This window comes from Crocodylus siamensis, chromosome 6 (genome assembly GCF_052110815.1).
Source record: "Crocodylus siamensis isolate JL-2025a chromosome 6, ASM5211081v1, whole genome shotgun sequence".
Lineage (NCBI taxonomy): Eukaryota > Metazoa > Chordata > Crocodylia > Crocodylidae > Crocodylus > Crocodylus siamensis.
The window spans coordinates 67996946-68068826 of record NC_143400.1 but is presented as its reverse complement, the minus strand read 5'-3'; the positions used below and the strand labels follow the sequence as shown (position 1 = coordinate 68068826).

Genomic DNA, 71881 nt, shown 5'->3' with positions numbered 1-71881 from the left:
GTCTGTACAATCTGTCCGATCATCACTTTGATTTGTGGCACTCCAATATTTATTAAACCACACAATTGTTCCATTGGGATGCTGCCACACTAGCCGATTATACCCTGGGCTATTAGGATAATAAAGCCGTTCTAATCTTGTAAGGTTCATCCATCTTACTTTTAAAGTCCATATGCAACGGCTGTGTCCCAACCTTTTTCCTGTACCATTATTACTGATGCAATACTCTCCTAACGCCACTTGGGAAAGTTCCCAACTGTGGTTCTCATCCCATTTTTGACTAGTACTTTTAACATCTGCCTTACTACTTACTAGCCATTTCGGGGCCAAAGGAAAAGCCCTCCAAGGCCACTGGCCTCTGGCCTCCCGAAGCCCCCCACAGGCCCAGCAGTTGGTAAGATTAAAAGTACCTGCAATTCTTTCCATCATATCAACATACAAATTTGTCCCTGGGGGAGCAATTTGGGAAAGCGAGGGTGTGAGCCAGCGGTTAAGGCTGCTCAATTCTGCTTCTTTCATTATGCAGATAACAACAAGGCACATTAAGATTCCCACCATATTTTTCCTTTTACTTTCTTGTCTAATTTTCTGAGCTTTGATTAAGCCGTCTCAGGCGCACTTGGAGATCACCAGTAGGTTCACAGCTCCACTTGCTGGCTTCTTGTTCCGAAGACGACTCAGCTTCCGGAGTGAGTTCGTCTTGGGAGTTGTTGTCCTCTGACGCTTGTGGATGTCGTTTCACACGGGTATGGTGTATCCAACGATCATGGCCAGTAATCTTTACAGCGGTGTGGGTTGTTAGAAGTACCTGGAAAGGGCCACTCCACCTCTCAGTCAAAGGCTCCTTTTTCCACCGCTGCACCAAGACCCAGTCTCCTGGGGAGAAGTCATGTACCGGTACATCTAAAGGCAGACGCTGAAAGGAGGCTGCATACCTGTGAAGAGAAAACAAGACAGACTGCAAGGCAATAACATATGTATGAAGTTCACTATTACCTAATTCAAAAGTTATATTCTCTCGCATCCCAGGAGGTAAGACTCGAGGCAGCTTGCCAAACATAATTTCATATGGGGTCAATTTGAGGCCCCGTCGGGGAGTGTTTCGAATACAAGTAAGAGCTAGCGGCAATGCTTGAGGCCACTTAAGGCGTGTTTCAATACAGATTTTGGTGAGCAAAGTCTTTAAAGTTCTATTCATACGTTCCACTTGTCCTGAACTCTGTGGTCTCCATGGTGTGTGTAGTTTCCAAGTAACCTTGAGAGCCTGTGCGACTTCTTGAACCACTCTTCCCACAAAGTGTTGTCCTTGATCCGACTCGATGGACTCAGGCAGGGAATACCGGGGAATGATCTCCTGTAACAAATACTTCACTACTGCAGCTGCAGTGGCAGTCCTGGTGGGCCAAGCCTCGACCCAACCAGAGAGCTGGTCTACCATGACAAGTAAAAACCCGTGATGTCCGGATCGTGGGAGCTCGGCAAAATCAATCTGCCATGCCTGTCCAGGGTACGCTGCCCAGGGTCTACCTCCCATTGGCACAGGGGGTTTCCTTCGAGGGTTTACTTTCTGGCATGTAATGCACTTGGTAGCAATGCGCTGAGCTTCTACATATAGCCCTGGGGCTACTGCTTGGCGGATCATTAGATCACCCATGGCCAAACCTCCCATATGGGTTCTTGCATGGAGCTGTTGCAGCACCTCCCGAAGCAATGGCCTGGATATCATGATTTTCCCTCCTGGTACTATCCACCACCCCTGGGAGTTCTTTTCTGCACAAGCTTTCTGTGCAAATTTATCTTCTTCAGGGGAATACTGTGGGACTAAATCCTGAACGTATGGCCATATGGCATGGGACATAGCCTGCTTGGATACCTCTTCCGCTTCTCCCCCAATAAATGCAGCTTCCTTTGCTGCTGCATCAGCCTTTGCATTTCCAAGCTTATACTTTTTCTCAGCAGCCTTCCCATGGGCCCGCACATGAATGACTGCTACCTCTTTAGGCTGGTGGAGTGCCTCTAGTAGTTTGATAATCTGGGGGCCATTAGCAATCTTATTCCCAGAGGCCGTAATGAAACCCCTTTCTTTCCACAATAGTCCGTGCGCATGGACTGTAGAAAAAGCATAGCGAGAGTCAGTGTATATATTAACTCGCTGGTCTGTCCCCAGCTGTAATGCTCGGGTGAGCGCAGTGAGTTCTGCGGCCTGTGCCGACCATGAGCTCGGCAATGACTCCCTCCATACTACCTTATCCAAGGTTACCACTGCACATCCTGTTCGTCTTTTTCCATCATGACAGAGCTGGAGCCGTCCACAAAGTATTCAACATCTGGGTCTTCAATTGGGTCCTCAGCAAGATCAGGTCGCACCTGCGTGGTCTGATTCAGGACCTCAAGGCAGTCATGCGTCAGTTGCCCTGGCTCTGGCAGCAAGGTTGCAGGGTTTAAGGCTGTAGTATGTTTGAAAGTAAGTCCTGGATTAGAGAGCAAAAATATCTCATACCGTGATTGTCTGGAGGGGTTAAGAAATTTCCCTCCCTCAGTCCCTAGGATCTGGGGAACTCCATGAGGAGTGAGTATTTCCATATCCGCACCCATGACTATCTTCTGGGCTTCTTCAACAACCACTGCTGTGGCTGCCACAGCCCGAAGACAGGCTGGCCACCCGAGTGCAACTGGATCTAGAACCTTTGAATAATATCCCACGGGTTTCCAGGTCGGGCCCGATGGCTGTGTCAGCACCCCTGATGCAACCCCTCGATTCTCATGAACATACAGTCGATATGGCTTTTTACTGTTTGGGATGGCTAAGGCTGGGGGCTGGGTTAATGCTGCCTTCAGCAGATCAAAAGCATGCTGCATTTCTTTATTCCATTTCCATTTAGTGAGACTCTCCTTAGTCAGGGAGTCATACAGTGGTCTAGCCTTCCCACCGTAATCTGGTATCCATAGTCGACAGAACCCAGGTAGCCCTAGGAATGCTCGCAGCTCCTTGGGTGACTTAGGTGGGGTTAGACCTTGAATCGCCTGTATGCGATCCGCACTCAGGGCTCTGACTCCTTTTGAGAGCTTATATCCTAAAAATGTGACTTCAGGCTGACATATTTGGGCTTTTTCTCTAGAGACTTTATATCCTTTTTTTCCCAGAGTGTTTAGGAGTGACCTGGTGGCTTCCTCGCAGAGCTGCAAGTTTGGGCTTGCAACTAGCAGGTCATCCACATACTGGAGGAGAGTCACTGCGGGGTGTGATCCCTTCCATTCCCCCAAGTCCTTCTGAAGGGCAAGTCCGAAAATATGGGGGGCTGCTATAAATCCTTGTGGAAGAACTGTCCACATGAGTTGGGCTTTATGGAAAGTATCTGGATCCTCCCATTCAAAAGCAAACAATTTTTGACTCTCTCGGTGAAGAGGAATAGAGAAGAAAGCATCTTTCAAATCTAGCACTGAAAATATTTCAGCTTCCCCCGGTACTTGTGTCAAAATCGTGTGAGGGTTCGGGACTACAGGATGGTCTGAAAGGACCTTCTTATTTACTGCCCGTAAGTCTTGGACCAGTCTGTATGAGACCCCATCTGCCTTTGGCACTCCAAGAATGGGGGTGTTATAGGGTGAAGACCCTTCCACTAGCCATCCGTACCTCTTGTATTTCTCTATTAACGGCTTGAGTCCAGCTCTGGCCGCTCGGCTGAGTGGGTACTGCTTTACCCGAACGGGCCCCTCCCCATCCTTGAGTACGATCCTTACCGGGGAGACGAACTTAGCTCGCGCAGGGGTTCCATCAGCCCATACCGAGGGGTCTACTCCAATCATGTGATCTTCTGGACTTACTGCAGGGCATCGGTCCTCCAGGAGAGCCATCTGATAGTTCGAGCTCTGCTTGACAGGTAGCTGGACCACCATCTGATCATCTCTGAAAAAGATTTCAGCTTGCAATTTTGTGAGTAAGTCCCGCCCAAGGAGTGCAACCGGGCAACTTGGAGAATACACAAAGGAGTGCTCGAGCAAATGGTCTCCCACCTTGGTGAGGAGTGGTTTACAAACAGGGAGTCGAGTTTGCATTCCCTCAATCCCTTCTACAAGTACATGCTGTTCACTAGTTCCTGCACAGGGGGGTTTTTCTGGAATCATTGAAAATGTAGCCCCAGTATCCACCAAGGCTTCAAAGTTTTTGCCACCAACCCTAATAGTTACCATGGGATCTTCTCGGGCTCCAACCCGAAGGGTAGTGGTCTTAGATCCCTGTCCCCTTCATTCTGAATCCTTACCCTTGTCTTCTGCCCGCATGAGGTGACCTCTCGGTTCCCCCTCTCTCTTCTCCTTCAACTTCGGGCATTCCCTCTTCTAGTGTCCTTTCTCCTTGCAATAAGCACAAACATCTGCTCCCACTCTTTCTCCCTTCCTCTTCTGTATCCCAGCCTTTCCAGGGTTCCCTCCAGTTATAGCAGCTGCTAGTGCTGCCATCTGTCGCTGAGCCTTTTTATCCTCCTTGCGCTCCTGCACTTGCTCACGATTCCCATACACCTTATATGCAATTTCCACCAGCTCTGAAATCGGTTTCCCAGCACCTCCCTTAGTTTTCTGTAACTTCTTACGGATATCAGCAGCAGATTGACCAATAAACATAAGATTTACCATGCGCTGGTTATCTGGGGCTTCTGGATCCAGATCCGAAAACCTGCGAAACGCCTCATACAGCCTCCCAAGGAAAGCTGAGGGATCCTCCTCTCTTCCCTGTCTCACCTCATACAATTTAGACAGATTGGTAATCCGAGGCACTGCCTTTCCCATTGCTTCCACTATAATTCCCAAATACCGTGCACTCAGCTCTCTGCCCTCTGCAGTATGATTGTCCCATCTCGGCTCTTCTACAGGGTAGGTATCACGCAGAGTACGACCAGCAGCACCCTCTGACTCAACTCTGGCTGCCGCAATATGCTCTGCTGTACCTAACACTAATCTCCTCTCCTCCGGGGTTAGGAGGGTCTGGAGCATCATCTGGACATCAGCCCAAGTGGGTCGATGAGTTTGCCCAATAGATCGAAACAAATCCCTCATCTTTTCAGGGTCTTCACGAAAAGAGGGGCTCTGATTCTTCCAGTTAAATAAATCTGAAGTGCTAAATGGGGTGTAGACAAAAGTTGCAGTGCCTCCTTCCCCAATAACCTCTCGCATCGGACAGTTCAACACCGGCTGTGACTCTACAGGCTTGCGCAAATAATAACCCTTATTTCCTGATTCAGATGAGGCACTTGGCTGAGGCTCACGCTCTACCTCATTAGGTATGCATTGGTACGTCGGTGGTGGTCTCTGTGAGGGAGGGGGCGGTGGTGCAGAAGGACTGGATGCCGAGGAGGCGTCTGACTCATCTTCGCTACCCGACAGGGCAACCGGAGCACGGGTCCGGTACTCAGCCAATTCAGAATTCCCCCCCTCATTAGACTCAGGAAGTACAGGCGGCCCCCCCCGAGCCTTTTTCTTAACAAGCATCACATGAGACTTTGCTAAGTAATTCTTAATCCAAGGTGGCTGATTTTGAACCACCCACAACCAACAATCAATATAAGGAAACTGATTCCAATACCCATTTTGCATAACAATTTCATGGATAGCTATCACTTCTTTTAGCACAAAGGATCCTTTCGGGGTCCAGTGGACCCCAAATGTTGGCCACTCGAGTTGACAAAACTTAGTTAAATCACCTTTTTTCATTTTTATTCCATAATCGGCTGGCCTTGCAAATTTATTAAAATAACGTAATAAGACTTTTAGAGGGGTATCAATATTGTTTTCTACACGAGAGCTATTCGTACCCATTTGCCCACAAAAATGCGCCCAATGCACACCAAATACCAAAAAGATCTCAACAACAGATGATTTACAATGAGAGCTAAGCCTAGAATTTCTCAGCAAACTTACACATCCTTTGTTTTAGATCCGTACACCAGATTGGGCAAAGGGAATTCGTATATTCACTCAGATACCCCAGAGATCTCGATCCAAATTCCAAAGTGTGTCTGCCTCTCCAGAAACTCAGAATTTACATAGGATACTTCCTTTAACTTCCCGGATATTTGGACTTAAACCTCAAATACCAGGGTGAGTCCAAAGTCGGCTCGGTGTGCACAAATCCCTGGTACCGGAGGTGCTCCGTCACTGAATTCCGGGGTAGTCCTCGAGAAGCCCCACGTTGGGCGCCAATTTTGATATAAAAATCGTGGTTCGTTTCTCGGGAGGAGGAAAAAAACCTTCACAGACACACTCTATTAGCAACACAAAAGATATATATTTGCAAATAGGGTCAGAGGGAGAAGACAAAAGATCAAATCCCTCTGCCCCCGAGCACAATCATTAGCAGGCTTTTATCCCCCCTCTCCTGACCACGTGTGTAGAAGGAGGAATTTTTACAACTCATTTCCGGTTCATACAAACATATATGTAAACATGTCGCTTCATACGTCCCATGTGCATTATAATTAACTACTTAAGTATGCGGGGCGGGTAGGCTTAATATGCATTAGGCTATCACGCGTGCGTGGATGGAACCCAAGGTTACTCAAGGTTCAACCTGAAGGCAAAAATGGCATTTGCTCTTATCTTAGCCTTAGGAATGTGGGGTCATGAAAGAAAGTGTGATTTAGTGTAACAAAGAGATAGTAAATTTGCAGGACAGAGAGGGAGTGATACCTTAGTACAAAGGGCTTTTGGTGGTTTTTCCCATCAATTTCCAACCCCCCCCTTCCCTCTCCCATTAAGGAGACAAGGAGGGGTAGCAGCTGTGTTTTTTTTTTTTTTCCTAAATCTGCTATTGATAATGCATTTTTAATAATATTTCTAACACACGGGTGGGCGGAGGAGAATTAGATGGGATTCAACACTGACAAGCGCAAGGTGATGCACCTGAGGAGGAAGAACCAGCACCATACCTACAGGCTGGGGAACTCCCTTCTTGTCAGTGCAGAGGCAGAAAAGGATCTTGGAGTCATCACTGATGCCAAGATGAACACGGGCTGGCAGTGTGGGGAGGCAGTCAGGAAGGCCAACCACACCTTGTTATATATCCATAGATGCAACTCAAACAGTTCCAAGGAGGTGATCCTCCCCTTCTATGCAGCACTGGTCAGGTGGCAGCTGGAGTACTGCGTCCAGTTCTGGGTGCCACACTTCAAGAGGGATGTAGACAACATGGAGAGGGTCCAGAGGAGGGCCACTTGTATGATCAGGGGACAGCAGGGCAGACCCTATGAGGAGAGGCTATGGGACCTGAACCTGTTCAGCCTTCACAAGAGAAGGCTGAGGGGGGATCTAGTGGCCTGTTACAAACTGGTCAGAGGGCACCAGCAGGCATTGGGGGAGTCCCTGTTCCCCTGGGCACTACCAGGAGTGACTAGAATTAACAGTCACAAGCTGGCAGAAGGTAAATTCAGATTAGACATCAGGAGGTGCTACTTCACTGTCAGGGTGGCTAGGATCTGGAATCAACTTCCAAGTGAAGTGGTGCTGGCTCCTACCCTGGGGGTCTTTGAGACAAGGCTAGACAATCACCTTGCTGGGGTCGTTTGACCCCAGTACTCTTTCCTGCCATGGCAGAGGGTCAGACTTGATCTGCTTAGGTCCCTTCATTATATGAAACTATATAATGTCTAGCAAAATCCTTGAACTCTGTTCTCTTCTCTGCAGAGCATATTATAAACTTAATTTCATGATGAAGAAACCTTGCATTTTAACTGCAGCATCAGTAGTTTCCATTTTGCTCTAGAAAATTTACACCAAGTCAATGCACTTGGGTGGTGATTTACATGCGTGTTTGTGTGGGAATGGAAAGTGTGGCTGTAATGCTTGGAGTGTGTAAAGGAAAGGGAAAAGAGTGAGTCACTGTATAGCCGTGGCTGCGTCTACACAAGATGCTGATTGCACAGTAGCTCAATACTACTACGCACTAGTGTCACCAGGCAAGAACCATGATGCAACACTACTGTGCAGTAGCATCACAAAAAACATTTGTTGACATATAAGCATGTTTATACAGGTTATACATATAGACAGACAAGTACTAAATGACTGCACAGCAACAACTATGCAGTCAGCATCTCGTGTAGATGCAGCCCTCTGGATTAAAGAAAGGATGGGCCATAGAAGTGCTATTGTTTAAAAGTTCTTATGAAGGCTGAGTTTGAAGCTGGAGTTACAAGCCTGTAAATGTATTGTTACATCCAAGGGTTAAAACTAGCTCAAACTTTACTTCCGTGGTAAGCTTCTCTAGCGCTCTGCAAAATGTTACAGAAACTGTTCCATGGAAAAGAAAATCTGTCCCACATGAGGAGATCTTAAAATATATTTGGCTATGAATGATTTGTATTTATTAGGCTCATATGAAGTGTTCAGTGAAATAAAAGATACACAGGAAGGGAGTTTCAGAGTAAATGAATTCAAATCCTTTGGTATCAGTGACTGTTGATGAAAGCACCTTTCTTCAGTGATGTTCAGCATTGCACCAAGGCTGCTTGGTACAAATGGCAGGAGGTGAAACTACTTCTTTGTAATTAAAAAAACAATACTTATGATTTTAAATGGGGAATGGATGGAGTGGAGACCAGAAAAGAAGTCCATATACTGTCTCTTACAGTGAAAACACTGAGGTGGCAAGTAGTTGAACTCTCACAATGATCAGAAACAAAATAAGCAATCAAGGGCCCAAGGCAGGTTGCTCCAGTCAAAAGCAAGCCAAGAGCAGACTAGGCCACTTTGGTATGACTACATCTGACAGAGACCTGAGGCTCACGCAAGTAGTTGAATGGTTCCTGCAACAACAATGGAAAGAAAATGACCCAGGGAAAACCAAAGACAGGCTATTTGTTGAATTCAAAATAGTCAGTGTGCCTAGCACATGACTACAAGATGTGACTGAAAGCTATAAAAATTGCTGACCCAGGATAGGGAACAACAATGAAGGAGGAGAAGGGGGCGAGGGGGAAGACAGGAGGATGAGAAAGAAAATGTAAAATAAAAGAGAGGGAGGAGGAAGAGAAGAGTAAGTAGGAGAAGGAAATTCCTTTTTTCATAAACATGAAGTTCTTTTAAATCATGCAACAGTCCTGGTATTGCAAATACAGCATGAGTAGTCACTGGGAGGCCACACAAACACTGCTGCTCTTTAAAAGGGAAACCCAACCTATAGAGGATCTGACATACTGATCAGTTTTCTTTAACAGATTTAGTATCCTTGTAAAAAGTTAATCACTGTAGTCTAACTATATGTGAAGAGAACTTTAATGACCACAAAGGGAACAGAACCCCACCCTTACCGGTTTTGTCAAAACAGTCTGCTTTCCATGGGCTTCAAAATATTTAGGCTAAATGTTTTCTGAATTACATTGTCTACATTTGTACTTTTTAAGCACATTTTCTTTTTTCAAATTGAAAAATGATAGGGGAAAAGGATTTTCAGGTATTTTCAAATTTTAAGAGAGAAATTTAAAAAAAGAAGGAAAAATTTGAAATGCATCAAATACGGTGTTTTTTCTTTTCAACTTCATTGAGAAAAAGAGCAAACCCCCCTGAAAAATATCAATTTTGAAAATAGGTCTTATTGTTACATCCAAGGGTTAAAACTAGCTCAAACTTTACTTCCGTGGTAAGCTTCTCTAGCGCTCTGCAAAATGTTACAGAACCCTTTTTGTTTTTTAAACACAATATTTACTTCAAAATAACTAGACCAGGACTACTTTTGATGGTAGCTGGACTCACCTGTTCCTTTTATAAAGGCGGGGGGCACAGTAACTACCACTCCAGACACTGCGATCCATGCTAGAAGGAGTAAGACCATTACTGTAAAAAAAAAAAAAAAAAAAAAAAAAAAAAAGGTTCTTTTAGTGTCTAAGCTGCTCCCTGCTGTAAGGGAGCTTGGATATTGTAAGAAGTCTAGCTTGGGTAGTTCAAAGTTCACAGTGGGCTGCTTGGGACTGCTGAGGCCAAATCATTCTGCTTCCAGTATCAGAACCAACTATATTACATCGTAATGTGCAGCAAGAGAACAATTTGTCAAGTGAACTTTTCCCTGCTTTCTCTTCTCTGGGTCACATCCTGTTATGAGCCAAAATATATTTGACTTAACAGAATTAAAGGGAGCTGAAGCGCATCACAATGTACACACTGCCCACTTTACAACCTCCGTACATCCCGTATCTTGTGTAGGAAAGAAGAAAAAGGTGCTGTGGGTACATTGCTACAACTCTTCTTCAGCTGAGGATCACCTTGAACCAGGGATATGTCTCAAGGCTCCTTTCTGATTGCTCCTTTGTGCCAGCAGAATAAAATAAAGATTCTAGTTTGATACAGTACCTACCTTGATATATGGTGTGTTTAATTGCCCCTCAAATGCTGCTAGGGAATTCTGTTCAGGAAATAAAAGAAGTGACTCTGTAGCTACTATTAATTATATTTGGCTTTATTTGTACTAGTATCGGAGGGTGCATCTTACATTGGAGGGCTGCTCATTTTCTTGATCATGAGGGTGGGAGCAGTTTTCCTTGTATTGTCTCTGTTATTTTCTAATTATATCATACTTGATTATAAAGGGACCTGTTCTGATGAATAATGGATGAGACTGGGAGTCGGGGTTTTACAATTTCTTATGAATGATGAGGTTATGGATGAGAACCTAAGAGTGCAGTGTTTTCTTTACAGTGATATTGAAACTGGCATATTGCAAATTAGATTAACATTTTATTCAATTAGTTTTAAATGGATTAAGATGTCATAATTCATTCTTTGAGGGTCTGGAAATTGTAATATAATATTCTGAAAGATTTTTTGTGACCTCAGAATGACTTAAAATATGTTGGGTAAATCAAATAGAGAAGAATAGTACCCTTATATATTTTATTTCAAGCTGTCTGCAAAGCAATTATGATGCTACGGAATCCTCCTGACCTGCTCTCTCCTTGTGCTTCTTTCCTTGAGGCTGACAATTCAGCTGACCTCCAAACTTATGTTATTCTTGTTATGATTGGGATTGATTTATAATTGCTGATCATGAAAATCCTACAAGTATTATTTTTTTGGTTACAATCATACCTATGCAGGAAATAAAGTTGGGCAGGGGGCTAGTAGTTGGCATAACAGGAAGTTATAAACTATACCACACCTTTCTGACAAAACAGCTTTTAGTTGATGACATAAGCTGGACTAGTATTTTGCAAGAGATACAAATGTTCCAGTAAGTTAAAATAACCTATTTTGAAATGCATACACGTGCTGGTGGGTTAGTGGTATACTATAAGAACAAAAGAAAATATTACTCACTGAATTCTGGACTTAATGACAAAAGAAAGGAGAAGGTGTTGGTTTTTTTGGTCAGGAAAACCAGTACAAACTATGGTTATAAAACTAGCTGGAGTTTTGTAATAAAATATAGGATAAAGCCATATTTCTCAACACTCAGGTGAATAGTACCATTACCATACAAAATGTTTTCAGGTTTAAACTCTAACCTAATGTGGTAGCATTATCCTTTTGGAAACCAAAGCTGAGAAATCATAGCCCCTAAAATTTGGTTTATGTAAAATATCTTTAATAAGTACAATTAAAGCATGTGAATGATCTAAATCCTATCTTTAAGGCATTACTAACTGGATCCCTGCCTATTATGCTGACTACTATTGTCTCATTATTTGTATAACCCCATCTTTTGGTATCCCCTATTGTCTCTGACAGTCAGCTTCTTTTCTGTGTATGTTGTACCTAGTACAACAGAATCCTGGGCTCAAACTAGAAGCATGCTACTGCAAATAATAATAATAAAGTAATTAAAACATAAAAAAAATGCATACACAATAAAGCTGCATCTAGACATCAAAATGGAGAATAGCTGCTGGTAGCTATTATCCCTTCCTTTTTATAATAAGTAGAATTCCTGAGTGCTTTCTAAAGCTAGTTTTATTGCCACCTATGTGATTTCAGATGCCTGTTTCTGAATTACATTCTTACTGAAAGAGGGGAAGCACAATTCATCCTTAGGGGGGAAAAAAGGAAAAGAGAGAGAGTTGTGTGATTGGGAAATACCACAAACTCAGAGACAAAGAAGGAGTTCTTGTAGCATAGTGTTCACTGCTTTCAACTCTCCATACGCATGGATATACACAATAACAGTTGGTGGGGTTTAAGGGAACAAATAAACATCTGTTTTCTCTAAAGTCCATACACACCTCATACTTTCCTTTCTCAGCTTCCAAATATCCCAAAAGTTCACATCTGTCTCGATGCGAAAAAATCCCTTCTTGGTTCCACATTGTCTTTATTGTTTATATTAATCTTCTGAGTTCAAAACCTCTACTCTTGTAGGTCCCGCAGTAGAATAACTAGCAGAGGGAACGAGCAGTGCACTAGTCTTGGGTGCCATCTCAGGGGGCATCTCACTCTCTGCCCCCACCCCTCAGAAATCTTTGCTGTGGAAGGAATAGCCCCATGCTATCTGGCCACAGTAGCTGGATAGGTGTAGCCTCTCATCCACTAAGGTATCTGGGGCACGGGGGATTGAACAGAGTAGTGTTCCCTTCTTCTGGGGAGTCTTTGCCATGGCACGCAGCCCTGGAAAAAGTAGCATATCTGGGCACAGAAGGGGGAGTGAACAGGTCACCAGGGGCAACTCCCAGGGAGCCTGTGTTGTAGGACCATTGCAATAGTAGTATCTGCTGCTTGAGTGCAGAAAAAGCAGAGACAAGTAAGTCTTCATCCCCCTTTCTCCCTCCCTCTGCCTGCTCTCCAGTGGCCTGCATAATCTTTTCCTCTGCCCCAGTTGCTGAAGTTGTTTACTATGCCTTGGAGGTTACAACAGAGTAGTTTTACCTATATGACTTCTATTTCAGTGAAACCTTCAATAAACACAATGCATTTTTATTTCCTGAGCCTCCTGTGACATGAACTTTATTGAAGTTTAACAATACCTTGTTCTAGGCTGGCTCTTTGGGCATTTATACATGTGCTCCAGGAGTTGGGGGTAGGTGCTTTAATTACAGTGGCTTCAAGAACTGCTCCAATTAAAGCACCCAGAGCATCTTGTGTACCAGCATCCCCGTGCTTCAAAATGGCAGCAGGGCACCTCTGCCACCATTGTGAAGTTCAGAGATGCTGATACACAAGATGCTAGAGACTGATAGAGTATGGTATTTACTATGCTCCAGCAGATTTAATTGAATCTGCTCCAATGCACTGTAATTACAGTGCATCAGAATAGCTCCCTGCTTGTGTATAGGCACCCCTGGTGATTTATAAACTATAACATTCTTAGTTATGGTAAGAAAGAAAATGAAGTGGCAATAGCCAATAGGTCTCATCCGCTGCGCCCCCACTCCCCCGAAGCCCCCCAGACACCCCCTCAGCAGCCGCCGAGCCCCCTGCCGAGCCCCAGCACAGCCGGAGGTAGGCTCTGGAGCGGTGAGAGACGCGGGTGAAGCCCGCTGCGCCCCCACTCCCCCGAAGCCCCCCAGACACCCCCTCAGCAGCTGCTGAGCCCCCTGCCGACCCCCAGCACAGCCGGAGGTAAGCGGGCTCGTGGTGGGAAGGGGTTAACTCCTCGCTTGCTGGTCAAGCCCCCGCCCAGGCCCCTACTTGGCCCAGCCCCCCAGGGAGCCCCGCCACCGGAGCTGTGCGAACAGGCTGTGTAAACAGGCGCTTGAGTTAGCGTGGAGTTCGCGCAGGGGAGGGCGTGGGAGGGCACGAGACCCTGCCTGCAACCCCCCCCAGCCATAGCCAGCCCCAGCCATAGCCAGCCTACCAGAGGCATGACACGGATGGGCACGCGCCGCACCCCTCGGGTCCCCTCGGGCTCTGCGGCCCCTCCATGGGGCACCTCAGAGACGGCCACCCAGACGGAGCCCATGGTTCCGGGCTCCACGCAGACAGAGCCCCTGGCTCTTGGCTGCGGGGGCTGCCTGTCCCTTTTTCAGGCTCTGGGGCCCGGGAACATGGCCCCCTCCCCTTGCGGGGTCTGCTTCCTACTGGGGTCTCTGGCACACCAGCTGGAGGAGCTCCAGGCCACAGTCCAGAGACTGCATGCCATCAGGGACTGCGAGCAGGAGATAGACTCCTACTGCCAGGCCCTTCTCCCCCGGGAGCCACAGGGGAGAGCTCCGTCTCCCTCCGCGACTAAGGAGGACTCTGGGACCTCCCGCTCTGCCCAGTCAGGGGCATGGACCAAGGTGGTCAAGGACCTCAAGGCCCGCCGCACCAAGGCCCCTGCCCCGCCGGAGCTTAGCAACAGTTTCGCACCTCTTCCAGCCCCAGCAGAGCCCACACAGTTGCCAGCTCCTGCAGGCAACCCAGGCTCGACCGCAGCTACTGGCCCCGCTCTCCCCAAGACAAAGCGTAAGGTGTTTGTTGTGGGAGACTCCATCCTGCGGGGCACTGAGGGGGCAATCTGCCGCTCCAACCCCTTAGCCCGGGAAGTCTGCTGCTTCCCGGGGGCCCGCATCCGAGACATTGCAGAGAGGATCCCGCAGCTCCTCCGGCCCACAGACCATTACTCCATGCTCCTTATTCATGTGGGCACCAATGACACAGCTCGGAGAACCCCCAGCCAGGTCGTCAGGCGCTACAGGGAGTTGGGAGTGGGGCTTAGGGGTCTGGGAGCTCAGGTGGTGTTTTCCTCGATCCTCCCAGTCTTGGGCTATGGGCTGAGGAGGGAGAGGAGGATCCACGCGGTGAACCAAAGACTGCAGCGCTGGTGTTATCGGGAAGGTTTTGGCTTCCATGACCACAGCCCGCTCTTTGGAGAGAGAGGCAGCGAGCTGCTGGGAAGAGATGGCCTCCACCTCTCTCCCCTGGGGAGGAGGCTCTTCTCAGCCAGGCTGGCTGACCTGCTCCACCGGGCTTCAAACTAAGCCCGCTGGGGGATGGGGGGACTACTGCCCCTGCTGGCCCGCTGAATGGCCCTTGCAAAGCCAGCGGACCAAAGCACTTAAGGGGGCACTTAAGGGAGCTCACCCCTGCCCCAGCCCTGGCACGATCTGTGGGCAAGGCAAGAGCCCCCAAGGGCACACTTGCTTGCCTGTACACTAATGCCAGGAGCCTGGGCAACAAGCAGGACGAGCTCGTCCTCCTGCTCAGTGCAAAGAAATATGATGTCATTGGGATAACGGAGACCTGGTGGGACTCCACCCATGACTGGACCACGGGATAGAGGGCTATACCCTGTACAGGAGGGATCATGCTGACAAAAGGGGCGGGGGTGTAGCTCTCTATGTGAAGGAAAGCTACATGTCCCTGCAAGCTGATGTTGGCAACCGGCATGGACAGCTAGAGACCCTCTGGGTAAAAATTCATGGGGAATTCGGCACAGCGGACACAACAGTGGGAGTCTACTACAGACCTCCCACTCAAAGTCCCGAGCTTGACCAGGAGTTCGCCCGGGAACTGACTGAGGCCGCTTGCTCCAGGACCTTGGTTGTCATGGCTGACTTCAATTACCCGGACATCTCCTGGGAAGATCACTCAGCTAAATCTGAGCGGGCGCAAAGCTTTCTCTCGTGCGTGGATGACCTCTACCTGACCCAAGAAGTCTATGGGCCAACGAGAGGCAAAGCGCTGCTTGACCTGGTACTGGCTACGGGGGACGACCTAATCGGGGACCTAGTGATTGATGGGAAGTTGGGTGACAGCGACCACGAGCTGATCACCTTCACCATCCGCCGTAAAGCTGGCAAGTCAGTCAGAAACACAGAAGTCCTTGACTTCAGAAAAGCCGACTTTGACAAGCTCAAGAGGCTAGTCAGTCAGGCCCTCAGGGACCATGACCCCAGGGAGTTCGGAGTTCAAGAAGAGTGGTTGCTTCTCAAGGAAGCGATCCTCAGTGCACAAGCTAAATCTATTCCAACACGGAGGAAACACAGCAAGAAGGCACAGCAGCCCCCCTGGCTCTCCAGAGACCTAGCGGACCTACTGTGGCTAAAAAGGGAAGCCTACAAAGGATGGAGGATGGGATTCACCTCCAAGGAGGATTACTCCGCACTGGTCCGGTCCTGCAGGGACCAAACCAGGAAAGCCAAGGCTGCAACTGAACTCCAACTAGCTTCAGCCATCAAGGACAACAAAAAGTCCTTTTTCAGATATGTGGGGAGCCGGAGGAAAAGCAAGGGCAATGTTGGACCCCTGCTAAACCAGATGGGGCAACTGACAACTGACGCCCAGGAAAAAGCCAACCTATTAAATAGGTACTTTGCGTCAGTCTTTCATCAGTCACATGGGATGCCCATGCCTGCTATGGGACAGGGAAATCTGGGTGAGGGGAATCCCCTACCCTCCATCAATGCTGACCTCGTGAAGCAACACCTTGAGAAGCTGGACACCTTCAAGTCAGCTGGCCCTGACAACCTGCACCCCAGGGTACTCAAGGAGCTGGCGAGCGTCATAGCCCAGCCCCTGGCATGGATCTTTGAAAACTCCTGGTGCTCTGGTGTCGTGCCCGAAGACTGGAAGAAGGCCAATGTGGTGCCGATCTTCAAGAAAGGGAGGAGAGTGGATCCGGCTAACTACAGGCCCATTAGCCTGACTTCTATCCTGGGGAAGATCTTAGAAAAGTTTATTAAGGAGGCCATCCTTGATGGACTGGCCCAGGCTAACATCCTAAGGGACAGCCAGCACGGGTTTGTTGCAGGTAGGTCTTGTTTGACCAATCTCATTTCCGTCTACGACCAGGTGACCTATCACCTGGACAAGGGAGAAGAGATTGATGTCATATATCTTGACTTCAAAAAAGCTTTTGATCTGGTATCCCATGATCACCTCTTGGCCAAACTGACCAGTTGTGGCCTTGGCTCCACCACGATCCGCTGGCTGGGAAATTGGCTTCGTGGTCGGACCCAGAGGGTTGTGATTGATGGCAGTCACTCATCATGGTGCCCTGTGACCAGTGGGGTCCCTCAAGGCTCTGTCCTGGGATCCATACTGTTCAACATCTTCATTAACAATGTGGACATTGGAGTTAGGAGTGGACTGGCCAAGTTCGCCGATGACACCAAACTTTGGGGCAAAGCATCCACGCCAGAAGATAGGCGAGTGATCCAGGCTGACCTGGACAAGCTCAGCAAATGGGCAGATGAGAACCTCGTGGTGTTTAACACCGAAAAATGCAAGGTTCTCCACCTTGGGAGGAAAAACCTGCAGCATCCTTATAGGCTTGGCAGTGCTACGTTGGTTAGCACTACAGAAGAAAAAGACTTGGGGGTCATCATTGACCACAAGATGAACATGAGCCTCCAATGCGATGCTGCGGCTAGTAAAGCGACCAAAATGCTGGCTTGCATCCATAGATGCTTCTCGAGCAAATCCCGGGACGTCATTCTCCCCTTGTACTCGGCCTTGGTGAGGCCGCAGCTGGAGTACTGCGTCCAGTTTTGGGCTCCACAATTCAAAAAGGATGTGGAGAAGCTTGAGAGAGTCCAGAGGACAGCCATGCGCATGATCAGAGGTCAGGAAAACAGATCTTACGATGACAGGCTGAGAGCCATGGGACTCTTTAGCCTGGAAAAGCGCAGGCTCGGGGGTGATCTGATGGCCACCTATAAGTTTATTCAGGGGTGACCACCAGGATCTGGGGGAACGTCTGTTCACCAGAGCGCCCCAAGCGATGACGAGGTCGAACGGTCACAAACTCCTGCAAGACCATTTCAGGCTGGACATAAGGAAGAATTTCTTTACTGTCCGAGCCCCCAAGGTCCGCCAGCAGAGGTGGTTCAAGCAGCTACATTGAACACCTTCAAGAGTAAATTGGATGCTTCTCTTGCTGGGATCCTATGACCCCAGCTGACTTCCTGCCCTTTGGGCAGGGGGCTGGACTCGATGATCTCCCGAGGTCCCTTCCAGCCCTAATGTATATGAAATCTATGGCCTGCTCTCCATACTTCTAACCACATGTGTAATCTTCCTTTGGACCCTTTCAAACCTCTTCACATACTTCTTGAAGTGTGGTGCCCAGAACTGGCTGCAATAGTCTAGCTATGACCTCACCAAGGCTGAGTAAAGTGGGAGGATGACATCCTTAGCCTTGTTTGAGATGCAGCGGTAGATGCATGCTAGTGTTTTGTTTGCTTTGCTGGTTATGGCATCGCATTGGTGGCTCATGTTCATTCTATGGCCCCACATTTCTTTCAGTTATGGTGCTAGTAAATGTAGCACTACCAAGCCTGTAACCATGTTGAAGGTTGTTTCTCCCCAGCTGAAGCACCTTACACTTCTTGGTGTTGAACATCATCAGGTTTTGATCTGCCCACCTTGTGAGCCTGTCCAGGTCAGCCTGTATCCCCAGCCTATCCTCCAGTGTGACCACAGTTCCCCATAATTTGGTGTCATTTGCAAACTTTGTTGATCTGCTTTTAACACCTGAATTCAAATCATTAATGAATATGTTAAAAAGCACTGATCTAAGTACTGAACCCTGAGGATTCCATTAGTCAATGAGTGCCATGTTTCCTCAGTTCCATCTATTACTGTCTGGGTCCTGCCTCAGAGCCAGTTTCCTAGCCACTGGGCCATTGGGTTATAAAGGCCGCAGCTCTCCACTTGTACCATGAGCACCTCGTGGGAGACCAAGTCAAAGACTTTTTTTGAAATCTAAGTATATGATGTCAACTTCATCTCCCTTATCCAGGCAGCGTGTTGCCTCATCATAGAATGAAATGAAGTTGGTCAGGGATGACCTGCTTGCAGAAAGCCATGTTGGCTATCTATTAGAATGTTGCCTTCTATTAGCCTATTGCTAATGGATTCTTTGATTTTTTTTTGATTTTTTTTTTCCCAGAATTTTTCCAGGAATAGAGGTCAAACAAATTGGCCTGTAATTCCCTGGATCCTCCTTCCTTCATTCTTGTAGATGGACACCACATTGGCCCTCTTTCAGTCCTCTGGAACCTCTGGTATGGTATGAAAATATCTTGGACATATTATGTTTACTCCCTGAATGGTTGATCAATCACAACAGGTACCTGCTGGAGCAGGATATTACTGATTAGTGAGGTGTTTTTTGTCATGCATGTATGGAAAGTCATTCTGCCCGGCGTTAAGGATGCAGTGAAGTGTCAGAGAATGCATGCAATACTTCATAAAACTTACCTCTGTTGTCTAAGCTTGCTTGTCCACCATTGCAGACATGAGGCAAGTGCCTTCTAGGATCAAAAGGTAAGTTAATATATTTGGACTCTGATGTTTGCCTTTATATGATACGATGAGGGGAAAAATGAGGGACAGCTCCCTTGTTCTGATAAAAAACAAAAAACTGTAGTTTATGGCAAATAGACAATTATGTAATTCTGTGCTCTCACATTTGCACTCCGGAGAGTGGAAATAGCTTTGTAAGTGCATCTGACACCTACTATTAAAAGCCAGTTGAAACAAACAGAAGATTCCAATCTGGACACTTCCAACTACATATTTCTCAGTACCATACCAAACATTTCCAGTAATGGCTCACACATTCACTGTGATTATCTATGATAGTTTACAGATCTTATCACATGGACTTTTAATCAGTATATTTATCTTTTTTACTTTTAATACTTGTCAGGCTGACAAAAAATTTTTTTAGAGAGAGACATAATTTCACTGCCTTTCACATTACTATTATAATGTAAAGTCTATCTTATTAACTAAAAAAATGTTTTGTGCATAATCACACCTGTTGGTGATTACTCCTTCATCTACTACTTATTTTTCAATTATTTTTAGATTTAAAATAACGAAGACACTTATCCAAACTTTAGCTAACAGGATTAGTTATCTAATAAATAAAACTAAATTAAATCACAGTAGCACTAGTTCCACAGGAACTTGGGCAGCCTGCCATCTACATCCTTCAACCCTGAAGAATGATACTGAGAAAACTGGGACTTGGAATGATTCCTGAGACTATGTGTCCAGAATGTCTGGGCCCAGCAGGGTATAAAAGGAGACTCCCTAGGGAACCAGTGAACAAGGACTGCAAACAGGGTAAACAGTTTGCAGCCAGTTCACAAGCCAGTTCCTAGGCCAATTTGTGCCCCCTCCCACCCATTTTTGAGGGGCAAGCTTGGCATAAGGAGGCAGGAAAAGAAGGAACCCTTTGGGGCCAATGAATAATAAACAGGCCAGCTTCCAGGTGAGTTTGCTAGGGAAGGTCTGCTTGGAAGAAGAGCAATAAGAGAAAGACAGATTAAGAGACCCAGGGAAATGGCTGGAGGATGTTGCAATGTCAGAGCCACTTCCACTGCCTTTGCTTGCACTTGTGAGGTTTCTGTCCAGGCAGGACCACTCACCATTGACGCTTCCGCCCAGGTCCAGGTTTGGTGCTAAAGGGACTGCCATTTGTAGGTTCCTTCCAGTGATAGCTAGGTCAAGGAGTGCCTGCATTGTGAACAGTGCCTCCTGATGATACATATCAGGAACAGGCAAGAGAGCTACAGGAGGAGGTGGTAAGGCTCTGATACATCTTCTGCCAAGAGGATTTCATCGATTCGATGCTGGAGGAGACCTCCAGGACTGTGGAGGAAGAACTGGCAGACACAGAGCTATAGAAGAGAGGAAACGGACACAAAAGAGGATGGAAGCTGGAGGATTGTGACTTCTGGCAGCAAGCGGAGATCTTCACCTCCACCTGCAGTGGTTTGTCTGGAGAACAGATATCCAGCCTTAGCAGCAGAGAGGGAGTGGCATGTTCCAATGGTGGAGGAAGACAGGCCAGGCCTCACCAAGGTGGGAAGGACTGAGACGACCACCACCACAAAGAAGCAATGGGTGGTGGTGGTTGGAGACTCCCTTCTGCAGGGGATGAAGGAAGCTATCTGCTGACCTGACCTGTTGTCTCCAGAGGTCTCCTGCTTGCCTGGAGCCCAGATCCAAGATGTCACAGAGGGACTACCAAGGTTCATCCAGCCCTCTACTACCCCATGCTGCTCATTCATGTGGGCACCAATGATACTGCCAGGGGAGATTCTGAGCATATCAGAAGTGACTACAGGGCTCTGGGTATAAGGGTGAGGGTGTCTGGTGCTCAGGTTGTGTTCTCAGTGATCCTTCCAGTCAAGGACCTGGGCAGGAGCAAGTACATCATGGAGATCAACACCTGGCTGTGCAGGTGGTGTTGCCAGCAGGGTTTTGGGTTCTTTGACCATGGGATGTTCTTACAAAAAGAAGGATTGTAGGGAAGAGATGGAAACTACTTGAAGAGGAGAGGGAAGAGTGTCTTGACAGACAGGTTTGCTAACCTAGTGAGGAGGGCTTTAAACTAGGTTCACTGGGGGAAGGAGACCAAAGCCCTGAAGAGCAGGTCTCTATATTTTTACCCAAAAAAAATTGTATAGATATATAAAATGAGGTTATATATATCTACACTCTGATTATCACTCCACAAAGAAAACCTTAACCAGTTACAAAAACTGTGCCTGCGCACCTGTACAAAGGCCTGCTGGCCACCCAGATCCGTTACAATATCCGCCTCACACACTACACACCCAAACTCTGGTCTCTCAGACCAGGCAACTCCTTCCTTTTATCCCCACCCTGCTTGCGGGGTTACCTACTAAGTTCACCTGTCATCCAGGTCCCTCTCACTCCAGCTCCCACTGGAGGACCTGCGGCTGCTGTTGCTGTCTTTAGTTCCATTTGTCTCTTCCTCTTCACTGTCACCGCCCCCTTTCCCACTAGGGGGAAGTCAGAAGATCCTGGTCTACGTGTCTGTACCAGGTAGCTTTTGCCACATCCTCTCCATTCTCCACTACCAATTTCTGGTAGTAGGTCTCAAGTTTGCTCAGTGCCATTTTCACACAGCCTACTACATCTACGTCTGTGTGCCTATACAACAGGAGGTTCCTGGCCTTCCATACGGTGCTCCTGATGCAGGACACAAACTGGTCTAAATGGGCTGATGGGTTCCCCTGGTGTCTGGCGAGGTGCCCGTACAGTGGTGTTTCTCTGGTTAGCTGGTTGATGCTGGTCACCTCTTTGCAGAGCTACTTCACCCTTTTCCATACCTCTTTGGCACAGGTGCAGAGCTAGAGGTGGTCGATTGCCTCTGTGGCCTCATGGCAGTTGGGTTTCCCCAGCTGATCCTCTATGCCTTTGGGCCCTCACTGGCAGGGCTCAGTGGGCTGTGAGCCAGCTCAGGTCCTTGTGATCTTTGAGCAGGTCTTTGTGGTCGATGCACTCCCACACAGATTGGCATGCGACGTTCTGCCCTCTCTCCCTCTCCAGCTGGAGTGCATCTCTCAGTTGTACCATGGCTCCATGGATCTGGTGTCGTGGCACCCCACACGACTGGTTCTCATGGTTGATCACACCTAGGATGGTTTTAAATCACTTGGCCAAGACTTTGGCCAGCAGCTTGTACTCGAAGTTCAGGAGGGTAATCAGCCTCCAGTTCTTCAGCTCCTCCCTTGTACCCTTTTTGACACTACCCCATTGGGTAGGATTGAAACAAGGTTGGGAGATGTGTTTATGGCTACTAATGTTTTGTTCTCAGCCCCACTCAGGAAGGAAAGGATTGTACCTTTATACTAGAGCACTTAAGAGGCAGAGGCCAAGGATACAGATCTGCTGGGTAGGTGAGAGGCCCATCCAATCAGTCCCTATGGTGATCGGAGGTGTGGAGGCAGTTGTTAAAGTATGAGCTGTGCTCCTGGCCAGTTGCAAGCCCCACCCACCTCATGCCCCACCCCCTCCCCACTCCCATGTGGTGCTCTACCTGCCCCACCAGTCTGAGTTCATCAGTTGTTCCCAGTTTGGGTTCCCTGACAAAAATGACTCTGATCAAGGTCCACACTTTGTGGGGAAGGTAATGTGGGAACTTTGTAAGGCCCTGGGTATAAAACAGTGGTTTCACATTGCAGGGCACTCTCAATCCTTAGACAAAGTTGAAAGAACTAATCACACCTTGAAATTGGCTTTGAAAAAGGTTACTCAGCAACAAGGCAAAGACTGGAATGAAAAATTACCTCTGGTCTTAATGACTATCCATGGGACTCAAGCAGCCCACAGATTTTCCCCACGTGAAGCTATGGCAGGATGCCTTCTGCACCTTCCTGAACAATGGTAGTTGGGAGATGCCATTCCAGATTATTTGCAACCTCATGCTTTAAATGACACTTAGATGGGCAACTTGTTAGCAACCATTTCTGAAACTTACCGTCAGGTTGCAGCCACCCTGAAAAGAAATTATGCTAAGATGAACAGACAATTGGGCTCTCTGTTAAAACCTAAAGAATGGTATATCTGGAGTACTGTGTTCAGTTTTGGCCTTCTACTACAGAAAGTATGTGGACAAATTTGGAGAGAGTCCAGAAGGGGAAAAGCAATATTTTCTTCAAAACAGTCCATGACATCAAGTCACCCTAAATAAATATTGTTACATGACTAGCCAGTTAGCAGAAAATTTATATTAGATTTATACAAGCTACCGGTTATAGTCTGGGTGAGACAGATCTATTAATCCTAATGCTGTAAACATAATGGCTTGTACATGTAAGAAGCTTGTGCAGGCTTACAGCAGTTCTGACTATGTTTGTGTGAATTTGCCTGGCTACAGCAAAACTTTTCCACTGCTCATTTCAGGCTGTGACTTGGAACCAGCTAGATGCAAGAACTTCAGGAATAAATAAGGTACTTTGGGTTTTCTGATTGTTTACCCCTTTATTAAATTCTTCTGGCTCTTGAGGAATGATGAACAATGTCTGGGCTTTCACTGTTAGATCAACTTTTGCAGCCTAAATGATTCCTTGCAAATTTTGCTGCTTGAGATTCAAAAGTTGTACAAGCCTATTATTCAAATAAAAACGTTAATAAAACATCCACAAAACTGAACCCCTGCACTTCACTTGGTTTTGTTTTTTTTAAATATTATTTTTAAATGTGCTTGCTGCCAGTAGCTACATCTGTTGAAAGCTATTTTAAGACTGTTAGCTTGTTGACTAACACGATATTGTAGAATGAAATGAATAAATAAAAACAAGTATCTTTGTGATTCACACTGTAAATATTTGATACATATAGAAGTGATGCATTTAGCTTCCCATTAAATATAATGAAACAACTACCACAGAGGGAGAAAAATCATTTTACTGAAAAATGAAGTGCAAAACTGGGATTCGGGAGATATCAGGTCAGTTCCCAGCCCACAAATTTCTATTGTGACTTTGTTTTTCTTTCTTGGTGTAGAATTAGAATTAAAATATTTTATTTATTCCATCCTTTTTATATTGTCTATCTAGATTTATTAAATTTAGGTTATTTAAATAGTCTCTAATTTGCACACACATGTACTTTACCTAGAATAATGGCAGAAGCCCAATCTTAGTTGCAACATTTTCTTTTTTTTTGGATTCAGAAATTATAAAATCTAGCAGCAAAGTTTCTAAAGCACATTAGAATCACTGATATCAGTTTTTTACACGGTCTATTCTGGTGGTTTTAACTCAGAAAATATTTTTAGGTGTTTATACTTTGTTTATATTTCTGTAGAATACCAAAATACTAATTAAGATTGGGAACATATTTCTCTTTATAGACCGCATCCACTGAGATTCTATTGATTTCAATAGGAGGTGCACCATCAAACAACATTACCTATAACATTTAAAGTTTTGAAGCAAGAGAAAAAACATGTTTCTACCACCAGCTGGTAAATTTTTCCCTCTTGCATCCTTCTCCATATTAGTCAGAGACAAAAGCTTTTACTGTCTTATTCCATACTCTGTAAATTACTGGCCTCAGATTATTTCACATATGACCACTAGTTTTATTTCTGCACCAGACATCACAGAAAAAAATGAAAGCCAGAACATGTCTAGCTCTGCCTAGGCAGATCTATTGGCCTAGGTTCGACTAATACATCTGCCATTTCTCTGTATACGCTGAACCTTCCATAAAAAGGTGGTTTTGTCCTCAGCTTTAGAACTTTTTCCCTCTTGAGGTCCATTAGAGCCCAAGCCTATGCATCTTCAAGAAGCACCATACATCTTTTTTATTTATTTATGTATGTATGTTAGCATTGCTTAGACTTCTATCCCATCCTATCCAAAAATGCGTGAGTGACTTACAGTAACAAACAAACAACCCACAAGACACAACAGACTCCCCAATCAGTGACTTTAAACATTAAAATTCCATCCTACCCCACACATTTTTGCATCTTTGGCTATTACCCAGGAGAGCAAACCCTCAGCCCATCCCAACCATGCTGCCCAATCCCCACTTGCATCTCTAGGTACAACACCCCTGTCTGCTTCCCATCAGACTTGACTTCCACACCTGTATCGCAATTGGAAAGGCTTTTAGCAGAAGTTATGGGGCACTGTTTGGGAAGTTTGTTTATTATTGCTCTATTTTAATATTTTATCTGCTTCTATAATGTCTCTGTTTTTTATTGTAAGCTTCCCTGAGCATTTTTGGGGACCATGGCACATAAGCTTGTAAATGAATAAATATCACATCTGCATTTCAGAATGATGCACTGCCTTCTAACAATTCTAAGAACTTTTGTCAAGTTGTTAGAAATCATGTTACTTATTGCACAGAAAGTCTATGACAAACCCAGGAACAGTAAAATATTTTTGACAAGGCTAACAAGACTTTTCAGCTTCAAGATAAGAGAACAGGAAAGAACAGAATTAAGGCTGAGTTTGAAAACTTCACTGCAAATATCATGGATTTTTAATATTCAGATTTGTTTGTTTGCTTGAAATAAGTACTACATAATAACAGTGTTGCTTGTCTGTTTTGCTAGGAATGGGCCCAGTAGGTGAAGGAGGGATATTTTTTTTGTCTAATCAGGCAGATAATGAAATATAAGCAAAATATAGGTTATAGACATCCAAAGAACATTCCTAGAAGTCATGCTTCACTTGCCTGAAAATTCTTTACATTGTTGACAGTGAAGTTTGTTTTCTTGTCCCATCAGGGGATTGAATTCAGTTAAATTTTAATATTTTTAAAGCATTTGTTGTGGTGTTATTGCCATTCTTGTTGTTTTTTAAACAAAAGAAACACAATTACAACAGGGTATCTTTTTTTCTCCTAATACTTTTGCTTCATCTGCATCATATAATTTTTAATTTGACTATGAGGTTAACATCTTGGCTGTGTATTTAGCAGCTACATTTTCTAATTATGTTTGTCCTTCCTGTTCTCTACATAACAATGAAGTTATAGTCCTCTAAACTGTTTACATTAAGTATATCCTGTACAATATGATTTGTAGCAGTTTTTGTAAGCATGCACATGCTTATTTCACAGTAAACCTCCCTAATCCCAAGAAAATTTGCTACCTGCAAACGCAAGTAGCAAATTTACTCAGGATTAGTAATGGTGCCACAGTGCTTATGTAGATGCCTGACTGGGAACAAAACCTGCTCCCGGTCAGCCATCCACCAGGGGGTGGAAGACAGTTCCCTGCCCCCAGGAGCTGCCTGCTGCAGGGGTGGATTCTGCCACAGGACCCTAGGTGGGGACTACGTCCCTCTGCTCTGGCAGCAAGGAACTCCAACCCCCATTCCGATATCCTGATGGGGGACTGAGGGCTGGGAGATCCTTATCTCCCAACCTGAGCTCTGTGGTGGAGGGCCTTGGACTAGGAGACCCTTATCTCCCAGCGGTGGCTCCATGGTCCAAGCCCTAGGAGCTCAGCCTGGGAGAGATCTCCCAGGATGGGCCCTACAGTCACAGAGCTGGCACTGGGAGCTCCCCGCTAGTGGGGCTGGGAAACCTGTTCCCTTCCCAGCTCCCCTTCCCAGGCTCCTCTGTCTAGGTCTTGCCACTTGTCTCATCAGTAAAGATCCTGGTGTTTTCCCCATTTAAAAATTCCAAATTCTCTGATGAACCCAAATTCTCTCAGTAAAATACCCCAAATCTGTGTTATTTTGTGATTTAAAATGAAACAGTGCTATATGTAGATTTGGGCAATGCTATATGTAGATTTGGGCAATGCTTTATTGATATATTTACAATTTTAAAGCAATTTGGAAGCCTAGCAGTGCCTCTAGCATTATAATAAACAAATTCTAAATATCTATACACACTTTGGCATTTCCTTTTTTCAATCATTAGAAAAATCAGAGCCGCTCCTTTCTACTTTGGTCACCAGGATGTGGGGCGCTGAGAAGCACTGATATCCCAGTGCCCTGCCTGCCCCCACTAGGTCCATCCCAGCACCAGGACATGAGTCTAGCTGTAGTTGTTCCAACCAGTGCTTTGTGGCTCCCAGCAGTGCCAGCCCTTGCTGCTCTGCTCCCCGTGCCCGTGCCCCAGCACTTCCCCATACCCTTCCTGGGAAGCCCTTGACTGGGGCTCAGGGACTGGGCTGAGCAAGTTCCTTTCCTTCCAGGCTAGCCTCCCCTGGTATAGCCCAGCTCTAGCCACCTCTCTGACCTGAAGTGCTCTCTTACCCCCAATCCTCTCCCTCTCATCCCTGTTACCTCCACCCCTCCTCCTAGCCCATCATACCCCGCAAATCGTTCCTCATATCAGGCCAGGCCGGCTCCAGGCAGGGAGCCTGGTGTGCAGTGTCAGTACGCTGTGTGCAGAGTCGGGACCCTGGTGACAGCAAGAGCTGTCCAGTCCTGCCCGAAGGCGCATGCCCCTGGGTCAGGCTGTTGGAGGCCTGTGCTATGTGGCACAGGTGGTGCTGGGTCTCAGGCAGACAGGGCTGCACGATGCTGAAGGGGGGCTCTGCCAGCAGGTGAAAAAAGGAAGAAAATCAAGGTGATTTTGTAAAGACTATGGAAAAACTTAAAATGTACAATATCCTTGGAAAAATATTTCCTTTGAATCTTACAATAAGAATAATATGAACTGGTTGATGCGTTGTAGACTGACTTAATTCTCAAACACATGAATTTGGATTGCTGTGACTTTTTCATGAAAAGCCCCTATAGTGCATGTAATACAATGAACAGGTGAGAGACTGACTGATACAGGGTACATGATTTAATCTTAATTAGATCTGTACATGCTGGTAGACTCAGCGAAATACAAATTGGGTGCTCAGTGGCATCATTTTACAAGGAAAAGACTTGAGAAAATAGAAATAGCAATGAAAGTAGAAAGACAAATCTTCCTAAAAGTTCTATTCCTATGTGGTGGAAGTAGCTGAGAACATGAACCAATAACAAATATGGCCTTTTAATAGAATACAGGACTACAGAGCAGTGTTCATTAATAGAAAATTATAAATTGTTCCCTGAGGAAAAAACACAAACACCTGAATCAAAGCACATTTCCTGTTTAGAACATAACGTATCAGTACAGGTTAAACTTTGCAAATACTGCACACCCACTGCATTTACTGGATTGCAAACTGACATGGTTAGCTAATGTTATTACTGTAATGCAAAGAATGGAAAATTGATGGAAAATGCTCTGATTTTGAAAACCTAAGATGTCTTAGAGGCTTACCATGTTAAACAGACAAATCAATACCTTGGAATTCCAAAGTAAAGTCAAAACTGAAAATGAAAAGTTGTGAGTCACTGAAAATGTAAAATAAATAATAGGTTGCTTTTATACCATAATTGTAAAGGCATGAATGAGTTACAATCCATATGCTTTAAATACAATAAAGTGTAAATATGCACAGAAATCTGTTGAAATGGTACCTGCCTTCTTTGGGGGAAAGGTGGGGCAGAATGTTTTCTGTATTAAATAGTAGTGAAAGATCACCGATTCAGTTTCTACTGATTCATTTAAAACTTGCAGATTATGCTTTTAAACCAATTTAACTAGATAGTAGTTTTGCTTTAAGATGCTAGGTTTACTGCAACTGATCAGGTGGTAATTCCTATTAATTCACAGTCCTCCAGGATGCTTTGGACCTTCCCTGCAAACCTGTTAGTCTTGGCCCAAGCGGTGTGCTCCAGCAGAGCAGTAAGGTATGCTCTGCCCCTTTCTACCTGCTGCTTCTGGTCTGAACTACTGCAGGGCTGTGGCTCCACTTCAGGAACCAAAACCCAGTGTCTGTTCACTTGCCTATTGGACTAAGCTGTGAAGACTGCATCAATTCAGCCTTTTGACTTTCTCTGTGGAGGTCAGGGGTCTTTAAATTCATAGAGGGTTAGACATGTTTTGCAGAACCAAGTGACATCAACCCGAATTCAAGGCAAACAGAGAGAAATCCCTGCAATATAAGTTCCTTGCCATTTTTTCATGGCACCTCACTTTTTCTTTTTCTTTTTTTTAAATTCCAGCTCTAGTAGATGCTGCAGAAAAACGTAGTGAAGATGCTCGATACCGGTTCCATGCAGCACTGACTTGGACTGCCTCCATCACACACGCAGGGGCAGCTCTACTGAGTTTTCCGGGGATTGAAAAGAAGGCGGCAGCGATCCCTGCATCCGGACTGTGTCGAAGGCGCTGCCTAACAAGCCGGGGAAAGGCCGAGGCTGCTGGACGCTGCCCGTCGCCCGCCCAGGACGAGGGGCCCCGGCTCTGCTGAACCGCGGCGGGGCAGGGAGCAAGGCGGCCCCGACGGGGCGCCCGCGCCGCCCTGCAGGCGGAGCGCTGCCCTGCTCCCGCGGGGCCCGGGCCAGAGCCTCTCCGCGCCCCGCCCAGCCTCCTCCCGTGCCCTCTCCCCTCCACTCCGGGCTGCTTCCCTCCCCGAGGCGGCCGCGGCTCCTGCCCCATCCCAGGCGGCGCGAGGGAGCGGCTCGGCGCGGCGAAGGCAAGACGGGGCGCGAGGGGGGGAGCGGGGCCCCGCGGCTGACGGGGCGGCGCGGGTCCGGGGCGCGGGTGGGGCGTCCGCACAGCCCAGTTACCAGCCCCTGCTCGCGGCCCCTCGAGGCGAGGCGAAAGCCGCAGTTGCAGCCTTTCCAGACTGGCTCTCCGAGCCCTTCCCCGCGGGGGGTGGCGCCGTTACTTCCTCGTTGCTGAAGTGCAGGAAACGAAAGTGCGGGCAGCCCCGCCGGGCCCCGGCCGCTCTGCCTGAGGGGCTCGGCGCGGCCCGCCGCGTAGGTGCATCCGGGCGTTGTTGCTGCCGGGCTGCGTGAGGCCCGCTGCGATTGTTGTCGGGCTATTTCATAAGGACTCGGAGCCAGCGCCTGAGGCGGCTGTCCGTTCTCGCTCGCCTGTTAGCACATCGACAAGCTTCGTGGCCCGACTTGGCCAGTGGCAGAAAACTGGATGCAAATGGTTGTCTTTACCGGACAGCGTGACTCAAACACCAGCGTATAAGACACCTCATCCTCTTCTTTTCAGTGCTAAACTCTTCTCCCTTCTGGCTGACCAGGACCCTTTGATCTGTGTTACTGGAAGGAAGAGAGGTCGCATCTTAAGGTTACTGGTGTCTCATCCCTCTGGCATCCATGTTAAAATATTTAACCTGCTTTTTTTTTCCAGGCCTATTGCTGAAATGCAGACAGTAGCTATAACTGCTGTAAGTTAACTTGACTATAGGCAGTGCTGTAGCAAGAGCGGGGCAAGCAGGGTGACTGCCCCGGGCGCTGGAGTAAAAGGGGTGCCAACAGGCACTACCCTGCAGAGGCACAGGATGAAGCCACAAGTGGCTAGTTTGGCAGGGCACAGGGGAGGGCAGCTCCCACTGCTGCAGGTGCTCCTGGGCAAGCATGGGGGGCATGTGCCCCCCAGATCTGTGCATAGGGTGTGGGCAGGCTGCTGCTGCAGGCTTTGCCCCGGGTGCCAAACTTCCTTGCCGTGGGACTGACTACAGAGAAGCTGGGTAGCTATCTGTAATAAATCCACCTGTTGCTTATTAGGTTCATATGCCCCTGGTTAAAGTGGTAGGATGAAACACAACTAGAGGGTGGTGAAGCACTGGAACCAGTTGTCTAGAGAAGTGGTTGAATCTCTGTCCTTGGAGGTTTTTAAGACTTGGGTAGAGTAAGCTTTGGCCTAGATGATCTAGTTGGGGGTGGTCCTGCTTTGAGCAAGGGGTTGGACTAGGTGATTTCCTGACATCCCTTCCAGCCCTAACTGTCTATGATTTTGTGCGTGTCTCATAGACAAGAGCAGGATTCCTTGATATATAGACTGGATAAAGCCCCATAAGCACATAGCTCTTGTCACTGGCTGTGGATATAAAAGAGAGGTGATCTCTGTAAGTACCATAGGCTGGACTTTTTGGTGGGATTTGAATATTATGCTAGAAACCTTAATTGGGACTATGCTCTTGTATCATTGTTATTTTTAAGGTAAGGGAGCTTTGCTCCCATTTTCATTTGCAGGAAGTGAGCCTGAAGGTCACAAACACATTAAAAACTATGGTCAGATCTCTGAAAAAATGGGTCAGCCCTCCAGCCAGCCTTATTTGGAAGTTGGCATTTTGCCTGATTTATTTTTTTGCATATGCAAAGGAAACAAGATGTTCAAAAGGACTTCGATGGTGTGTACCAACAGTATGTTCTGCAGGCAGGGATCATTCATCAAGTAGTACCCAAATTCCTCAGATTACTTCCTTAGCAGTATCACTTCCTCATCTTGCCTGGATTCAGTTTCATCCTAGTTTGTATGATTTTTGGTTTTGGACATCATTTTTGGATGACAATCTGCTAAAAAAGACCCTAACATTTTCTTAGATAACATTTACCTTTCAAGGTGAAATGCTCATACTTCTCTATTGTGAAACTAGAGTGACAAAAGTATTACTGTATTATTGAAGGGAGTGAGAGTGTGGTTAACTGCAAATTCTTCTGGGATTAGATGAAATTGCAATATTTGCTATTTTTCTTTCATCTCATTATTATTCATTAGGTGCTTGCTGTCATCAAGTCTAGTGGGAATCTCATGGCACAGCTCTCAGCTGAGCCTGAATCTGTCTTGCACGTTGCATAGTTGCATCTGTGCAAAGTAAGCATATTTAAAAAGAAAGCTGAGTGGTAGCACGTCTATGCTGAGTTTATACTTGGGTAATGGGCTGCATACAGCTCAGTGGTTCCTAGTGGCAGTGACAGTTCAAGCTCTGTATCTGGACTCCAGTACCACTCCTTGCTATGTCTGTCTGGGAACTGCATTTTGAGCAAGAGAGAGCACAATAAGGGGGGAAAGGGGAGGGGAGAAAAGAGGCTACAACCCTCTTCCTTTCTTGGTAGTGTCCTATGAATAAATAGATTTAGTGACTCAGTGCTTGGTGCACACCTTTTCTCTTTAACTTCACTCCTACCCTGCTCCACTTAAATGGGGAGTTAAGTGGCAATGTTCTCCCAACATAGCAGGATTATCTGATGCTGTTTTCATTAGGAACCTGGCACCTGGACATACACCTGTGTACAAAAAAATAGGGCAAGTTTACATCAGTGTCCAGAGTAGACAGATGACAAGCTTTTTTGGAGTAGCTGCTGCTGTAGGCATTATTGCATTGCCCTGAGGTGTAAAGGGAGCTGTTTGTAGTTTTGCATTGAATGCATCTTCCCCCAGATAGAAATGGACATGGTACTTCAGTTGGTAGAGTTTTACTTCAGTTTTTCCCCTTCCTCCTCCACCTGGAACCTCCATGCTGGCTTCTTCTAAACTCCACTGGACAAGTGTTATATGGGCATGGTTTAACACTGTTCCTTCCAGGTTTAAAGTTGAAGTGATTTACTACATTTGGATTGTTTTTGGCTGGTTTTCACACAATAATTTGAATGCACCAGCTTCAGCCCTTTAGAAACATTCTGTTTTTGAAAAGGTTCCAGAGTGTCTGCTTCTCCTGTAGATCAGTGTAAAGGCAGCTTATCTTTACAGATGTGTGCGTGTCCAGTGCCTTAGACATTTTGTTGATAAAGGGACACACACTGGAATAAACATTTCTCATTTGTACCACAGCCACTCCAAGCTGGGAGGGGTGGTTTTATGGACCAAGTAATTAGGTTATCTGTCTTTTATAGTTTTGTAGAGGAGAAAGGGTACATATAATCTATTTGGCAGTGGAATCTTATTTCCTGAAATTTCTTTGTGGAAGGATTCTCTCTGCTATAGAGACTAGCATTTGTGTTGCTTTTAAGAAACAGTATATGTTGCTAAAGTTTCATTTATCTATAACCTGTTTTGAGTAAGTTTACATATAAAATAGACTGATATAATATCTACTACCACGGAGGCACCTGTGCATTTTACTACCTTTATCCACTCTAAGTAAAGAGTTAACAGCTGAAAGTAATTCATCTTCATACAAATAACATAATGTTTGGGTGGAGCAAACAAATATTTTAAAGCACTGTTAATGTTCCTTTTGTTCCCACCCTTTTTGTAGAGTTTAAATTCAGCCAGATAATACTTTTGAATAACATCCGCTGAAAACAATTACCTTTTCCTCCCTGCCCCTTCCCCCCCTTCATTGCTTTCATCATTCAAAATTTTCACTTATTTCACAATCTTTCCTTGTTATTCTAATCTCATTGGAATTCAGTTATGGGAATAGCAGATGAAACTCGACATTTGCTTTTTCCTTATGTAAAACTGGTTCATTCCAGTTGATTTTTTGCAACTTTTCTGTACTGTTCTTTTCTCTTGGTCATATTCCGCAAAGTAGAGGCTTATGGAGAGGGGGTAAATGTGTAATTTCTGTGCATGTCTAAAGAGTTGAAACCACGATGGATAACTAAATGTCTGCCTCCACCTTCTAAGTCAGGGATAGGCAACCATCAGCACACATGCCATAGCGTGGCACGCAAAGGCATTTTGTTTGGTACGTGTGTCTTGGAACGGGCTGGGGCTGCCCTGCCCCAACGAGGATTGGGCCCCTCTTGGCTTCCCTGCAGTGCACCCCTGGCATGCCAACATCTTACAGGGTGAGGCTGTGAGTGTTTTTGGCACTGCCCAAAAACGTTGCAGGCCCCTATTCTAAGTCCTTTCTCTAATTCTTCTGGCACTGCTGGATTTATGTTGGTGGAAGTTTATGATGTGAGACCTGGATTGGACTGAACTAAGCTAACTTGACAAGGTGTAAATACTTTTAGTGAGCAAGAAAACTTGATTTTTACATTTTGCCTTTCTGCTTGTTGTTTTTATTTATTTTTCTTTCAGATTTGACTTGTAACAATTTAAAATGTAACAATGAATCTGAACCTTTTCATTAAATATGACATGTGATATTACTAACTCAAATTAATGTTAGAAAATAGTGAAGTTTTTTTCACTAGACTTTTTTTTCTCCCCTTATGATTTGCATAAACTGCATTTAGATAGAAATTAGAATCCATTAAAATGCCCAAACCTAGCACTTCAAAATTGGTTTGTTTAGTAAAATGTATTGGTTACATAAGATGTTTTTAGATGTACACACATTTATACAATTCGCTCATCTGTAATGTTGGAGTTAGACTGTACATGTACCAGTTACCATGTTTTCCAAGAATTTAGAATCATTAAATCTATCCTCATGCTGTGTGTGTCTTTCCTTTTTCTGAAAAAGAAAGCAAATTTGTGCCCTTTTTCCCCTCAGGTTTTTTCCATCTTTGAATGAACAAGTCATTGAATTCAGCTAGTTGAAGTAACTGAATGAATAAAATGTATTTTCTTTACACCTATTTTAAAATCTGGTCTAGGGCATAAGAAGGGGCTAGTCAGGGACTTTATCAGTTTTGTAGCTGGTTTTCTTTAACACACAAGCTGCATAGATATCTAGTTTTAAGGCCCATTTCTGTCTGTCTTGTTTGTGTTCACCCAGCTGGGTGAAGCTGTTGTATTGGCTAATTTGTTGGCTGTACAGGCAGTCCTTGGACTTACGACACAATTGGTTTCTGAAAACCATGTCTTAAGTCAAAATCTCGTAACTCGGAACCAATTTTCTCATAAGGAACACTGTTATAAACGGGGGGTTGGTTCCTGAACCCTGTTTTCACCAAAAATACCTGAGAATTTTGTACTCGATCAATTCTAGATGAGTAATAAAGCTTCATTAATATATATATATTGTAAATAGCAATCATATTGATTTGGAAGGACTACTTTGAGGTGACTTTGCTGGACTTCTTGAAGGAGCTTGGCTGGAGTCTTCGCCGGAGTCTTGGCTGCAGGTTTCTCTGGAGTCTTGTCTGCTTTCTTAAAGAAAGTGTCCAAGGAAGTTTGGACAGATGTTCTCCAGGGAGATGGGCGACGCAGCGAACTTGTTCTCTGGCATGGCGCCGTGTCGGGTCAGGCATTGTAAACTAGAAACTGATGTCATAAAGCTGAAACAGGTGGTCAATTTATAAATGTTGTAAGTGTGAAACCTTGTAATTCAAAACATAAGTTGAGGACTGCCTGTACGCTCTTTTGAATTATCTCTGTAACTTCTGGGTGTCTGCTAAGCTACTAGGGATGCATAGGGGCATGCAGGTGTGCATGCACCGCCTAAGCATGGCAGTGCACCCCCTGTAAAAAGGCTCGTTAGCTCCGCCTCACTGCCAACACCATTGGCAGCATCTGCAGGCAGTCAGTGATTGCCACTGGCGGTGTCTGCAGCTGGTCTCTGACTCTGGTCATCACTCGCCACCCTCTTCCCCGCTTACCCTGCTGCTGACAGCGGCAGAGGCGTCTGCAGGAGCTGCCTGCCTCTGCCATGCGTTCACCACCACTGTGCTTCTGCCGCTGCCAGCATCGCCGTGCCCTCCCAGCTGCTGGGGGTACGCATTGTTCATGTGCTAAGCTCTTTTATAACCCCTCATCCTTAAGTGAATTTACAGTAATTCTGAGATGCTGTAGTTCCATTGTATACCCCCTACCCCCCCCATCCTCCTCCTCCTTCCCCCCTTCAAATACTTTGCAAAGACTTGTCCAAAACCATATGCAGGCATTAGTGGCTGCTAAATTTGTCCACTGGTCTTATCTTCATTCAGATCTGGAAACTCCAGTCTACTTTTTCATCTGTGTGAATTATGACGGAGAACTCCTGTCTGACTGAATGCTAAAAAGTGAAAAGCTGTACTCAGTGATGATACACATTGCTATTAGAAATTGTTAGTGGCTCCAAATAATTGAACTGGATTTTTCAGTGGCAAATTACATTGTCTATAAATGTACCGGGGTTTCCTGAATGCATTCAGTCTTGTAACTTTTTCTTTTCCCTGTCTGTTCTCTCCTATCTAGTAACTGAGCAATGGAAAGAAAGTGAACAATAGACTGCCTCTGTTTCTTATGGAAACAAACTTAAAAAAACCACACATGCTCCCATGTATACAATACAGCTCAAAAACTCCCTCATATGAAGGAGAAAAGTAAATAAATACAATTGCATATTAACTCCCAAGCTGAGAACTGGAAAAAAAAAAGTAAATAGCAGAAGGAGCGGTGTTAAAATTGCCTCTAAAATTATTTGACTGCTGCAGTCTTACATGCAGCTTCCTTTCTGCCTCCCTTTTAATCCAAGTAATAAAAGGCCATAAGAAGAACTAAAACATTGTTTTGTTTATATGGAAAAGCAAGAAATGCATGTTCTGACTTTGGACAGAGAAAACATGGCTTTTGAGCACATGCTAATGTGACTGAAAGCTCTTCTCAGAGCTTGTCTTTGCAGTTTTAACTTGATATGTCAACTTAAAAGTCATCACTTGAGTCCCATCTAGGGTGGATAAAAATAAAAAAGGTTGTTTCAAAAAAATTCAGATTTTTTTTTTAAATTTCATTGTATTTTTTTATGGTTAAAATGCTTTAAAATTAAACTTATATAAAGATAGTTTTAATTTAAGATATGTTAAAGGTCAAAGATATCATGGAATGGGGATTATAACTTCTAATTATATACTATTTGAGACGATATATTCATGTCACCTTTTTAGAAAAGTTTTATAAATGTGTCACAACAGGCCATGGACTATATTAGGGGCCCGATCTTATGGGGTTCCCAGAGGCTTCTCTATGGATTAGTAAAGATTAAAGAAAACCACTCTACTCAGTGAGACTCGGTGTTCAGTCTAGAAGATCCCATTAAGCATCTTTGTGATGCTTGGCTTCAATTCTCAAACTGAGGATTTGTCTCTCCAGAGATAACATCCTTGTTAACAGCAGTATATGGAAATGAGAGAGAACAGACTTGATTACTTAAAGTGCTGTTTCAAGAAGTTAAATGGAGTGGATTGTTGGGGGTGGCGTAGATCTGGGCAAGGGGGAGGATCCTGGAGATAAATGCAAGGACGGGGGGCAGTAGAAGAAAAAGAGAACCATTTTGAGCAGAATATTCCAGAAGTCTTGAGAAATAGGTTTCGAGTATAGTCTCTCCATTGATTCGGATCTAGTGAGGGAATGAATGGTATGGTAGAAGGGAAGACCTATCATTGCAGCAGGCTTGCTAAGCCATAAAAGAGAGAAGTTGAAACCAAAGATGTGAAGAAATCTAGAAGAAGGTGAGGAAAGCCCTTGGCTAATAACATGTGGTGGTGGTGCTCATTTGATGTCATCCTCGTACAGCGTGGTAAAAATATCCCCCAAATATCCATGATTGAGCTAGTGAATAGGAGATAGTTCACCTCCCAATGACTTCACAAGTATCTGCTTCAGTTAGCTTTGGTAAATGAAATAACCAAATTGTTACTCAGTTTTCTGATGTAGTTGCAAAATGCATCTGAAAAAATATCAAAATAAATAGTTGCTTTAAAATGTATAGCATGTGCCTTCTAAAAATGAAACCTATATCTTGAGTTGTGAATAATATATATTAAAGTTATATCGAACAACAAGAATGTACTTTTTGTAGAAAACAGTTACTAAATCAAGGCTTCCTGACCAGTGATTTAAATCAAATCCACCCTGGTCTCATCCCTGTACAAATGAGTTAGGCCAAGTGCTATTCCAGTTCAGCTCTGGCAGCACAGAGCCCAGTAAATGTTTACTCTGCATCCCAGAAGGATTTTTCAACTCTTGATTATGCTTAAACTAACTATACTTGCCTCTTTCAGTTACAACAAGTTCTTGCATGCCTGGCTAAATCCATCACTCTATACAGTTTGAATAGCATTTTGCACTGTGACTACTCTTAGCCTAGGCCAGGGGTAGGCAACCCCTGGCACCGGTGCCAGAGTGTGGCAGTCAAAGGCATTTTGCTTGGCACGTGTGCCTCTGGGTGAATGGCGGGGAAGGGGCTGGAGCTACATGGCAACAGTAAGGATTGGGCCCCTCGTGACTCCCCCATCTTCTACCCCTGGCACACTAACATCTTACAAGTTGAAGTTGTGGGTGTTTTTGGCACTTTTCCCCAAAATGTTGGTGACCCCTGGCTTGGGCTACAAGAAGGTGTTCACAAGGAAGGATTAGGGTACTGGTGTACTGTGTAGGACTCAACATGAGTCTGAAGTTTTGGACTGTCTCAACAGGGACATTAAAACATAAGCCTTGGCACTGATTAGGCTTCATCTAGAGTATTGTATGCAGTTCTGTGGTATTAAAAAACATCGTGGGGAAGTTGGAGAGAGTCCAGAGGCAGGCTTGGATAAAGGGAATAGAAGACAAACTATGTGAGGAGAGGTGAGAAATAACCATGTTCAGCTTGTGAAAGGCAATTTCAAAGGGGACAAGATAGCAATATTCAAGTATCTGAAGAACTGCAATCAAGAAAAGGAATAACTCTTTTTCTACTTCATTGCAGAGAGTAGGATGCATAGCAGTGGCTTTAAGTTGCAGCAAAGTGGGTATAGACTGGCTATCAGGAAAAATGTCTTCACCATTATAAAAGTGAGGCAGTGGGATCAACTCCCTAGAGAAGTTGTGATATCTCCTTTATTGGAGTTTTTCAATAAGAAGTTGGACAAGCATTGGGCAGGAATGATCTAGGAGTATAAGTGCCTGGATTGTGCTTTAAAGAGCAACAGTTGGAAATCCAGGAGCCCCACACGTATACATTGTTGAGAGATGAGCAGAGCTCTGCAGTCCAGAGCAGGTGGAGATTGAAGAGGACCATACTCGGCAGCAGGACATTGAAACAGACCTCCTGAAATAGCTTGGTTATGAAAGAATATTAAAAAGTTGGGATAGGTTTATGGAGGGGTTAAGATGATGGAAAGGGACATTCTGGCTCTCTGGTGTGTGGATTTGTGTCTGTGGTCTCCAGGTTGCAGTGTAGAGTGAAGGGGTTTTGGATTTCCAGTATTTCTGGACTTTGCTGCTTGTCACATGGGACCAAGAAGGAAGTTTTTCCCCTCCTGTTGTTACAAGTGTTGGGTTTTTTCTCTGTTCCTCAGAAACATTGGATATTGGCTACCGTATACTCTGGATTTTGAGTGGAGTGTTCTGATGCTTCTGCTGGAACTGAAAAGTCTGGAGGTTTCTGGTTAGAGGGTTTGCTTCTCTGCTCAGGGTCAGTTTGATCACCCTATTTGATGTCAGGAAAGAATTTTACCCCATAGATTCAAATGGATTGTGGGGGGTATTGCTTGCCTTTGCAGCAAGAGATATGGTCTTCTTCCTGGGATCTCTCAATTGGAGTAGATGACCTCCTAAAGTCCCCTCCATGCCTGTCTCTCTATAATTGTATGGTAACCTGACTTTTATACTGCAGTGAATCCAAGACAGCTGATATATTGAAAGCTTTGTTAACTGGCTGTGTTGTACTTCCTAGGGGGGTAGTCTAGGACAGGTGCTTTCAAACTTTTTCAAGCAGTGTACCCCTGGCAGCCGATTGCGGAGCAGGGAGGACGGTGGCAGCTGGTTGTGGAGCGGTGGTGCAGGATGGTAGATAGCAGCTGCCGCGTGCAATCTTCTCTTCCCCCCCACCCCGTTTGACAGTCTGGGTGGCACCTGTTTGACCTGCAAAGGGTTGCCACTGCTGTCACCTGGCCCCAGCCCTGCTCCTGTGAGGCAGCAGCAAGGGTGGTGGTACTCCGTCCTTGCCCACCCACACGTACCCCTGCTTGGGTACGTCCCTGTAACCAGATGATGTGGCTTCAGGTATCTTGGTCTTATGTCTCAAATATTCCACTCATTAACTCAATTCAAATAAGATCAAAATCCTTCTTACCTGTTAATATATACATTCTTAGATAATTTTTCATAACTAGAGAGCAATCAGTGCTTTCTTCACAATTTGCAATCTGTTATGTTCAAAGCATAAAACAAAATGTTTTATTTTGCAGAAAGAATTTAACACAGATCCATGGACATGCAGCGTGAGTAAAATAATTTTTTCCTTGATACTTTGATTAAGTGTCTTTGAATACCAGTTGTAACCATGACTTGTATCAGTTGTAGGAATTTAAACAAAACAATAAATGATTATTATAGTAGTAGTGAGGGGATTTCTTGGAATAAATACCTTTTGACCAAGGAACTTTCTTAACAACCATACAAGACCTACCTGTCAAACACGTTCTTCTGTATAAGCAGTCAAGTAAAACTTGAATTCAGATGAACTAGCAGCTCTCTGTGTGTCCTGTCTCTTGAAAATTTTAAGGACTTCCTCACAGGGTCACTATCTATCACATGTTATAAGGTTATCTCCCTTGAAGTATTAGATTTTTTTTCTTTTTAAGCTCACTAGAGAATGTTGCTCTGTGCTAATTCTTTCCCTTTCTGTGTAGCAGGATGAATTCCTGGCCCCACCGATGCCAGTGGATTTTGCCATTGATGCCCTTAGAACATGGGCTGAAATCCTGCCCTTTAGTATTCTAAGTTATTCAGATATTTGTCTCCATTTAAACACTCTTCAATAAAGCTCTTGGACCGAGAGAAATGATGATATGTTGAATTCTGGGATATGGCTCACTTTTGAACTCAGTACCATAAATGGGAGTAACTTGAGACTCTTTTTTTTTTTTCTTTTGAGGATCCCATTGAAATACTGCAAGAGGTGTTCTTTAGGGCTTTGCGAAATTTTCCCTGGTGTTTCCTTTTGAAGCTGTTTTGATGCCATTTGAAGCTCGAAACAATGATATAGAAACAAAACAAAAGCCTTTGAAACAGCTTCAAAACAAAACAAAGGCACTTTAAATGTTTTGAGTTTTGAAGCCGGGCTTACTTGGCTTCAGCGCCAGTCCCAGCTGGCAGCGGCAGCCTTCTGTGATCTGGCGTGCAGATCCGGGGGCCCCCCCGGGAGGAGTCTGGTACAGCCCTCCCCAGGGTATGGGCCCCTGGATCTGTGTGTGGGATGACAGCATGCTGTGGCTGCCAGCTGGGGCCAGTGTCATTGGCAGTATTCCCAGCGCTCTACAAAGGCTGCACCCACCGCAGGTTCCAGCTAGCAGCAGCAGCAGCCTCCTGTCATCTGGCGCACAGATCGGGGGCCTACCTGTACCTCCAGAGAGCTTGTGGGGCTGTGCCGGACTCCTCCTAGGCGTGTGGGCCCCTGATCTGCATGCTGGATGACAGGAGGCTGCTGCTGCCACCTGGGATCGGCGCTGTGTGCCCAGCATCAGGAAGAATGGTGCTGCTGCTGGGCAAAAACAGCAGCAGCACCTTCCTGTCATCTGGTGTGCAGATCCAGGGGCCTGTGCCACCCGGGAGGAATCTGGCACAGCCCTGCAGACCTCCCAGGGTTGCAGGCCCCTGAATGTGCACACAGGATGACAGCTTGTTGTTGCTGCTGCTGCTTCCTTGGGCCAGTGGCAGCACAGTCTTCTCAATACTCCACACAGGCTGCACCCAACAGCGGTCTCAGCCAACTGCAGCAGCCTCCTGTCATCCAGAGGCACATCGGGGTATCCCGCCCACACCCCCGGGAGGGCTACGGGGCTGTGCAGGACTCCTCCCAGAAGCCATGCAACCCAGGTCCTGCATGCACAGCCGGATGGTGCAGGGCTTATGCACACAGGATCTGGGCCAGTGTGGTCAGCGGTCTCCGCGAGTGGCATGCAGCCTTGGATGACAGCCTGAAGTTGTCTGAAAGCACACAGCGCCTACTGTGCACTGCGTCAAGCTGAGCTGCAGCAGCATGCTGTGGTGGAGGCTTCACAGAAACTTGGCAGCTGGGGCTGAGCTGCGCTGCCTCCTGCCATGCAGGGGGGCTGTGCCACAAGGCCGACAACGCAGCTGCTGTTGCTGTTAAGTTGCCGGCGGAGGCTGAAGCCAGGCAGGGAGCATACGGGACGGCTGGAGCCAGGTGTAGGCTGAGCAGGGGGCTATAGTCAAGCAGGTAGGCAAGGCGGGGTATCGGTCCCCAGTGGGAGAAGCAGCCTGAGCGGGAGTGCAGATCTGGGGGCTCGCACCCTGGGAGGGCTGCTGGGCTGTGCTGGACTCATCCCAGGGGTGTGAAGCTCTGGATCTGCATACGCGATGAGAGGAGGCTGCCGCTGCTGGCAAGTGTCAGGACTTTTGGTTTGAACAGTCTGAGATGCAGTTTCCCAGAAACTTTGCAGGTTTCATGCCCTCAGAAGTGGGTACCATCCCTGGAATTTTCATCCAAATCAAGCAAGAAATGACGAATTTCTAGGCATTTTCATGATTCCCCATTATAGTCTATGGGTGAAACGTTGAAACAGTGAAACAGTACAGTGCTTTGAAATGAAACAAGGGAAGAAAATGCTGTCCCTTTAAAATGGTGAAATGGATGTTGAAATGAAACGATGGTGTTTCGCACAGCCCTAGTGTTTTTGTTTTGACATTTAACCACACAGATACATGATAACTTCCCTGACAAACCTAAATTTTGGGTGTATGTTATTACTGTCCATGATTTCCTCCCTCCCCCACCCCCCCTAAATTTTTTTAAAGTTCTGCTAAAAATTTTCTATTCTGGATGTCTGCAACTGGGCTTCTTAATTGAAGTGGTATGTTCCTAAAGTTGAAGATGGTTGTGTTCAGGATCCTGACTCTGACTTCTGTAGGAATTGTTAAATCTCGTTTTCCTGGGTTAGCTGAAGAAAGAAGTACGTGAAGTTATTAAGTGTTAGAGTAAGAAAAGTGTGCTTATAATTTATATAGTATTTGTAAAACTGTCCTTGATAAACTGAGGCAGTCTCTTATGCTTAAGAATAGTGTATTAATTTGTCTGTTCTGTTGAGGAATGCTGCCATGCATTTTTGGTAACTATAGTTTCATGGTTAGTAGGGTCAGAAGGGACCTGAGCAGATAATCAAGTCGGACCCCCTGCTATGGCAGGAAAGAGTACTGGGGTCAAACAACCACAGCAAGGTGTTCATCCAGCCTCCTCTTAAAGACCCTCAGGGTAGGGGCCTGCACCACTTTTCTTGGAAGTTCGTTCCAGATCCTAGCCGCCCTGAATGTGAAGTAGTGCCTCCTGATGTCTAATATGAATTTACCCTCTGCCAGCTTGTGACCGTTATTTCTAGTCACTCCTGGTAGTGCTCAGTGGAACAGGGACTCCCCCAGTGCCTGCTTGTCCCCTCTGACTAGTTTGTAACAGGTCACTAGATCCCCCCTCAGCCTTCTCTTGTGAAGGCTGAACAGGTTCAGGTCCCGTAGCCTCTCCTCATAGGGCCTGCCCTGCTGCCCCCGATCATGTGAGTGGCCCTCCTCTGGACCCTCTCCATGTTGTCCACATCTCTCTTGAAGTGCGGTGCCCAGAACTGGACGCAGTACTCCAGCTGTGGCCTGACCAGTGCCACATAGAGGGGGAGGATCACCTCCTTGGACCTGCTTGAGATGCATCTGTGGATGCATGAACAGATGCAAGGTATGGTTGGCCTACCTGACTGCATTCCCACACTGCTGGCCCATGTTTTTCTTGGCATCAATGATGACTCCAAGATCTTTTTCTGCCTCTGCACTGACAAGAAGGGAGTTCCCCAGCCTGTAGGTATGGTGCTGGTTCTTCCTCCCCAGGCGCATCAGTTTGCACTTGTCAGTGTTGAATCCCATCCTATTCTCCTCCGCCCACCCGTGTAACCTGTCTAGGTCTGATTGCAGCCTATTCCTTCCTTCTAGCGTGCCCACATCCCCCCACATCTTAGTGTCATCAGCAAATTTGAACAGGGGGCTTTTTACCCCCTCGTCCAAGTCACTGATGAAGATGTTGAACAGTGCGGGCCTGAGGACCGAGCCCTGTGGAACCCCACTGCCCACATCCCTCCAGTTTGAAAATGACCCGTGCACCACCACTCTCTGGGTGTAGCCCTTCAGCCAGTTGGCCACCCATTTGACTGTGTAGGTGTTGACACCACAGTCCCCCAGTTTTTTAATGAGAATGGACTGAGAGACTGTGTCGAAGGCCTTGCGAAAGTCCAGGAAGGCTATGTCCACTGCTACCCCTGCATCTAAGGATTTGGGGACCTGGTCATAGAAGGCCACCAGGTTGGTCTGACAGGACCTGCTGCTAATGAACCCATGTTGGTTACCCCTAAGCATAATCTCCCTTCTGGCCCCTCATGGACATGTGCCAGAATAATTCTCTCAAAAAGCTTGCCCAGGATTCAGGTAAGACTAACTGGCTTATAGTTTCCTGGGTCCTCCTTCTTCTCTTTTTTGAAGATGGGAACCATATTGGCCCTCTTCCAGTCCTCTGGCACCACACCAGAGCACCATGAGTGCTCATAAACCCGTGCCAGGGGTCCTGCAATGACCTCAGCTAATTCCCGCAGCACTCTGAGGTGGAGATTGTCTGGACCAGCTGATTTAAATACATCCAGTCCCTCCAGAAGTTCCCTGACTAGATCCTCCCTGACCCTTAGCCTAGGTGTGCCCCGGGAGCCCAGTGTGGGGGCTGATCCAGTCCCTGCTCAGGAAAATGGAGGCAAAGAAGTCGTTAAATAGGTTAGCTTTGTTGTCTGGTGTGACGACCAAATTTCCTAGCGTGTCTTGCAGGGGCCCCACATTACCCAGTACCTTCTTTTTGCCCCCTATATATTTAAAAAAGGACTTCTTGTTGTCCTTGATCCGGGAAGCTAGTCCCAGTTCCATCTCCGCCTTGGCCTTCCTGACTGCCCCCCTGCATCCCCGAGCAACAACAGTATAGTCCTCCCTGGTGATGGCCCTTCCCTTCCATTGGGTGTACGCCTCCCTTTTAGCTAGGAGACACTCCCGGATGCTTCTGGTGAGCCATGGGGTCTTTTGCACCCTCCTGGTCTCTTTGATCCATGCTGGGATTACCTCCCTTTGGGCTTGGAGGATCGTCTCCTTAAGGAGCGACCACTCTTCTTGGACACCTGGCCCCCTTCCCCTCTGGGACCTCAGTGCTTCTCCGACTAGTCTCCTTAGCTCATTGAAGTCCGCCCTCCTGAAATCTAGGGCTGCTGCCTTGCTGTAGGCCTTTGCCACCTTGCGCTGGATGGTGAATTCCAGCAGGCGATCATGGCTGTTGCCCAAGTGGTCGAGCACCCGCAGCCCCCTCACCAGGTTGTTGCCTGTGGCCAGCACCAGGTCCAACAAGGCGTCTCCCCTGGGGGGGCTGTGCACCTCCTGGGTTAGATGGAGGTCCTGCATTCTGGCTAGGAACCTATGTGAGCTGTCATCCCTGGCCGACTGCTCTTTCCAGCAGTTGTCTGGAAAGTTCAGGTCACCTGTGTTGACCACGTTTTTTGACCTAACTACCTCTGTGAGCTGACTTAAGAATTCCTGGTCTAGCTTCTCTCCTTGGTTGGGTGGTCTGTAGTAGACCCCCACCGTTAAATCTCTTTCCCCTCAACTTCCTTGTATTCTAACCCAGAGCACTTCTGTGTGCCCCTCCTCTGACTCTGTGCTACTTGATGAGGATGTGTATTCCTCCTTAAGAGCACCACACCCCCACCTTTCCTCCATGTCCTGTCCCTCCTGTACAGCCTAATAGTTGATATAGAGTGAAAATGAATTGATGACTTCATGCGAGACACTTCACGGTACCTGTATCTTTTTGTTTATTTTAATTGTCCCCTTCTCCTCTGGCCACTCTTGGGGTTAGAAGCATCTAAGTTGCTCTGATTCTCTCATGAATTTTTACATACTGCTTTTTTTAAAGTCTCTTAGATTTATTTAATGTTTGTATATAAAATTTATCTTTAATGTGCATCATCTTGGAAAAAACTTTTCATAGCCTTTTTGTGGTAAGTTTTTATGGAGGATAAACATGTTGTTGTTATTTTATCCTTTCAGCAAACAAGCCTGTCTCAGTACCTCCTGGTGGATTTGTGAATCCAGCCTATCCACCAGGTTATACAGGAAATCAAGCTGCTTATGGGTATCCTCAGTATGCACCTGGAACTCTTGGGGGTAAGTTATTCAGCTATGAATTGACACATACAAAACAGATCTATAATATTCCCAGGGGGAAAAATAATAGTTTGGGTAATGGGAGGCTGTTTTGAGCAGCATATTTAATATAAATATACTTCATCCTAAGATGATGAAGGTTTCGTAGGGTTGGGGGGGGGGTTTAATCATCAGTTTACATCAAGAGGCATATAAGGTAGCGCAGAATTCTTTTGCTGATGCTACTGATACTGAACCTGTGTCTGTAGTTCAGCATCTCTTTTAAACCATCGTGTGTGAACAACTGAACAAATGTCCTTTGTAATTTTAGTATAATGCTTTCTTCTGTGTAGATTAAATTCAGTTGGTGAAGGGATTTATAGTGGCTGAATGTTAACATTCTGCTAAATTTTCATCTTGGATACCCATGAAAATTGTATTGTTCAAGTTCAGTTTTATCTGTTGTGGGGCGGAGGTGCGGGGGGAACCTTCTATATAAAATAACTTCTATACACAACCTATTAGGTGAACTAGACTTTTCAGTACAAATGCAGACAAACTTCAAAGTACTTTCATATTTAAATAAATGCCATGTGCGCCATCTAGTGGGACTATTGCACATTCAAGTACACTACACTGCTTGACTTGAACCTGCTTTTTTCATTGTTGTTCATAAAAATTCAATACTGTTTGGACAACTAAATACAGAGATTATTCATTTGACACTAAGATGATACAGAATTATTTAATATTTTTGTAAATACATGCACAGTGCAAGAATAGCAATATTTTTTCTGTTTAGACAGGATGCATAAATGTATGCATATGCTGTATCCCAGAAGTTTGAAAGCTGCAAACTTTATTTTTAAAATACCGTTCAGCTGTAAAAACAAGCAGAAATATACTGCTACAAAAATCACGTTACTGAAAAGTCTTCAGATTGATAGCAAAGGCCTGGGTAGCAGAGCAGTTAAGGCATCTTAGCATGGCTCCAGGGGCATGGATTCAAGCCCTGCTCTGGACTCATGCTGATGGCCTCTCCTGTTTGAACCAACTGTAAATGAGTCATTTAGGGAGTCAAAGGCACCTGGACCTGATGCTAGCTTCTTTGTTTGTTGTTGACTAAGAAACCAAAGTAAATTTAAGTCCGAAGTACACTCTGTACTCTGCTCTCTTCCTCCCCCTCCCCCCACCAGTAGAAGTTGTATGCATTAACTACGTTGGCATAATGAATATGGTGCATCTTACTACTATAGAATAGGCGCAATTATACTAGCGTATGTTTTATTACATGAGGGTAATTTCACTATACTTGTAGAAGGCACATTTTAGGCTGCTAACTGAATCTATGTTAAGGTCTGTATCAGTATAGTAAAATCCTACACAGAGCTGAAACTTGTTTCAGATCAAAACTGTAAATAGAGCAAGTGTGCAATTCTTTAAGGACATATTCTGTCATCTTAATGAATAAACTGTACTTCTGGGTATTTCCCACTGAAGTTGGGCACTGGTCAGAGTGAACAAAATGGCAGGTTTTGACACTGATTTTCTTTTGCATAAAACAAACCTGACAGTCCCATGGATAGCACATTTAACACCTTTATTTCAAAACAGTCCCTGAATAAACATACTGAAGTGGTCAGATCCAGTCTTTCCTCTTTCCCTCTGCAAGGTGGAAGATGGACAGCTGTCCTACGTGCTCAATGCCATGAAGGGCACGGAGGAAGGGGTTTCAGTCTCTGGTGCTATGGTGGTTTTTTGTTGCTAACAAGTGTTTCATGTTCAGCCCCTGTGAGGGCCACATATCTTTGCACTTTTACCAATTTCTTTTTAATATTTGTGTAATAAAGGTTTAACAAGTCAAAAGAAAAGTGTTTCTCTTTCCTCCCTCCCTCCTCCCCCTTCTTCAAACCAGTTTGGAAAAAAAACTGTGTGGAAAAAAATTCACTATTCATGCTGCAGACGGCTAGAAAGATGGGAGCTAATGTCTTTATCAGTCAAAAGTCCACAATACTTAAGTCACATCTTGACATAGATGCTGAAGCTCTGGGATTGCAGTGATTTTTTTTTTGTTATGATACATTTACACTTTTCTTTTTAATATCTATTTTTCAGAATTTTATTCCAGTTTTATTTTTCTCTTCCCATAAACTAGGTGCTCCCGGACAAGCTAACTGTGTCTTCCAGGGTTACCCAGTAGGAACTCCATACGCACCTGGGGTGCCCCCAGTCCAAAATCAGCCTGTTGGGCCTGGTGGGGCACCCTGGATGCCAGCACCACCACCTCCTCTCAACTGTCCTCCTGGATTAGAATATTTAAGTCAGGTACTTATATTCTTCACTTTACTCTGATCAGAAAAAGCAAAGCCACTGGGTAACTGGACATATTTAATCTAGTAGGAACTGGCAGCTCACAGGAGTTGGTGTGTTTTTTCTTTTGGAGGGAAAGAGAGGAGAGTGTTCACATCTTTTGCACCTGGGTCAGTTGTCAGAATTATACCAGACCCATTGTAACTGAAAGAATTCACCATTTTGTGGCTTTTCAATAGCTCATTTTATAATGTTACAGACCCAGTTTTAAGACATGAGTCATATGTGACATTAATTTGCTTCTTGCTAAGCAGGAGCAAATTTAGAGACACCCCCCTCCCCCCCCGCCCCCCATATGGAATGACTATAGAGACTGCGCCGCTATGTATCTTTATATTGTAAACAGCAACTCTTGGAAGGACGGTGTGCTGGGGCAAAAGCTCATACTGTAATGTGGCAGTGGTAACACAATCAGACTCTATGACTTTTGCTATGCCATTTTTTAATAATTAATATTTCATCCCCCCAGATATTTTCAAGTAGACATAAGAGACTGGCAATTAATACTTTCGCCATATTAGTACTCAGGGGCTGGACTCAATGATTTTCCAAGGTCCCTTCCAGCCCTAATGTTTATGAAATCTATGTACTTGCTTTCCTGCAACAGTTCAGCAGAATTTTTTTTTCAGAGAGATTTATTAAATCCTGAAGCAATATAGTCCCAGCTCCAATCCAAAATACTGTTTTGCCAGTAGGGGGAAGAAAAGTGTTGCAGCTCCAGCTGTCTGTAGAAGTCCCCCAGTCCATAATAACTCTCAGAATCAAAGTTTGAATGTTTGAAATTTTGAAGTCTTTTTCTAGGAATAGCTTTTAAGTTGGTTTGCCTGGGTGGGTTGGGTATGTGTAAGTTCAGTTCCATATGGCAACTGCCAGATAATCTGACAGTGCAAATACTGATTGATCCACAGATTTTTATTCTGAAATATAATTTTTTCTGAGGCAAAAAAGAAATATTTTTTTTCCTAATTTTTATCTTCCACTTCTCATTCTAATCTGTTTTTTTTTTCTTTTTTTAACCCCTAACAGATTGACCAGATATTAATTCATCAGCAGCTTGAGCTTCTGGAAAGTATGTATCAGTTTTTCATTTAGCACAGTCTTAAACTGCTGTGGTCTATCATCTAGTAACCATACATGATTGTTAAACTTCAGTCTGAATTAATGAAAGAAATTCTTTGTTGGCATTTCTTTTAAAGAGAGAGCCTTTATTAATTTGTGTGTTTTATTATATATCTTCATTAATTCTGCATTATAGTATGTTCAGGGGACAAGAGGGGCGGAGGAGGAACAGTGTAGAATTGTACTTTTGAAGTAGCATTTTTGAATCTCTCAAATTTAGAACTACAATTAATTAAGTGCAGTGAATAATTAGTATAATGATGCTATCTGTATAATATATATCTGTGATCTAATTTATTCACATAGTTATAGCTATTTCTTTAGAGATGTCCCTTTCCATTTCAGACTTGTCTCATAATTGGGCCTGTCTGACATCTGGATGTCTTGCAGTTAATTTTAAATGAACTTTTTTTTTCCTCTAACTTCTTGGCACTCTTGTTCTTATTTTTGATAACATCTAGGTTCTCTTATCACTCATGACTTTTTTTAATGGATGTTGTTTTGGACTGCTTCTATATTACCCTATGCAACTAGACTGTATCCCTAAGTTTTCTTTCCATATCACTTCTAAGAATGCATCCACTTTTGTTTAGCACTGCCTCCCACCTGCCTCCTTCACTGCTTCCCCCCCCACCCCCCCAAGTGCCTCCTATTCTTGTCCAGATGAACACTGCCTCTTATATCACTTACTGTGATTACTCTTTGGCCTCCCTACACAAACACATTTTTCCTTTTGCCTCTTTGTGGTCTGCAGCTCTAGTGGTATTTTCTCCCTCTTTGGATCCCTGTGCTTTCTCTCCATTTCAGTTTAAGGCTTGTTGTTCTTCCTTCAGGGCCATTCATAATGCTGGTCCTCCCTAGTTAATCTGTTTTTGTTTTCTGGCTCCTTGCTGCCACTTCCTTGGTGCCAGACATATCTGCTCGCTTCTCAGCTTCTTTCTCCTTGCCTTTCTCAAGACAGAAAAGGTCTTATATAACATGACTCAGGTGTGCCATAATTTAACAGAAAGTAGTCAGTTCAGACTGAGCAGTGGAGTGAATAGTTAGCAGGTTATTCATAATAGAAATAAACATCACAAATGCATACAAAATTATGCAATATTGTCCCCCTTTTCACTTCTAAGGCAGTATTCTTTTTGGATTGTAAATTCTTCAGTAAAAAGGCTTGAATCTTCACATAAGTTTCTCTAGAGATTAGCACAGTGGTTTCCAGATGCTGACTGGGGTTATGCTACTCTTGGTGTTTACATGAATAGAATCACTCAAAACAAACTAACTAAAATGTTTTACTTTTTAGTTGTTACTGGTTTTGAAACGAACAACAAATATGAAATAAAAAATGCCTTGGGGCAGAGGGTATACTTTGCAGCAGAAGAGAATGATTGCTGTACTCGCAATTGTTGTGGACCATCACGACCTTTCACCATTAAGATTATTGATAATATAGGGCACGAAGTGATCACATTGCAAAGACCTCTCAGGTGCTCTTCTTGCTGTTGTCCTTGCTGTTTGCAGGAGGTGAGTTGCTCCTTTCTAAGTCTTCCTTTAGTGTTAAATTCTTTTGGGCTTGATTTTTTTTTTTTTTTTTTTTTGGTGTCAAGAAGGGAGGTACAATAGGACTGATTTCGTCTGAAACTTTTGGGGAAATATCAAGTGTGTGTGTCTGTCAGTGTTTCTTCCAGTGTCTGTCATGACTTCCGTGATCCCTTTTTAATAGAACTCTTAACCTGGTCAGATAATGCTAATTAAGGGCTTAATGCTATGTGTGTTCTTGGAAAGCAAACTGAAGTATTCTTCATTGATTTAATATTGCCCATGAAAAGTTCATGGACAACAGCTTTCAGGATTGAATCCTAATGAAGCAACAGTTTTTAATCCAAAATTCAAAATATCTTCACATTCCTGGGCCCTCACTAAGAGTTTCCACTGAAAGATGTACAGTAATATGCTGTTTTCTGTTTTGAATTCCAGTCTGCCGAAGCTTTGTTTCTCCCAAAATTTCTTTTCTTTTCTTTTTCATGTTTTGTCTTAGCAGACAAACTTAAATCAGATTAATAAAATGATCTGCAGTTAATTTAATGTGAACTTGGGGTATACAATAATACAATGTTAAGGTGAAAACTGTAGTTCTTATGTATTTGGAAAACATCACTAACAGAAATAGTCTGACTAGTCCAGGATCTTTTGGTTCTCTTTGAGTCTTTGTGCTTTCAGGTGAATCTGCATGATTTTTTTTTTTTTAATGAAGTTTCCTCACAATATTTGTCTGTACCAAAGATAATTTTATAAGAACATAAAACATTCTGGCATATTTATTAGGCCTGTGTGAAACTTTGATAGATGATTTGATTCAGAGAAGATTCGGGGGCTGAATCTCTGAATTGAATTGGGAGACCCATTAAAAGGTCCGAATCGATACAGAGATTTGGGCAGTCCCCGCTCTCAGCTGCAGGGAGCTGGACCTGGGCTCTGTCCCAGAAGTAGTGGAGGGAGGGACTGAGGGAGGGGACCATGGGGGGAGCCCTGCCTGGCCCAGGTGTCCCAGCACTTAAAAAAAAAAAAAAAAAAGGCAAAAAAAAAAGCCCCGCATTCCCTGGCTGCAGCAGTGGTGATTGGGGCCTCTGGGGTCTTATGGCAGAGCCCTCTGCCTACTGTGCAGTGGGAGGCGGTAAAGATCATCCCCCAACCCCGCGTAGCATCCATGCAGCAACTGTTGCATTGCGCAGGTTCTGCGTGGCTCAGCAGGGCACGGTGGGCCTGTGTGTGCTATCCGGGAGCTGGGGCTGCTTGGGCTGAATGCTGCCAGGCTCTGGGTGACTGCTGGAGCTGTCCCAGCTTGGGGACAGCACATGGTACCCTGCTAATCTGCGCTGCACACACTGATGCAACAGCTGCCATGCGGATACCAGGCGGTGGGGGTGGCAATCCCTACTGCCCCCGTGCTGCATGTGGGGGTGCTCTGCCACGAGGCCCCCAGAGGCCCTGATCACCACTGCTGCAGCTGGTGAGTGCAGGGCTGCTGCTTCTTTTTTTTTTCTTTAAGTACTGGGATGCAGGGGCCAGGTGGGGCAGCCACGCTGGGGGCTGGGAGAGCTGCTGCCACCTGTTCAATTCAGAGGAGATTCAGCCCGATTCAACGGCTGAATCTCCAAATCTAACTGAATCATTGTCCCTTCGAATTAGCCAAATCCAAAGCAGAAACAAATACTTGTTGCTTTGCACAGGCATAATACTTATACAAATGCTTGTCCTTTTTATTTTTCTTCCCTCTCCTCCCCCACCTTCTGTTTTGAAGCTTGAGGTTCAGGCTCCTCCAGGTACCCCAGTTGGCTACATTACCCAAGACTGGGACCCTTGTGTGCCTAAATTTACCATTCAAAATGAGAAAAGGATGGAAGTATTGAAAATCACTGGTCCATGCATTGTATGCAGCTGTTGTGAAGATATTAATTTTGAGGTAGGTAGTAAAGTATTCATCTTTCTTCTATTTACATTTATAGTTGTCATAACAATTCAGTGTCTGTAACTAGTTTCATTTTGAAAATGGTCAGATAATCTCTAGATTACATTGTACTGCAGTTTATAATAATTTAATGTTTTTGATCCAATTGATTACACAAAAAGATCTTAAACACTAATCTTGGTATCGTAAATATCCAGGCTTTCAGGTTCATCAAAATAAAGTGACTTTTTATAGATGGAATTATTTAGATGATAATTTAGCACTTCCGTCCTCTTGAAGTAAAGTTTTGTGCGCTAGTTAGAATGCATATTGAATGTTTTGAAATTGTTACATGGGTCATCTGTCTTTTAATTCAATTGAAATAACTTAATAGTAAATTATATGTACGTACATACATATGTAACTTGTTTTTACAGTAGGATATGATAAGACAGTTTTTCCTCTATGTCTATAGTACTAAGTTTGTTTTAAGTTATAGCTTTCTTGAACTAGTTTCACAGATTTCATAGACATTAGGGCTGGAAGGGACCTCAGACGGTCATCGAGTCCTGCCCCCACTCAGAGGGCAGGAAGTCAGCTAGGGTCAGGATCCCAGCAAGATAAGCATCCAATTTGCGCTTGAAGGTGTTCAATGCAGATGCTTGAACCACCTCCGATGGCAGGCTGTTCCAGACCTTGGGGGCTCAGAGAGTAAAGAAATTCTTCCTTATGTCCAGCCTGAAATGGTCTCACAGTAGTTTATGACCATTCGACCTCGTCATCCCTTGGGGCACTCTGGTGAACAAACGTTCCCCCAGATCCTGGTGGTCACCCCTGATAAACTTATAGGTGGCCATCAGATCACCCCTGAGCCTGCACTTTTCCAGGCTACAGAGCCCCATGGCTCTCAGCCTGTTGTCGTAAGATCTGTTTTCCTGACCTCTGATTGTGCGCGTGGCTCTTCTCTGGACTCTCTCAAGCTTCTCCACATCGTTTTTGAATTGTGGAGCTCAAAACTGGACGCAGTACTCCAGCTGCAGCCTCACCAAGGCTGAGTACAAGGGGAGAACGACGTCCTGGGATTTGCTCGAGAAGCATCTATGGATGCAAGCCAGCATTTTGGTCGCTTTAGTAGCCGCAGCATCGCATTGGAAGCTCATGTTCATCTTGTGGTCAATGATGACCCCCAAGTCTCTTTCTTCTGTAGTGCTAGCCAGCGTAGCACTGCCGAGTCTATAAAGATGCTGCAGGTTTTTCTTCCCAAGGTGGAGAACCTTGCATTTTTCAGTGTTAAACACCATCAGGTTCTCGTCCGCCCATTTGCTGAGCCTGTCCAGGTCAGCCTGGATCACCCACCTGTCTTCTGGCATGGATGCTTTGCCCCAAAGTTTGGTGTCATTGGCGAACTTGGGCAGTCTGCCCCCAACTCCAATGTCCACATCATTAATGAAGATGTTGAACAATATGGATCCAAGGACAGAGCCTTGGGGGACCCCACTGGTCACAGGACACCATGACGAGTGACTTCCATCAATTACTACTCTCTGGGTCCAACCATGAGGCCAATTTCCCAGCCTGGGCGTCAGTTGCCCCATCTGGTTCAGCAGGGGTCCAGTGTTGCCCTTGCTTTTTCTCTGGCTCCCCACATATCTGAAAAAAGGACTTTTTATTGTCTTTGATGTTCAAAGCTAGTTGGAGTTCAGTCTTGGCTTTCCTGGTTTGCTCCCTGCAGGACTGGACCAGTGGAGAATAATCCTTGTTGGAGGTGAATCCCGTCCTCCATCCTTTGTAGGCTTTTCTTTGTAGCCTTAGGAGGTCTGCTAGGTCCCTGGAGGGCTGCTGTGCCCTCTTGCTGCCTTTCCTCTGAGATAGAATAGACTTAGCTTGTACATTGAGGATCTCTCCCTTGAGAAGCAACCACTCTTCTTGAACTCCCCTGTCGCTGGGGCCATAGTCCCTTAGGGCCTCACTGACAAGCCTCTTGAGCTTGTCATAGTCGGCTTTTCTGAAGTCAAGGACTTCCGTGTTGCTGACTGACTTGCCAGCTTTACAGCGGATGGTGAAGGTGATCAGCTCATGGTCGCTGTCACTGAACTTCCCATCAATCACTAGGTCGCCGATTAGGTCATCCCCTGTAGCCAGTACCAGGTCGAGCAGCACTTTGCTTCTTGTTGGCCCATAGACTTCTTGAGTCAGGTAGAGGTCATCCACGCATGAGAGGAAGCTTTGCAACCGCTCGGAATTTGTTGAGTGATCCTCCCACGAGTTGTCCGGGTAATTGAAGTCACCCATGACAATCATGTTCCTGGAGCATGCGGCCTCAGCCAGTTCCCAGGCAAACTCCTGGTCAAGCTCAGGACTTTGAGTGGGAGGTCTGTAGTAGACTCCCACCGTTGTGTCCCCTGTGCCATGTTCAGGATTTTAACCCAGAGGGTCTCCAGTCATCCACACTGGTCGCCAGTATCAGCTTGCAGGGACATGTAGCTTTCTTAACATAGAGAGCTACACCCCTGCCCCTTTTTAACTACACAATCCCTCCTGTACAGGATATAGCCATCTATACCCATGGTCCAGTCATGGGTGAAGTCCCACCAGGTCTCCGTTATCCCTATGACATCATAATTATTTTCATTGAGCAGGAGGACGAGCTCTTCCTGCTTATTCCCCAAGCTCCTGGCATTTGTGTACAGGCAGACAAGTGTCCCCTTGGGGGCTCTTGTCTTGGCCACAGATTGTACCAGGGCTGTGGCAAGCGTGGGCTCTCTTAAGTGCCTTGGCCCGCTGGCTTTGCAAGGGTTGCTCAGTGGGCCAGCAGTGGCGGTAGTCCCCCCGTCCCCCAATGAACTTAGTTTAAAGCCCAGTGGAGCAGGTCAACCAGTCTGGCTGAGAAGAGCCTTCTCCCCAGGGGAGAGAGGTGGAGGCCATCTCTTCCCAGCAGCTCGCTGCCTCTCTCGCCAAAGAGCGGGCTGTGGTCATGGAAGCCAAAGCCTTCCTGGTGACACCAGCGCTGCAGTCTTTGGTTGACTATGTGGATCCTCCTCTTCTTCCTCAGACTATAGCCCGAGACTGGGAGGATTGATGAGAACACCACCTGTGCCCCCAGACTCTTTAGCCCCGCTCCCATATCCCTGTAGTGTCTCATGACCCGGCTGGGAGCGCTCCGAGCCGTGTCATTGGTGTCCACATGAATAAGGAGCATAGGATAGTGGTCTGTGGGCTGGAGGAGCTTTGGGATCTTCTCCGCAATGTCCTGGATGCGGGCCCCCGGGAAGCAGTAGACTTCCCGGACTAAGGGGTGGGGGCGGCAGATTGCCCCCTCAGTCCCCCTCAGGGTGGAGTCTCCCACCACACACACCTTACGTTTTGTCTTGGGGAGAGCGGGGACGGTAGCTGCAGTTGAGCCTGTGTTGCCTCTGGGAGCTGGCAACTCATCAGGCTTTGCTGGAGCAGCAAGAGGTGCGTACCTGTTGCTAAGCTGTGATGGGGCAGGGGACTTGGTGTGGTGGGCCTTAGGGCCCTTGACCACCTTGGTCCATGCCCCTGACTGGACAGACTGGACAGAGTGGGAGGTTCTGGAGTCCTCTCTTGTCCTGGAGGGAGACAGTGGTCTACCCTCTGGCTCCTGGGGGAGAAGGGCCTGGCAGTAGGAGTCAATCTCCTGCTCACAGTCCCTGATGGCACATTAGTCTCTGGACTGTGGCCTGGAGCTCCTCCAGCTGGTGCACCAGAGACCCCAAAAGGGAGCAAACCCCACACGGGGAGGTGGCCATGCTCCCAGCCCTCAGAGCCTGAAAATGGGACAGGCAGCCCCCGTAGCCAAGAGCCAGGGGCTCTGTCTGCGTGGAGCCCGGAGCCAGGGGCTCCGTCTGAGTGGCAGTCTCTGAGGTGCCCGAGGAGGGGGCTGCAGAGCCCAAGGGGACCCAAGTGGTGCGGTGCGTGCCCATCCGTGTTATGTCTCTGGTAGGCTGGCTACGGCTGGAACTGTCTTCCCTGGGGGGGTTGCAGGCAGGGTCTCGGGCCCTCCCGTGCACCCTCCTGCCCAGACTCTGCGCTAACTCACATGCCACCAGACAAGCACGCCTGTTTGCGCACCCTGTTTGTGCGGCTCCAGTTGTGTGGCTCCCTGGGGGACTGGGCAAAGTGGGGGACTGGGCAAAGTAGGGGCCTGGGTAGGGGCTTGACCCGGCTAGGCTCCACGCAGCCGCTTCCTCCCACTCAGAGAGGGGTTAACCCCTTCCTCCCACCATGAGCCCCACTTGCCTCTGGCTGTGCTGGGAGTCAGTAGGGGGCTCCGTAGCTGCTGGGGGGTATCTGGGGTGTCTGGGAGGCTTCGGGGGAGCAGGGGCTAGTTTTAATCATCTAGCTGAGTTAGGATGATCCTGTTTGATCATTTAAGTGAATGTGATTTTCAATTCCTGTAATTTATATTAATGTAATGAACTCTAGTTTCATAATCCAGCCTTTTTAGAATGCAGCTATGTAGTAGCAATAAATGTTTACAAGATCAGCCTAAACAAACACATTTTAGAAACTGTCATGTTTTGAGGAATGGCTATTGTGTGGCATTGAACAGTGACAATTTTTTTTTAACATAATTGACATGTAGTTATACACCCTACCTTTCTGAAGTAGTGTAAACTTTAATTTCCTGTGGACTGTTGCTTGATACTGGGAGAAGATCCCTTCAGTCATACCTTCAAGGAGCCAACTTTTCTGGCTGGTAGGAGGCTCACCAGTTGATTGATTCTGGCTTGTGGCTGCCCACACAGCATTCTGCATGGGGCTGAACCCTGCCTGGGGCAGCCTGCATTATGCTGCCACCAGCAGCCCCAGCCAGTGCACACAGCTTCCTGACATGGCTGCTACCACTGCTGCTGCTGCAGCTGCTCAGGTACTGTTCAGTTTGCCCCTCTCCAGCAGCTCTTCTTCCTCCTCCTGCCCCTGCTGCTCCACTCCAGGCAGCTTTTAGCATAGGGAAGCAACAGCAGTTGTGGTGGCACATACTGGGCAGCACATGCCTAGCCCAGCAAGAGGGAAGCTGCAGCAAGCTGGCTTCTGCCCCATTATGCAAGGCTGTTGCTCTAGCTTCCGGCCACCTTCCACCCACTCTGCCTGCTCAGCATAATGAGTAGTAGGCCTCTGAGGGTGGCTGAGTGAGCTGAAGGCAGCCCTGATGAGAAACTGTGCTAGCTGGCCAGGGCTCTGGCTGGGGCGGTGTGTGGGCAGGAGCATGACATAGACTGCCCCAAACAGGAGTGGGTGGGGCTTGGCCCAATGCGGAATGCCACAGGTACAGCCACAAGCCAGATGGGGAGGGGGTGACCAGTATCTGCACCACATCAGCCAGGTGAGCTCTTCTGCATGCATGCAGCCCCCAGCCCCTGCCCCATCCCTGTACTCCCCCCCCCCCCCACCAGCTCCTGGAACCAAGTGTGCAGGCCGCCCCCCCCCCCCACACACATGCATAGACAACCACCAGACATACCCAGTCCCCCTACAGTGTTCAAAAGTAAGACTATTTTGAGCTGTTTGCAATGGCTTCTATATGAACTACTCCAAAAAACATAAATAAGGACAAAAATTACTTCTTGAAATAAAATTAAAATATGTTGTAATTAGAGGTGCACCAATACATCGGTCCCATATTGGATTAGCAATGATATAAGGAAAATTGATAGTATTGGCAATCAGCTTTTTTTGGCTAATGTGGCTGATTTAAATCCTGTCTGCATGCGTGCAGCCACAGCGCAGCAGGCAGGGGGCCAAAATCAAAGCCTGGCAGCGTGGACAGCATCAGGGTCCTGCTGGTAAATCTGGTGTGGGGGGAAGGGGTGTGGGGGGTGGGCAGACTGGGGCCCCAGTGGTGAGGGAGGGGCTGGGGCTGGGGCAGGCATTGCACAGCCAGGGTGGGGCAGGGCAGGGGGTGGAGCCATGAGTAGCTCGTCTGGAGGGTGCAGGGATGGGGTAGTGCCTCCTGCCGCTGCGTGCACCCTGGGAGGGTGTGTGCCCCTGGATTTGTGTGTGGGACCAGGGCAGGCTGCTGCTGTGGGTTGGGGAGGTGCTGGGCTCTTGTCGACGGAGGGGTTGGACCAGGGCTGCGTGCACTGCAGGTGGCGGCAGTGATGAGAGGGGGACTACAGCAATTTTGCCATAGCTCCCCTCCCAGCACCACCACTACCCGCCTTGAGTGCAGCCCGTCCCAGACCCCCGCTGGGAACAGCCCAGCACCCCCCTGGCCCCAGCCCGCAGCGGCAGACCACCCTCATCCCGCATTCAGATCTAGGGGCACATGCCTCCCGTGCCCTCCTGGGGTGCGTGTAGCAGCGGGAGCCATGTCTCTGTCCTATGTGCCACCCTGGCTGTGCAGTGCCTGCCCCTGTCCCAGCCCTTCTCCCTCCTTCACCATGGGGGCCTCCCCCCTCCCCCACACCCTTTTTCCCACAACAGATTTACCAGCTGGACACTGGTCTCCAAGCTGCCTGGCTGCATATTGGCAATTGGATCAGTACTGGTCAATATGACTCGTTAAAAATTAGCTATTGGTATCTCTTATTGGTGCAGCCCTAGTTATAATAGATATTTGATATTTAGTGTGTATGTGTATGTATGTGTGTGTATATGTATGTATGTGTATGTACATGTGTGTATAGTTTGTTAAAATATCTTCTGAAAAGTTTTGTGTGCAGCCATTGCCAGCTCACCAAAATTCATTAAGTGGCCTGCCAGCTAAAATAATTGCCGACGCCTGACATAGACAAGTTTATCAAGTGCTGTAATGTGTACAAATAAACAAATGCCATTGAAATTTTTATGAAGCTTTAGAAGGACATGTGAAATTCTTATGTTGATTGGTGCACTTTGACACCTTGTTTTATTTCAGGTGAAGTCAAATGAAAATGTAGTTGGAAGAATTTCTAAGCAGTGGACTGGATTTGTAAGAGAGGCATTTACAGATGCTGATAATTTTGGAATCCAGTTCCCAATGGACCTTGATGTTAAAATGAAAGCTGTGATGATTGGTGCTTGCTTCCTTATTGTAAGTCTGTAATTCACTAATTTTTTAATATCCAATATAAACTCACTTTTCATCCATATTTAAATTGTACTAGTGTAAGAGTCAATCCTTGACTCACCGAAGTCAGTGGAATAAAGGATGAAGCTTATAGGGAGCATGGCAAATTAATTTTTCAGGTGATGGGTTTATATTTGAAATCTGAAATACTAAATCAGATATGAATGGCTGCTTTTAAATATGTGAATAGCCTTATTAGTTCCTGTGATGCTTCATTTTGTTACTGTGCTATATCAATTAAGGGTTGGTGGATACATTTGGCTGTTATGCTAATTAACTGATCTGTTGCACTGAAGGCTAATATAAGGATGCTTCTAGCCCAGTCCATATCACAGGAGTCTCATGGAGTTTGTTAACATATACTTTCTGAAAGCACCATAATAGTTTTGTGCTACTGATTAGGAATAATGAAAGAAAAGGAGTGGAGGCAACAGTTCAAAGAGAGAAATGCCAATGATTCACCTTCTATAATAGGTGATCCCTTTTATTCTCTGATTCTATATTCTATAATAGGTAATCCCTTTATTATCAATAAGGAATTGAAAAAATAGAACCTTTTCATGGGTATGTTGTGTATATGATTTTTATCATGCAGATACAAATATTAAGATAGCACTAACTAAAGTCACAATTTAGCTACTTGTAAAAACGTTTAAGTCCCATCAGTAGCACATGCATTGAACAGACACAGAAGTGATCCTGTGCTCAGAGTTTAAGCATATGTTTCACATTTCAGAGAGACCCACATTATACCAGAAATTGTAAAGCACAATAAACAAGGCACACAGACATAACAGCTACAGTGGTTCTATAGCAATTCAAGTGGAGCAGAACTTCCAGCTTTAACCCTGCTTCATCCAGGGATGGATGTATGTAGCTCACTGCATAGTTACAGGCTCACAAAGACCTCAGAGCAGAACAGCTGCTGCAGAGGCAGCTTCCTCTTCCAGTTTAAAGAGCTATATCTATCTATCTATCGATGGATAGATTTTTTTTTTCCTATACCCATAGTCAGATTTTTCTGTGATTTAATAGGGAGCTTTCCTATCAGGATATGGAATAGATCTAATTAAGATCCAAATGTTTTAAATGGCCAGGGCAGTCTTAATAAGGCAAAAAGTTCTTGTGACCATTTGTAGCATTCATTTCCAAAGTAAAGATAATTTCATTCATTAAGGCCTTAGTCACATGATACACTTAAGACCTGATTAGCCAGCTAATCATATCCTAAGTTGTAACCTGGCCACATGTTAAAGAAATTCATGGCACCGTAAAACGAGGAATAAGCACAAAGTTGTTCCACAAAAAATGTTTAGTAACTTTGCAGTTGGTTTCTTTGATGGCATTAATTGAATGTGTGGCCAGGTACAGCCCCTTGGCTGGGAGTCTGAATCAGTGGATGGGACTCCCAGGTGAAGGGGTGCACCAGGCTCTCCTGTGAAAAGGAGTCCCCTCAGCTAACCTGGGCTCCCAGTGGGGTGCACTCCTCCTGCACCAGTAGTAAGTTGTGATGGGATCTCACGCTCAATCCCACAATCGCGCTTCCTGCCATGCACGTATGGCAGGGCAGAAAATACAATTGATAGGATCCAATGCATGATCCAAACATGCCTTTACATGCATGTCTGGCAGGTATCTACATGTTAAAGACCTGCCCCAGCAATTGTTTTCAGAGGGAGGAGATGTATCTCTTATCATGAGACTGGCTAGGTAGCCAAGTGACCTTTGCTACGTAAAGTCAACAAATGCAATATGTTGATCACTTAATTTTTAGTCAGTGGAGGAATTATTTAAGCTACAATTCCCATGTAAGGGAGTGATAGAATGGATACCTACTTTGTTTTAGAAGCCTGTACCCAATGGACAGTCCTACTTCTGGAGGGACACTGCTGTAATGGATCTGCAGACCACAGTATGACAAATAAGAAAGGGTGTGGTGTGGTGTGGTTTGTTTTTTTTTTTTCAAACGATAGACAGCTCCCTTTGAAAAAAAGAAAAAAATCCAGAGTAGAGAGAAAAATCTGACATCAAAAGATTCAGGTGTATTTCAAAAGGAAAAATTATCCAAAGCATGTCAATAGGAAAACTACTTTACTCCACCCTCCATCCTACTCTCTTGACTCTCCAATTTGGGGAAAATCCACCTTTCTTTCTTAAGATTGTTTCCTCAGTCAAGGTAATAATATGCAGACTCAAAAGGAAAATAAAATAAGGGATAGAGTGTCTCATGCTACTAATGATTGACAAGATGACTGGTCTACTTTGGCTCAAAATCAAGCAGGCAGGAGTATATTGTAACCATTCTGTGGACAGAAGGGAATATATATATATTTTTTTAGGTAAATTTTGATAAATGATACTTCATGTCATGCAGATTCCTCCAGGTCCCCCCTCCACCGTCACTTCACTTTAAAAATAGTAAACTGAAAAGCAGAAATTGTGGCTGCTTTGTTTTGAAAGCTATGTGGTCAGAAGCCATTTCTCAGACCTAATACTAACAAACAGATCTTCTAAGAAAATTTTAAACCTTCAAGATTGCATCAATTGATCCAAAAGGCAGAAACACTATTTTGAACTATCTGCAAAATAACAAAGATTGCTGTGAACTGTATAAATGGTATTTCAGAAATCACTAATTTACAATTGTTTTGTTGTTCCTCTTCCCTCATTTAGGATTTCATGTTTTTTGAACAAACTGGGAACAAGAACCAACGAGCAGGAGTGTGGTCATAAAATCCTGTGTTGGATTTGAAACATTTCAAGAAAGAGAGAAACTCTATGCTACTTTATAGTCCTTCCAGAATATGCCACAAGGCTCCTGTGCCTGAATGTTCAAAATATCTTGCTTGCTTGTTATTTTTGTGATCTAAAGATTCTATTATATATTTTTATTTGCAGTATCAAAATAAGTCCGATTGTCTAAACAAGTCTAATTGTCTATGCAAATCTTGTTTATATTTTATAATGTGAAGTGTATGTCACACACTATGATTATGACATAAGCTTTTTTCAAGATTTTTGAGTACTTTGTAGGCATTCCTCTTTACTACTAAAACATGTAGTTAGTTAATTTCTGTTCTAGACATGTGGTTCTGAAAAAACCTTCAAGAATTCTTATATAAATAGAACATTTCAGTTTGTGTGTGTGTACATACACACACACACACATACACACTGAACACAAATATCTTTATCATAAAAGAAGACTGCACCAGAATTAACAGAAGTATAGCAAGGGTCTAATTATTCTTCTATATGTATCTGCCCTACACAGTCCAAATTTGCCCAACGGTTGAAGTGTCTCACTGTGATTTAACCATATACTAGAAAACTAGAAAAAATGTACTAGAAGTCTTCATCTAATTCATTTCTACAAAAACAACAATTACTCCTAGGACTAGGGCAAATACTTATAAGTTGAAAGAATAAGAACACTAACTTATCTCTCTCTGCTGTGATCACATCATTGTTTCTCTACTACTTTTCATGGCTATTGGTGAAGAGAATAGCTGTCTCGGGTATATAAGGGTTGATAAGTGTGTGTGTGTGTGTGTGTGTGTGTGTTTATACCCCAATTCTATATATTTCTAAAAATGGCATTTAGGTATGGAAATGGGTAGATGCAATAAACGTGGGACCATTCTGACCCTGTTTTATATTGTCAATTTTTAACATCTAGTTTCTGTATTCTTATAAACATGATTGTAAGCTGTGGTTTTTTTATTTGTTTTCTTTCTTGTGCTTTTTGGGAAAGACAGAGATGAACGAATTAATAATTTGCTTGTTCCTAACTTTTATCCCAAAGGCGCAGACATCTGGATTATAGGGGTTGTCCTAAATTAGGGAAAACATTTTTACTGAGTGAATGAATGTCCACTTAAGATTTAAAGTTATAGCAGGATTTATAAATGCTGGAAATAATCCTCACTGATAACAGGCTGTAGTTAATTGCACCTAAGGTGATCTAATGCCTTTTCCACTTCGAGTGAAGCTGCTGCATTTGCATCACTTCTAAACTTTGCCTTTCTCATATTAAAATATAAATAACATCTTCCGCTATTGCTGTTGATGTTGCCAAAACAAACCAGGACTGTTGTATGAAGCTAAGTTCTAGTGCTAAGATACTAAGAGTAGAATCTCCAGATATTGAGGAAAATATGACTTTAAGTTCCCATGAAATTGGGGCTGAAACCCCTGGCATCACTTAAAGGAGCTGCTCTGAATCATTCCAGATGGTGTATAGTCTGGGGGCTATTCTGCTGATTGGACATTGCATCTCAAACCTACTTTCCTACAAGTAGACCAGAAGTAGGAATCCTGCCAACTTTTTTCTTTCTCCCGCCCACTACCCCCAACCTGGGAATTCTCCCTAAATGAGATTCCAGCTGCCATCTACAGAAAGCTCTTCACCAGAAGTACAACAGAAACAATAAAAAAAAATAAGGTTTTTGGTCCATACTTTTCTCTGAATATAATATTCAGAACTAATTTAGTAATAAAGTGGGAAATGCAAGCTTTGGGTCCAGTTGGATTTCTCCTAATTTTACGAAAATGTAGTATTCTCCTTTCCTGAAGAAATTAAACTAATGCACATCTACTCTGAACCAGTTAGGGGCACAGGTTGTTTTTTTTGTTTTGTAGGTAGGTAGGTGATTTACAGACTGTCAGAATGTAAATCCACCATATTACATCCAGTTCACAAGAACTTTTGTTTATATATTGCACTTATCCAGTTTGTTTTGTTTATATTCAAGTGCTTATTAAATTCTGCATTTATTTTTTCTGATTGACTTTTATCTATAATATCTCCAAGAAAAGTACTAAAGGTTTTTGTTTTTCATCCTTGCCTCTTGTGTTAAAAATTAAAAAGATGTTTCCATTCTTTTTTTTGTGCAGAGCAATGTAAGTTCTTTATTTTGAATATAATGTTGAGAGAACACAGTTATTAAATAGAAATATATCATCGTTTAATTTTTTTTCCAATGTCAGCTTTATTATCTTTATTGAACTCTTCTCAGCAGTCTTTCCAGTAGAACTGATTTGTTTTGCTGTATATTTTCAGGGTTTTTTTCATTTTCATCTTAAGCTAGCCACAGGACTGTCTAACTGGTAGTCCTCCAAGAGTTAAGGTGTGAGTACCATTATGTTGCCTTTTCATTGGGGTGATCTTCCCTGGGGTTGGGTAAACTGTCTGCAGTCCGAGGTTTTGCTGTTAGGACTGATGTGGTTCTCCTGTGTCAAATGAGGTAATCCTAAATTCTGTTTTCCACTGTTACTGCATAGCAGTAGTGCCCAGGGCCTGTAGTCATGGCACATTTGTGCTAGAAGTTGTAAAAACAAATGAAAGGTTGTCCTTGTCCCAAAGAGCTTCAATATGAATTTAGAGCCACTTAAGAAAGTACTCCAGTATTATGCTAATCCTGCCTTTGAATGTTTTTGACCTCCTGAGTCAAAAGTAACTGCATGCAGGATCCAGCAGTAACTTCACCAGTCTGTGACAGTCATAAATTTGTTACGGAGAGGTGTTAGCTGTGTTCGTCTATAGTCAGGCAGAAGCTGGGACAGGGTGTTACTTTAGAGATTGACCAGTTCAGAGAGGCATGAACTTGCACAGCTCATGAATAGACTGGTAGAAAGTAGGTATTATATGGAAGCAGGGGCAGGGACACTGCTAAGAAGTAAAAAGTGGGCTAGTTAGTTCAGTTGAAACGAACAAGGTAGTTAGCAGTGTGAAGGACCCTGGAGTTAACAGCTAGCCTAGGTAATGCAGTAAGAATCCATAGTCCCTGTTGAACTCATAGTTAACACAATCCAGTCTCTGGATGATTTCTTGTTCCACAATTTCACATTCAAGTTGGTTTTTAAAGTTGCAGCTATTCTGAGGTCAGTGGGCAGGGAAGTTGAAACATGCTGTCGTGGGGTATTGTAGATTTCTGGAATTGACATTGAGCTAATGTCCATGCATTCTTTCATATAGGGATTGCCCCATCTGGCCAATGGAGACAACAGAAAAGCACTGTAAGCAGGTGATAGTGTATATGACATTGGTGGAGGAGAAGGTGAATGAACCCCCAGTGTTGTAATTTGTTTTGTCTGGACTAGTTCTGATGTGATACGTGTTGATGAAGGAGCACAGCAGACATATGGGTCTGCAACAAGGCCTGGTAGCTTGGTGAAAAGTGGAGATTGTAGTCTGTTGCTGGAAATATATTGTTTGAGGTTGGGGAACCAGGACATGGTTGTCATGTACCAGGAGGGGTTCAAGTTCATTACTGATGTGTCAGATGTGTTCAAGCTGGGGGCTGTAAGTTATGACCAGAAGGATTCTATTGTCTTTGTCAAGTGATTCGTATTGCAAGGAGGCTGGAGCAGGATCTGAGTCTTGTTCTGGCTCTGATCAGAGTAGTTATGGTTTGGGGTTTGTATTTTAAGTGTTAGGAAACCCTTTTCCAGATCCCTGAGGTATGTATCTTAATCAATGGAATTGGAGCAGTGTGGTTGTAACAGCTTCAGTGTAGACAGTAAATCTAGTGGTGATCTTAGGATCAGAGCTGTTTGAGAGGAGGTAGGTGTAATGGGCAGTTGGTTTCTGATAAGGTATGGTGGTAACATGACTATTACCAAGTTTCATAGTGAAGTCCATGAAATGAATTTGTTGGGTGACATACTCGAGAGTCAGTTTGACAGAGGGCTGGAAGTTGTTAAAGTCCTGATGGAATTACATCTTCATTGTGTGGACACAGGAAAAAATGTATAGAGAAGCATGCTGTAAAATCCCTGATCTCTTGCATAGGTGGAGTTCCATGGCTGCTTACTCATTAGGGTGTATTTTGGTATGGGTATTACACATCAGCCACTACATACAGGTCAACATCAGGCAATCAAAATGGGGGTAGTATATGGTGATGTCTAAAATAACAGATATGGGAAGTGACTTATAATTGTATAACAGAATGCAGGGTTGTACAGCTTTTGTCCAACTCCTTGTGGGCAGTGTGTTCCCTCTCTCCCTCCTCCCACTTCCCACAGCTGCAGAGGAAGTGTAGGCTTTCCTTGCTGCTGGGTGGGTAGCACCAACAGTATGACTGGGACCATGGGCTCCCTGGACCTCAGTGATCCATGCTGCCCCACTCCTCATGAGCAGATGAGGGATAAGAAGCTGGAAGGTGGAGGGGGAGCCTGGAGACCCTGGCAATGGCAGCAGCAAGAGTAGTGGGAGGAGCAGCAACTGGGCAGGAGCCCATGGGCCAGCTGTTAACCTCTCAGAGGCTGCATGTAGCTCTGAGGCCACCAGCTACATTTCTGCTTTAAATTGCTGAACTTCAATGGGGTGCATATATATATATATATATATATATATATATATGGCACTACAGTCTAACCCTAAATAATGAAAAACCAAAGATCCCTTCCAAACCTCTGTTGTATTCTACTAATAGCCCTCTTACTTGCTCAAGCACTTCAGATATTCAGATTCATGACAAGATCTATTTATTGCATTCAAAAAGTAAGGAGAAGAATACATGTAAACACACAGTTATAATAGAAATGATCAGTATAATTATTGCTACCAAACTTGTGGAAAACGTCCAAGGAAAAATTGTGTAAATCAGGTATAACTTAGTTTTCACGCAGTTACATTAGATATGGATTTGGAGCCCATAGGCAACTGGTAGGGGGTGCACATGCTCCCCCTGACAGGGCCAGTGCCCCCCCCGACAGCCAACACTGATGCTGTCAGCAAGACAGGTGCCCTCCACCCTGACAGCACCCTAGCCCTGGCTGCTGCCCATGGGAGGCAGCAGCTGCTGTGGTAGAGCAGAGCATGGAGCCTGGGTCCCCCTCTCCAATGGGTGGCAAAGCTGGAGTGGAGCCTGTAGGAAGAAGAGCAGATTCGGGCTCCCCCCAGTGCCCAGTGGATGCAACCCACTGCAATAGGGCAGAGCACGGCTGGGTGGGAAGGCTTGGTGCCACTGCTGGGAGCCCCACACCACCTTGGCAAGGTACAACCTGCCCATTCGGCGGTGGTGAGGGGCACATCTGCGCTGCCACCCCCGCTGCTGCTGGGTGGGCAGGAGGCATCTTGCCATTGCAGCGTGGGGCTCATGGCAATGGAACCAAGCTTTCCCCACCCTGTTCTCTGCCCTGTTGTGCTGGGTCCTGCCTGCTGGGTCACGGAGGCCCCTAGGAGGAGGGCAGGGAGCCCAAGCTTGTAGCAGCTAGTCCGCACCCACCCCTGTGTCGCACACAAATCTGGGGACATGTGTCCCCCATGCCCCTCCCAGGAGTGCATGCAGTGGTGGGAAGCCAGCCCTCCCCGCTGTCCCCTGAATGAATTACCTGAGGCCCTGTCCCACTCCCCACCCAGGCTCTGCAGCCACACATTCAGCACCCCCCCCCCCCAGACTGCTTTCCATGCTGCCTGGTAGCCATGTGCATGTGTACGTGTGCACATATACGTGACACCCCCTGTCTGATGGCCCTTCTGCTTCCCCCAAGAGTGCACCATTTCTCATGTTTTTCTGGGAAACCCACTATTACCCACATTTTTATCCTTTAAAGGAAAAAAATATGGGTCATTCTCAAAATGAGAAAATCTGGGTTTTACTGCATTTTTCTGTGGGAAATGGAAAGCCTGGATCCATGCTGGTGGCTGGTCCCTGAATGCCAAATCTGAGTCTGATATGCAATGGAGTATGGACCATTTCTCTTCTGCTTGTGACATCTTTGGTCTCACAATCAACATTAAGAACACAGAAGTGGTGCACCAACCTGCACCAGGAAAGCATACATAGAGCCTGCCATCACAGTGAATGGTCAGATCCTCCAAGACAGTGGACAAGTTCATCTAGCTAAGCAGTACTGCCGTATGCAGTTCACATTGATGATGAATGCAAAATTGCTAAAGCAAGCGTGGCCTTTGGCAGACTATGTACAAATGTGTGGGAGCATGGAGGTTTCAATCAACAAACAAAACTGAAGGTCTACAAAGCCATTGTGTGGAAAAGCCTGATGTGTGCATGTGAAACCTGACTGTGTACAGATGCCATACTATGAAGCTGAACCACTTTCATGTAGGCTGTCTGAGAAAATTGATGAGGATAAGATGGTAAGACAAGGTTCTTACATGGGCAGGCATTCGAAGTATCCATACTCTGTTGATAAAATCACAGATGAGATGGGCATGCCATGTCACCAGGATGTCAGATGAATGTCTGTCAAAGAAAATCTTTTACAAGGAACTAAAGGAGGGAAAGTGCTTTCAGGAATACCAAAAGAAACACTCGACTTCAAGAACTCCCTCAAGTCATCCTTGAAACAATTCAACATTGACCTGAAGTCTTGGGAAGATCTCATGATGATTACACCTGGTGAAGCTTCATCCATTGCTAGATGTAACATTTATGAGTAGAGAAGAACTGGAGAGGCAGAAAAGAAGCACAAACAGCTAAATTTCGCAACAGCAGCATGTCCATGTTTGATCAAAGAACCCAAAGCGGCATTTCTTGCTCAATGTGCCATAGATGGTTCAAAGCCCAAATTGACCTCATCAGCCATTCATATAGTCACAGAAACCAAACCAATTAACGATGTCATGGTCATTTTCAAATTTGAAGAATGAACAACAACATTAGGTATGGTTTTGGAGCCTAGGTATAAATTGCGTGATCTGTTATCAAAGCTGCTCTGACATATACTTTGTTTCTACCTTCTTTGCCTTCTTTGTCTCTACTTCTTTCCTGATGAGAATAAATTGATCAAAACCAGTTTTTGAGTTGGGTCCAAAAAAGAAATGTTATTTTTCATCTTTCTCCACAAGACTCGCTTCACCTTCACCTTTTTCTCTTTGATAAATTCAGTTGAAACTGAATTCTGGAAGTATGTGCAACAACCACACTCACTAAATTCACTGACTTCATTAAACATGACCTCAGGGTCAGTTTTAATGATCATTCTTTACAAGCCCTGTAGCCTGGGTTTTTAGGGAAAAAAAACCCTTACCCATATCCTAAGGAAATAAATTAATAGAAATTCTAGAACTCCCCTTTTTTCTTATCAGCTAGACCATAAGGCAACCCAGTTTATCTCCCTATTCATAAACCTAGGCTTTGGGAAGCATTAAAAGATTTTCAGCTTGCAATGTGTTATTCAATTCCATCTTGCTTAGATAAATCTATTACATGAAACCTTTATAAAGCATGGTTCACAGATGGGTTTCCCTAGATTGTTTAATGACCTTCCAGCTGTATCATTGTTGTTTTTTTATCTCTAGGCCAAAATACAGTTAATGGAACTATAGCATCTGTAGAGTATATAGGGAGACAGTGCTGATGCAGTATCTTCCAGGAAAAAAAAAATTCAGTTTGGCAAAAGCCAATGAGTTTGTGAAAACTATGAAGAAATAGGTCAGCCCTCCTTAACGTTGTGAAAAATCAGCTTTATAGCTAATTGATTACATCTGTGAGTATGTTAATTCTTATGACAGAATTTTGAAGAAATGTATTGAAGAGGACCTTGGCCCAGAGATGGGAAAATAGAGGCTGGAATACTCTTCGTTTCTGTTTTGCCAATGATAAAAGCTTCACTGAAACCAGAACTAGAACATCAAGGAGCTGCTCTTTCAGCTCAGGGAAGAGGTAAGGGAGCAGCTATGTTTTGGTGAAGCCAGATTTACTAAATGCAGCTGCACCTCCTTGGTAATCATGAAGACTATAAAGAAAAAGGGCTTCTGCTGAAAGAAAGGTGTTTGGGGAGGAATGTAGTTGTTGCTATCATGAGAAAGTATTTGGTATATACCATGATGAGATACTCAGCCACATAGGTCTTTAGGATATGAAGTGTTGCTAGCTGTTAAGAATTTGTTGTGATGGTTGTAACATTTGTTGTATTTTTTAAAGCCTTGCATCTCAGAACAATGAAAACCTTGCATCTCATTTTAAAAGTGTGGAGAAGTGCTTGAAAGTGTGTCCAGTAGGTCTGTGTGAAGTGGCTAGTGTTTGCTTCGGATTCAGATTTAGCCAATTTAGGGGACAATGGTTCGATTTTGTGATTTGAATCACTGTCCCAAATCGATTCAGCTGAATCTGATTTGGAGATTCAGCTGCTACCAAAATCTCTGAATCACACAGGCCCATCCCCTGCCTGCTCTCCCAGCCCGGCAATGACTCCCCTGTCCACCTCAGCTCCTGGCACTTTGAAAAAAAAGCCCCAACTCATCGACTGCTGCCTGGGGGGGCTCTGCATGAGCCCCCCAACCCCCACCTGCTGGTGCAGCATGGGGCAGTGCAGAGCAGAGGGGAACACCTCCCACGGGGCAGCACCCAGTGAGTTGGGGCTTTTCTTTAAAGAGCCTGGAGCTGCGGTGGGTGGGGCAGCGGGCGGGGGTTGGGGGGTTGAAGGAGTAGGCAAGGGATCGGGCCTGGGAGGGGTCCCCCCATGATCCCCTCCCCCCTACTTACTAGCTCCCTGCTGCAGCAACTGGGGACTGCCCAAATCATTGAAGCTCTTCAAATCTTTTCTGAATTGATTCAAAGAGCTTTGAATCAATTCAGACCTTTTTATTCATCTCCTGATTCAATTCAGATTTGGTGATTCAGCCACTGAATCGGGCCAAATCTCCTCCAAATCAAATCACCACTTGAAGCGTCACACAGCCCTAGTGTCCAGTGCCTAACCTAGAGATTCAGAAAGGCTCTTACAATATCCACACGTTTTTTGAGAGGCAGCAGTATTATTTGAGGCATGACTTTAAATTATTTATGGTGTTTTTTGGAGCTCTTAGTTTTTTGAGTGATGTCAGAGATCAGGATTTTGACAAAGTAATGTTTAGCCCAGAACAAGGGCCTTGACTTTCACATGGAAGTTGCAGATCTTTAGTCTGTTGCAGGGGTTTTCAACCTTTTGAAATAAGTGTACCCTTG

At 45.2% G+C, this 71881-nt stretch overlaps 1 protein-coding gene across 2 annotated transcripts; it reads left to right on the top strand.

Moving 5' to 3' along the window:
- Nucleotides 1-28075: 28075 nt before the first annotated feature.
- PLSCR1 (phospholipid scramblase 1) lies at nt 28076-64842 on the top strand. 2 transcript variants are annotated; one of them, XM_090052976.1, is made up of 9 exons: nt 28076-29662; nt 39978-40010; nt 45862-45978; nt 48113-48282; nt 49354-49396; nt 50744-50964; nt 52742-52903; nt 59769-59924; nt 62634-64842. In XM_090052976.1, exons 2-9 carry the CDS (start codon nt 39998-40000, stop codon nt 62691-62693), a joined length of 942 nt encoding a protein of 313 aa, XP_089909102.1. In that variant the 5' UTR covers nt 28076-29662; nt 39978-39997; the 3' UTR covers nt 62694-64842. The 2 variants fall into 2 exon arrangements, with proteins under 2 accessions (XP_089909102.1, XP_089909103.1); XM_090052977.1 differs by lacking the exon at nt 28076-29662 and adding an exon at nt 29741-30273.
- Nucleotides 64843-71881: the final 7039 nt, after the last annotated feature.

Bases quoted from the DNA above. Each gene is read 5' to 3' on its own strand.
- PLSCR1 (XM_090052976.1), top strand. The intron at 45,979-48,112 runs GTAAGTTATTCA...CCCATAAACTAG, and splicing joins TGCACCTGGAACTCTTGGGG to GTGCTCCCGGACAAGCTAAC. The intron at 59,925-62,633 runs GTAAGTCTGTAA...TCCCTCATTTAG, and splicing joins TTGGTGCTTGCTTCCTTATT to GATTTCATGTTTTTTGAACA.